This window comes from Chlorocebus sabaeus, chromosome 24 (genome assembly GCF_047675955.1).
Source record: "Chlorocebus sabaeus isolate Y175 chromosome 24, mChlSab1.0.hap1, whole genome shotgun sequence".
In the NCBI taxonomy this organism is placed as follows: domain Eukaryota; kingdom Metazoa; phylum Chordata; class Mammalia; order Primates; family Cercopithecidae; genus Chlorocebus; species Chlorocebus sabaeus.
In genome coordinates this window covers 46,971,067-47,024,140 of record NC_132927.1, presented here as the reverse complement: position 1 = coordinate 47,024,140, position 53,074 = coordinate 46,971,067, and the positions used below count along the sequence as shown (strand labels likewise).

The 53,074-nt window shown below is 43.9% G+C and overlaps 1 protein-coding gene across 1 annotated transcript; it reads right to left on the bottom strand.

Annotated features, from left to right (window-relative positions):
• Positions 1–2,036: 2,036 nt before the first annotated feature.
• TTC9 (tetratricopeptide repeat domain 9) lies at positions 2,037–34,716 on the bottom strand. Its single transcript, XM_007988105.3, has 3 exons — positions 34,083–34,716; positions 7,005–7,187; positions 2,037–3,679 (listed from the first exon to the last, which is right to left on the bottom strand). The coding sequence occupies exons 1-3, from the start codon at positions 34,486–34,488 to the stop codon at positions 3,600–3,602; spliced, it is 669 nt and encodes a 222-aa protein (XP_007986296.2). The 5' UTR covers positions 34,489–34,716; the 3' UTR covers positions 2,037–3,599.
• Positions 34,717–53,074: the final 18,358 nt, after the last annotated feature.

Here is a 53,074-nt window from a genome sequence, read left to right as displayed (position 1 = left end):
ATGTTCATGATATTATTAAATGAAGGAATAGAAGGAGCAAAAAACAAAAAGTGTCCAATATGCTGCCATTTGTGTGTGATAAAAGAATATATACACATGTTTGACAATGTGTAAGCATCTCCAGAAGGATGTAAAATAAATTAGAGGGAAACTAGATGCTGGCAGACAGGGTAGGGAGAAGATTTACTTCCGACTACAGAGCAGTTTGTACTTTTTGAATCTTGTGTCTGTGTATGTATTACATATTCTAAAATATAAATACACATTTGAAAAGTTATTAAAGAGTATATTCAGTGTGATCCAGTTTTTGTTTAAAAAAACCCACAACTGTGCGTGTGCATGTGTACATTTACACCAAAAAGAACTAAAAGGTATATTCAAAAGAACACACATCTGTCTTGGGTGGTAAGCTTATGGATTAGATTTTGTCCTTTTTTTCCCTAAAACTTCTACAATACACACATGATGCTTTCACAATAATTAAAAAGCATTAGTTTTTCCCCCAAAGAGTCCATCGCAAAAGTCCAGGCAGGGGATGATAGTGCAGGTCAGATGCATGATTAGTACTCCAGTTATATAGGTCAGCAGTGACATCCACAAAGTATGGAATTAAATCACAGTTCTTGTTTTGGGGAGGGATGAGAAGGAAGCTGAAGATGTGGTAGGGAGAATGAACCTGGTTTTGTGCTCTAAAGCCTTTGTTGGACAAATGCACAGAAAATTCAGCCCTGTCACCCCAAACATCAACCAATACCCCAGGTAGCTTTTTTTCTTTGGGATTATTTAACTTCGGGTCACAGTGAATGGAGTTCCAATAAGCCTGTATATCTAAGTTAACCAAACAAGCAGATGACCTGGACGCTTGTTCTATGAGGTTCTGAGAGGCTGTCCTCATTTCGTTCTGGTTTTTGATCTTTCTACATGGGATGGCTACAATCCTATCCCCAACTGTCCAGCCCTGCCCCAGCACACTCATGTAAACAAGACCTCTCTCCTGTCTCTGCATGGGGAATAATTACTCAGTGTCCTTCCTGACGCATAAAGACCAAGGGAAGACCCTGGCAGTTTGAACTGGTTCTCTGGGTGACCTCTGCCCTTCTCTTCATCCTTCAGATCCTAACAAACTAACTGCCAAATCACAAACGTTCTAAGTTGGAGGCTTGGGAACGGGGGTGGGGGTCGGGGGGTTTGAACACATGCCCATGTGGAGCCACAGGGTAGTTTTGGGTTAAGGTCATATAAAGCCAGCTAGGAGGAAGAGGAAAAACAGCCTAACATAGTAGGGATTGGGGAGAATGTGGCAGCTGAAACAGCTTCTTCCTTTTCCTCTTCTCCAGAGACTGAGCTCTAGGTGAGTAATGGCAGGGCCCTCAATATTTCCAGCACCTTTCCCGTAGCCCCTATTGAAAGCCTTTGGGGAACTATGTGAATATAACTTACGCTGCTCTCTTCTGGGCCCCTGGGCTGTGATTGGATTCTGCTGTGGTGGGGCATCTGCTTATATAATTAACCCACATTTAACTTTGTGTTTCCTTTCAGTCTCAGTTGTGACCCTTTCCCAATGCTGGGGATGGGTGATGAATGCTAGAGGAGTTGTTGGGATACATGCTGGCTCCATCAGTAAGTACAATGAGCAATACATAGACATAACTATGGGACCTCAGCTGCCTTTTTCTGACCTGTCACTGCTCTGACCACTAGGGATTCTGGCCTCTGGTCTTTTTGGGCCCTTGAGTAAATACATGAGAAGGCCATGTACTATCACTGACATCATGAACACTTTTCAGGTTAATACATATAGTCCTGTTCTCAAATGGTTATAATTGCCCAATATTATACTTATAGAGAGGCAACTAAGTATAGCATAGATACCAGCCAGAGCTCTGGAGTCAGGCAGGTCTGGTTCAAATCCTAGCTATGCCACTAAAGGCCATGTAACCTTGGGATAATTAATTTTTCTGGTTTTCAATATTCTTACCCATCAAACGGGAACAGTATCCCAGAGTAACTGCATGAAAGAAATGAGATTATACATGTAAAGATCTGAAGATAATGCATTTAATAAATCCTAACTATTCACATTATTGCATCTGTATATATTTTAATTTTGTACAACATTGTCTTTTTCACTAGTCACACGAAAAATACATGAAAGTGCTCTGGTAATTTTAAAGCATTATATAAATTAAAGGTGTCATTGGTAATAATCTCATATGCATTTCTTAACCCTTCCATTTCCTTGAAGACTGAGGCTACATCCCATGTCCCACAGCACATTGCACAATGACGGGCAAACAATACGCCCTCAGTAAGTCTTTCTTGTTTGACCGAAGCAACATGGCTTAGCATAATGAGCACAGACATCAGGAGACTAGGCTGGGATGAAATTAGTTTAAGGCAGGAGAGCCAGTCTGCAGTCATAATTTATTCATTCAACAAGTATTTGTTGAACACATTCTATGTGCTAGATATTGAGTTCCGATAATTTCATCAAAAGAAGATTGTACAAGTTCTGACAAAGCCAAGCCCCTGGGCGGTCTCCACAATCCCAGCCCACTCTTAAAAGCACAAAGGCTGCAGCCACCATTGTCTGCCACTGGACAAATGGCCAATTGCTTTGGGGGAAGCCCCATCCTGCCTGGCTGTACGTAGCTCTGACTGAGGGTTGGAGGAAGGAGTAAAAGTGAGGGAGCAGGCTGCTTCCAACAGAACTGACAAGAACTACTACCTGTTAATTTATTTTTATTTACACTGAATCAGTCCACAGTTCATTCCCCTAGTCTATATGATGCTCTTTCCCCTGGTCGTCATCTTTCCCTCCCTGTCAACCTACACAGTCACCCTGTCCCAAACCTTGGCCCACTTCATCTTGCCCTTCTGCGGTCACAGCTGCCTGCTGGGTGGGAGTCCGGGGGAATGGTATGTGTGGTCACCAGAGGGCACTGAGTGGGCTTCAGTGGCATGTGAATCCTGGCAGAGTCTCGGATCCCTGACGGGGAGAGGAGAAAGCACAAGCCAAGACAACGAGTTGGGGAAGGAGGCAGGGGCTAAGGTGACTGGTCGGGGGTGAGGGGTGGGAACTCCAGTGTACACATTCACAGTCTCTATGTCGGCTTCACCAGTGCTTCTGCTGTTTGTCTCGTCCCTGGATTTCGAACAGTTGCCTTGAGATGCTCTGGCTTTGGTCAGGAAGGTGTGGAAGGATCCAGCCCATGGGCTGTGTGCCTGCTGCCTGTGGGATGGTATACCTGCCAGGCTCCGCCTCTGTCAGAAGCACTGGCCGAAGTCAAAGCCACAATAGCATCCCAGCCCGCGAGACTCCTCTCCAGCTGTCCCAGCAGAAGCCGGGCCCCTCTCAGTCGCTGACCTGCCAGAGGAGAGGATGTCTCCAATGTCTGGGCGACCTACCGGATTCCAAATTTGCATCTCTCCTTCTTTTCACACTGGGAGGAGACAAAGAGTTGGGGTGCAACAGGAGGAAAAACGGGGAGCCAGAAGAAGTGGGGAGAAAGGGACAGAACCCAGGACAGGGCTCTCCACCAGGGGGTGTCTGGAAGTCCCCGGTCAGGCGTGGGCGCAGCTCTGGAGCTGCTTCCTGGTTACATGGCTTCTTTCTCTCTCTGGGAGCATCGGCTGAGCTTCATCTCCGTCAGCTGGATATACCGAATCACGTTGGTGTCTGTGAGGAGAGAATAAACCTTAGGGAACACCAGGTGAGGGCAACTATCACATTTACACAGAATCAGCAAAGGCTGTGTCTGCAGACAACCAGCAGGCCAGGCTCACCCAACCAAGGTCCCTTCCGCCTATCCATGGTGGCTGAGAGGGCAACTAGGTGTTGGCCCTCTCCTTCACTGCCTCCCCTTAGCAAATGTGGACAGGTTGGCATGACCCAGGGGACATGAGAGAGGATGGGTGGGGGAGGAGAGATAATTTCTCTCCTTCTTTCTATGCAGCAGCATATCCCAGTGGTTTGCCAGCCAGCGCAGTTAGTTTAGTGAGACCCCAGTTGGAGTTTAACAGCAGGCAAGTTGCCACCTTCTCTGAGCCTCCTGTCCCATCTGCAAGAAGCAACCTCCACTTTTTTTTTTTTTTTTTTTTTTTCTGAGCTGGAGCCTCACTCTGTCACCCAGGCTGGAGGGGAGTGGCGCAGTCTTGGTTTGCGGCAACCTCCACCTCTCAAGTTCAAGCAATTCTCCTGCCTCAGCCTCATGAGTAGCTGGGATTACAGACACATGCCACTGTGCGGGGCTAATTCTTGTATTTTTAGTAGAGATGGGGTTTCATCATATTGGCCAGGCTGGTCTTGAACTACTGACTTCAGGTGATCTGCCTACCTTGGCCTCCCAAAGTGCTGGGATCACAGGCATGAACCACCGTGCCCAGCCAACAAGCTCCATTTTTGAATGCCAACCTTGTGCCAGGTTTCTAACCTTCATGATCTCATGTAATCCTCACTACAATCCCTCAAGGTATGTATCCTCCTCCTCACTGTGACAAAATGGAATAGGGATCTTGAGAGATTAAGTCAGATGCCCAAGGAGACACATAGTAAATTGTGTGTCTGGCTGCAAAGCCTGCCTCTCCTGAGGACTGTAATACCTGCCTCATGAAATTGCTCTGAAGCCCAAAATAGATAAGTCTAAAAGTGCTTAAAACAATGATCAATAAATATTAATCTAATGTAATTTTTTTTTTTAAGCTTGAAGAGTTTAAAATGACTTTGCTTCATTGTCTTATTTTTGTCCTTATAAGTAGGGTCAGATGACCACCTCACCAAAACAGGGGCATTTCTTCTCAGTTCCTGTTATTAGTGAGGAGGGCACGGCATGGAACAAATGCTAAGTTCCACACACACCAGAACATAAGAGTGACAGGGTGCCTGGAATAGTTACTTCTGGAAGTAAAAATGAATACTATATCATGCGAAAAAATGCCAGGTGTATCCTCCAGAACAGTGCTGGCAGATAGTGGTGCTCCAGAAAATTCTGTTGAATGAGTCCAATGCTTAGTCTTCAAGCTGCTTACAGTTGGTGGAACACAATTTATATACAGAAAATAAATCAACAACAAGGTGTTCTTTAAAAAGATTTTAAAAAGTATACATTTAGACGTTTGTAAATTGATCCTAAAGTTCTTTAAAAACTTTTGAAAGTAGGATTGTACTAAAAAAAAAAAAAAAAGGCTGAGTGTGGTGGTTCATGCCTATAATCCCAGCACTTTAGGAGGCTGAGGCAGAAGGATTGCTTGAGCCCAGGAGTTCAAGACCAGCCCTGGCAACATAGCAAGACTTCGTCTATACAAAAAATAAAAAACATTAGCCAGGTATGGTGGTGCATGCCTGTAGTCCCAGCTATTGGTGAGGCTGAGGTGGGAGGATCATTTGAGCCCAAGGTGGAGGTTGTAGTGAGCTGAGATCATACCACTGCACTCCAGCCTGGGTGACAGAGTGAGCCTCTGTCTGAAAAAAAGAAAAATTAATCATATAAACAACAACAATAGCAACATCTAGTCAAGGTTGTTGTTTAAATGTTACTTCCTCAGAGAGGTTCTTTCTGACCACTTGGTCTAAAATAGCTCCTCACCTTTACTCTTTTTTTTTTTGAGACAGAGTCTCACTCTGTCACCCAGGCTGGAGTGCAGTGGCACGATCTTGGCTCACTGCAACCTCCACCTCCTGGGTTCAAGTGATTCTTCTGCCTCGGACTCCTCAGTAGCTGGGACCATGGGCGCGTGCCACCATGCCCAGCTAATTTTTTGCATTTTTAGTAGAGACAGGATTTCACCATGTTAGCCAGGATGGTCTCAATCTCCTGACCTCCTGATCCACCCACCTCAGCCTCCCAAAGTGCTGGGGATTGCAGGCGTGAGCCACCGCACCCGGCCTTACTCTTTTTTTTTTTTTTTTAGACAGGGTCTTGCTGTCGCCCAGGCTGGAGTACAGTGGTGCCATCTTGGCTCACTGTAGCCTCCGCCTTCCAGGCTCAGGTGATCCTTCTGCCTCAGCCTCCCAAGTAGTTGGAATTACAGGTGGCCACCACCACACCCAGCTAATTTTTGTATTTTTAGTAGAGAAGGGGTTTCATCATGTTGGTCAGACTGGTCTTGAATTTTGGAGCTCAAGCGATCCACCTGCCTCGGGTTCCCAAAGTGCTGGAATTATAGGCATAAGCCACCACACCCAGCCCTCTGTTTACTCTTGATCTCTTTATTCTGCTTTATTTTCTTCACAGCGTTTATTACTACTAAATAGTTCATTTGTTTACTGTCTGTTTGCTTGTTTATCGGTTGACTTCCAGTCATCCCTTGGTGGAGAGTCCCTCCCTGGGTTCTGTCCCCTCTCTACACTTTTTTTCCCACTTACAATAGACAGTGAGCCATCATAATATAAGCTCTTTGAAGGCAACAATTTTCTTTGTTCACTGCTATATACCTAGCAACATTGTACCCCCTCAATAAATATCTGTAGAATGAATGAACGAATGACTGGTGGATATGATCTAAGTGAATGGTATAGATAACACATGTCCTAAGGATTAGGATCTGACTGGAGGAGTCAGAGCATGCTTCCTGAAAGGTGCTGGGCTTAGCACCAAATTTGCCTGTTTGTATTCTGTGTCATCAACCAGACGTGAGCTCCTCATGGGTAGGGACCATGTCTTTTCATCTATTCCCTTGGTGCTCAGCACAAATCTTGGCACATAGTATGAATTCAATATATATTTGTTGAATAAGTGAAGAGAGCTGGATTCTGAGTTGAAAAAGATGAGGAATTCTCTACTCTATTTGAAGAGAAGAGGTGCCCGTGCTCCCTGGAACTCAAACCCTAGGCAAATGCATGGGCTGTGTGCTCCTCTTACTTACGTCTTATCATATATCTGATCCCTAATTTTGCCATCTCTGCCCCTGCCTGGCCCTCCTAGCCAAGAAAACTGCTGCAATGAGAAGGTTCCAGGAGCCACCAGAGCGGGGAGGAAGTAAGAAAACGGCTATTTCCGCCTTACCTGTTGGTTGTTGGGTCCTTGCTTCTTTCAGGTAGTAGAGTGCTTTGTCATAGTCCCCAAGGTGGTAGAAGGCCACACCAGACCGGTAAAGGGCCTTGAAGTTCTCCCCTTCCTTCTTCAAGACTTTGAGGCAATATTCCTTGACGCGTTCATAGTTTACCAGCTCAGCCTGGAGCAGGCAGGCTATGGAGGAAGGGAGGGAAAATGCCATCAGCACAACAGCGGCCGGCTCTGCATGTCTCCCTTGAGTTCCCTCTCTCCAGAGGTTTAGCAGGGTTGGGGTTTTCCACTGGGGTTTATGTCATGGGATTTGTCTTCCAATAATCCTAGGCTTCCCGACCAGTTTCATCACTAACAAGCCATGTTAACAAGCCTTGAGCAAGTCACTTAACCTTCTGTTACAGGTTGAATGATGCCCACCCTTCCACCACGAAAAGATATGTTGAAGTCCTAACCTGCAGTACCCAAGAATATGACCTTATTTGGAGACAGGGTCTTCACAGAGGTGATCAAGTTGAGGTCATTAGAGCAGGGCCTAATTCAGTTGTTTGGGTGAGGGAGAAGGGACAAGATGGAGGAAGGTGAACAAGATGGAGCAGTCCCTGTTGTTTCCGGGTTCTTCATCACAGATATTCCCACGCCGGGGAAATTCCCGGCCCAGGGACGAACCAAATCAACTGAGCATGCGCAGAGTGACGTCAAGCCGGGGACACCGAAATTCAAGAAGCCACTCCTACACACAGGCCCCAAACTCCTCCCCTTCCAGCTCCCAGGCATAAAAGTCCGCCGCGGGTAAGCGCCAGTGTGACTTCTTCGGTCCTGGCATTCGTGGACTGGAGAACCTCACCCGAGAGCGCCGGCGCGACTTCCCTGGCCCTTTCCCGCGGACCAGTGAACCTCGCCCAAGAGTGCCTGCATATTTGCAAATAAAATGGCTGCCACTTTCTTCGCTTGTTTTGGCCTTTATTGATATTTAGTCTTTGCATCTATTAATAATAGTAATAGAGAAACAAAACACCAGTGTGACTGGTGTCCTTATAAAAAGGGGAAATATGAACATAAAGACAGACACACACAGAGGAAAGACGACGTGATAAAACATGGGGAGAAGATAGCCATCCATAAGCCAAGGAATGCCTGAGGCTACCAGAACCTTGCAGAGAGGCATGGAACAGATTCTTCCTCACATCCCTCAGAATAACAACCCACCGGCACCTTGATCTTGGACTCCTAGCCCCTGGAACTGTGAGACCATACATTTCTGTTATCTCAAGTCACCCAGTTTGTGGGACTTTGTTATGGGCAGCCTTAGGAATAAGCTACCAGAGGCAGTCATCATCATCTTCATCATCATCGTCATCATCATCACCATCATGGCCAATATTTGTTGAGTGCTTACCTTGTAGAGATGCTGGTCTCATTGTTTTACATGTATTACTGATATAATCCTCAGAATACTCTGATGTGGGTACTATTATTGTTTCAGTTTTACAGGTGAGGAAGTTGAGGCCCAGAGAGCTCAAGAAATTTCCCAAGGTCACACAACGTGAAAGAGGCAAAGATGGGATTTAAACCGAAGCTGTCTGGCTCCAGAATCCAAGTCCTTCCTAATCTAGTTGTTGGAGGGATTATGTAAAATAATGGCTATAAAGTACTTAACGTGGGTTTGGCACATAGCAAGCACGAAAAAAATGTTAGTTAACATTCTTAGAATTCTTTTTAGCCTTGTACCAGTAACATCTGCCTCTGACTTCCCTCAAGTTCCCTTTCATATATATTTGTCTCTGCAGTTCCTGAGAAAAGGGGCTTTCTGGTAGGCTAGTGACCAGCTCATACAGGGCACATGTCTGGACATGAGAGACCTAGGTGTCCCAGGCAAGAGGAAGCTATGGCAGGCAGACGTGATGCCTCTTCATAAGGCAGTCTCTTATGGTAGAGAGCCCTCCCCATCCCACAAACAGCCATCTTTGAGTAAACTGTGTCCCTTTGAAGCTTTCTCTTACCAGCTCTGAGCCACAGGGAGCCACAGGGCTGGGACTAGGGTGATGACACGCCTGGAGGATGACTAAATAGCCTTGAAGAATGATTGAAATTTTGTGCCCTAGGCACCTCCCTCTAATCCCAACCCTGCTGAGCCACCTCACCTCCATTTAACCACTCAAATATCTAGTAGGCATTGACCAAAGGCAAAGAATGTTGTATATTTGGAGGGATTACAAAAAAAGAGACAGGAAAAAGGCACCTGTCTGCTTCTTCAAAGCACATAAAAACAGAGACTTAGGAGGCAAAACTGGTGCTTCTGTTCACAACCCGGCTGGGTGGCTGGGGGAGAATGCTGATGCTCTGTTCCTTCTTTGTGCCCAGACTTTTCCACACTGACAGAAGACACCTCAGGATAGAGACAAGTCACTGATTTCAATCTTCAGGGATCTAACTTCAGTCATTCTAACCCCTTAAGTAACTTCTCAGGTATCAGAATTGCTGAGATTTTTTTTAAGAGACCAGACCTTTCTTTGAGCATTTAGGACCAAAAAAGTCCATTCTTTCACAGAATGAGGAGAAATACACAGACTCTCAAGATGAAGGTATGAGAACCAGGAAGTGAAAGAGAATCAGCCCAGATCTAGAAACTGACCTGTCAGGTTTCACTGGCTGCAGGGCAGAAATTCAAGTCAACAGGAGCAACAGGCTGCTAACCCCCTGAGGGCAGCTCCTGTTTACCGAGGACTACAATCTTCTGGTGCGCCAGGGGGTCCTTCTGATCAGCTGATGCTACAAGCCCCGCTCCCCTCTCCTCCCTCCATGGTGGGGTCTTAGGCCCTTCTGTTCCCTTCCTCACCCCCATGTTGTTGAAGCCTGTGCTAGTGCTTATACGGCTGTACAAAGAGAGAGAGGGGTTTCTGTACAAAGGTTCCTGGATGTGAACCTCAGTGAATGCTACTTGTGTGGACTTGGCTGCAGCACCTGCTCCCAGAGCTAAAAGCTGTCCTGTCCACAGCTTCCACACTCCCTGTCTGATGTCCTCTCTGACCAGGCCCAGCAGCCCTCTTCCTGTCCAGCCCTCCCTCTTCAAACAGACACTTCTGTTTGCTGACCCTGGCAGTCTAGGAAAAGGACCTTTGTTTTGTTTTTTTTTTCCGTTTTTTTTTTTTTTAAAACAGTTTTCGAATGCATAAAATGGTGGTGACAGGGGGAGGGGAAGCAAAGAGGCCTGTAAATGGGGAAGGCTCCTCACTCCCACAAAGGGTCAAAGGAACCACAGCAATCAATTTTCGGCACTTATTTGGTAAAAACATTTCTAGTTCCCCTGCAGATCCGGTGGGAGCTGGCATACCTGGCTGTGGACCAGGATTCAGACCTGGGGTGAGGCAGGGCTAGGCTGGTTATAGGGTATGCAGCCTCAGCTAACACGAGAGGCAGGGCCCAGAAAGATGGAGAAATGGCTGGGCCAAGAAGTGGAATCTGGATAAGAAGTTGGGATGCCAGGCCAGGACTCTTTTTTTTTTTTTTGAAATGGAGTCACGCTCTATCACCTAGGCTGGAGTGCAGTGGTGCGATCTCTGCTCACTGCAGCCCCTGCCTCCTGGGTTCAAGCAATTCTCCTGTCTCGGTCTCCCAAGTAGCTGGGACTACTACAGGTGCCCGCCACCGTGCCTAGCTAATTTTTGTAGTTTTAGTAGAGACGGGGTTTGCCATATTGCTCAGGCTGGTCTCGAACTCCTGAACTCTGGTGATCTGCCTGCCTCAGCCTCCCAAAGTGCTGGGATTATAGGCATGAGCCACTGCGCCTGGCCCAGGCCAGGACTCTTAAGGGAATCCAGGGGTGGACAGGGTGAGAGCCAGGCTGGAGGCTGGCCCCAGTGCTACCTCCAGGTGATTTTTAGGCACCTCTCTGCTTTTGGGTGGGTAGCTACTGGTACATCTAATAAGCCCATGGGATAGGTCAGATGGCATGACAGCAGGCACATGTGAGGGTGGAGGAAGTTAAGAAGAGGTGGACTGGCTGCCTCCTGATTGCTCCTTCCCTATCCCTGTAGCCATTAGCCAGGACCTGGCGTTGCAGTGGACCTCAGGATAAGTGGTATCACCCCACAGTGTGTTCTCCTCATGGTTATTAATCCCTTCTGTGGTGTCAGAGGTGCTAAATACTTCACATACACTATGTCTTTTTAATCCTCACATCAACTCCATGAAACAGGTTCTATTTTTATCCTTCTTTTATAGATGATGAAACTGAGTTCCAGAGAAATGAAGTAACTTGCTGAAGGTCACCCAGCTGGAAGGTGGTAGGAATTAGGATATCAGCCCACTTCTGTCAGGCTTCCAAGACTGTGCACTTGACCTCTGGGGTGTCTGTGGGGCTGCATTTGAAGCCATCGGAAACCCACACAGCCCCTGGGGAGAAAGAGAGGTCATCTGTGGAAACCCCCTTCTGCTGTGTTCCAAAGCTAACAAGCAAAAATTGATGCCTAACTGCTGGGCACTGGGTGGGGCAGTGGGATCAGGTGATGAGCTGTCATCCCCCCCCACCCACCTGGGGCTAACAGATGGGCAGGGAGGGCAGAGGTCTTATTATCTCAAATATTCACATGTGGGTTAAGTGCTTTGAAGGACAAAGGTAGAGAAGGAGCATACCCAGGCAGGAGGGGCCTTACCTTGATCTAAGGTATAATGGGAGGCCTTCTTGGAAGAAGTGGTATTTTAGCTGGGATCTAAAGATTGGGTATTTCTCAGCCTCAGCACTATTGGCATTTTGGACTAGATGATTTTTTTGTTACATGAGGATGTCTTGAGCCTTGCAGGATGCTTAGCAGCTCCCCTAGCGTCTTCTCACTACATGCCACTTGTGACAGCCAAAAAATGTCTCTGGAAATTTCCAAGTATTCCCTGGGTGGTGGGGTGGTGGTAAAATCACTCATGTTTGGGAATCACTGATCTGGGTGAAACTGAGACGTTTTCAAGGCACAGTCCAGAGAAAGAGAGTGGGCGAGGGTGAATGGACTGTTTGAGAAAGTTTGGGAAGCCATGCCTGCAAGGCTGGAGCAGAGAACCAGAGGGAAGGGTGAAAGAGGTAAAGCTGGAAAAGAAAGAAACCAGGACACAGAGACCCTTCTGGTCCACGTAGAGGACCTGGGACTTCATTGTGAGGCAAGAGTGGATTTGGATGATGAAATGATGGTGACTCATGGGGCCAAAGTGGAGGCAGACAAGCAGGAAAAACGGATCAATGTAAGTGGCATCCAGGAGGTAGAAGTCACCAGCAGCAAGGAATTTCTGCAATATTTTCTCTCTACTGTCCACATTTGTGAGGTAGAGCCGTTCATCCGGGAGATCTTTATTGTCATTTTGGATTTCCTGATTGTCAAGAAGTGTTTCTCCATGTTGTGGTGACCTGGTCTCTGTTTGAATGAAGGATTATCGTGTCACAGTCTCTGTACTCTGCCATTTGGCATGCATCAATATTTTAAAGAGCACTGAACTAGGAATCATAAGAGCGGGATTCTAGTTCCATTTTTGCCACTAACCAACATTATGAAAATTAGTTTCTCTTTCTGGGCATCTGCAAAATGAGGGATCTAAATTTCACTAAATAATCTCTACCGTCCTTTCAGATCTAACAGCCTCTGAATACAAATGCTTGCCACTTAACAGAAGGACAAAATAGTTTTACTGGTTACTCTTCAAAAGGATTTCCATTCTCCCTATTAATCAAGGTCAGGTATCTTCATCAGAACTGGTAAAGCAGTGATCAAGAGGGCTTCTGTAAGACAACAATTACATCCTGCTGTGTGGATTTTTTTTTTTTTTTTTTTTGGCATAGAGATTGGATTATGTTCTGATGTGAGTCTTCCCAAGTCATGGCACTGGAGTGAGATCTTCCCTGAAGGGAGTAAACTTCCCCAGTCAGTCATCCTGAGCAGAAGAGGCTGTTGAGTTGGAAAGGCAGGTTTTGGACTGACTGGCAAGGGAGCCTGGCCTGGACTCTGTGGATATACTTGGATTCAAAGATGCAGTCACTTGGCAGCAGAAGAGGTGCAGGGTGGAAGATGCATGGCGAAGGGTCTGGGCTCTCAGACAACCATATCTAGAGGCTCCATTGAAATAAGTGTTATTAACTTTCTGGCCTTTGGGTCTTTTGAAAAGGCTGAATAAATGCAGTGGCCTGGAATCAGTCAAATTGTGGAGAATGAAGACAAGCCTCTATCAAGGCGTGGGAAGAAGTGCTAGAGGAGAAACAGCCTTCCTTGAGCCAAACAAAGTGACAGCAGAGGTGGCCAGCGCAACTTACAAGAGAAAGGCAAGTCTGGGGGACAAGAATTGAAGCTGCAAATCTCCAACCACCCCTCCCAAGTACAGATTCCTCCTCCACTGCCAGCCTTAGGCGGTTGGGGTGTGATCTTATGAAAAAAATTGGCAGGCCTTCTGAGCCCCACAAAGGGGTCGTGGTTAGCAAATGTTAGAGAATCAGCTACTCAGAGAGCCCCCTGGCACACTCATGCACACAGATGGAAAATCCTAAGTGTGATGTTCCCCACAGCAACCACACTCAGACCTCAGGCTAAAGCATGTCGAGTTCTCCTCGCTCTGGCACCTGTTTTGTTTTTGTGTTTCCTGGTGCATGCAGGGCAAAATGCCACCCACTGGCATGAGATAAAGGGAAACCAGATGAAAGGAAGAACAAGTTCATGCAATCACTGGTTTTCTTCTTATAGCTGACTCACTATAGTTTGCTTTTACCTGCTGAACAGAAGGGAAACATGGGCAAAATGGAAGGAAGACCAGACCCATCTGGGGCTAGGAGGGAGGAGGAAGAACCCACTCTACAAGGCTGCCTCACTGTTTGGGGTTGCACTGTATCCATTTGCACAGGATACGTTACAGTCCTCACCCTCAGTACCTAAGAATGTCACTTTATTTGGAGACAGGGTCTTTGCAGAGACGATCAAGTTAAAATGAAATCGTTAGAATGAGCCCTAATCCAATATGACTAGTGTTCTTATAAAAAGGAGAAATTTGGACACAGAGACAGATACACAGAGTGGAAAGATGATGCGATAAGATCTAGGAAGACGGCTATCTACAAAGCCAGGGAGTGCCTGAGGCTACCAGAAGTTAGGAGAGAGACCTGGAACAGATTCTTCTTCACAGCCCTCAGAGGGAACCAACCCTGCCAACACCTTGAGTTTTGACTTCTAGCCTCTAAAATGACAAGACAATGAATTTCTGTTATTTTAAGCCACCCAGTGTGTGATATTACAGCAGCCTTAGGAAACTAATATACCTTGCTAATCACTCCTTTGTGAGATGGGCCTAGGAAATGGCCATTGCGTTCCTGGGGGAAAATTTTCCCAAAAGTTTGCCAAATTATTTGATTTGCTTTCAAATTTATTTCAAGAAGCAATGGCATAGTAGTAAAATGGGAGAAGTCTAGGATCTGGACAGAGGTGATATTAAGAATACTGAATGACTGGTATAGACCAAACCGAATAGGCAAACAGTATTGTACCAGCTCTGGGCGCCCTGGCTGAAGACCAATACTGGGTCTACAGATACAGTCCTGATCTGGAATCTGAGCTCTGCCACTCACTAGCACAGGCCTGAGGGCGAGTTATATGATCACCCTGGGTCTTATTCTTCCCATGTTAAATAGGAACTTTGTGGGAACTCTTATGATGAGGAAATGAGATAATTAATGCACATTATATGCTTCTCACAGTGCTGGGACAAAAATGGATTCTCAGAAATACTAGTTCTTTCGAAAGCCACTTATCATATATGGTTTGCCCAGCAATGTGTACATGAATCGGAGAAAATTTCCATCTTGAGTCCTATATACAATGTGTGGTACATACACAAAGCTATAGCGTAATTTAAAGTAGATTTTCTATCTTCTGTAGATAATCTAAAGTAGATTTTCACTCACTACCCACAAGGGCAGACAGGTGTCAGATGGCCAAGTCCTAGAGCTGGAAATCTGCACATGTGCGCAAATAATGCTGTCAACTTGTGACATTTGGATACATCTCGTCTTAGCAATTTGAAATATTCCCCCTGGAGAATAAGAACCCTGGCCAAGGAGATGGGGAAACATAAATCATTTGGGAGGGTGACTTAGAGGGTCTTGCTTCAGAGGACATGGAGTATGTGCAGTGAAATTTTTACTCCCTGACACCCCATATCTAAGACTACAATGACCCACCCAATTTCACCTTTCTATGAAAGTGATGATTTTCTCTTCTGCATACACAAACGCATGCATTCGCAGTTCTGAAAATGACTTTCTTTAGTTTGAGTAGGTGTTTGGGGAAAAAAAAGACTCTCTCTTTTTAAAAAATTTATTATTTTGGTTTCATGGTCTAGGGTGTACATAAACCCACACCTGCACTGAATGTTTCTGAAATCTAGGTTTGATCTTTGGTTTTACTTACCAGGTTTCCTTCCAGAGGTGTATTTTCCGTTTTGGGGTGAGGTAAGTAAACGTAGAGAGCATTACAAAAGCAACTTTGCAGCCAGATAGAAGCTTGGAGGGAAAGAATGGAATGGGTTCCAGGCCTATTTTCATCTCTTACAGATTATAAACCCTCTGAGTCAACAGCTGGTTGTACCCTGCCCCCTCCATATCCCCAAGTTTCAGACACTAGTGCTGCCTGCTGCCTGCTGCCTGCCCTCAGCCCCTTCCCTTTCCATGAGTGGATTCCACAGTCATATCTGGCTGACAGCTTTCTGGATGGGGTGGGGGAAGGATCAAAAGTCTCTGGGCTCCCCTGCAGTCTTGATTGTTCAGGGGATCTTGGAGCTCTAAAAGCCAGCTGTGGCAGGAAGAATGAATAGAACCAGTTTCTGACTCTATAGAGCATGACAGAGCCTATGAGATGACAGGGAAGCAGTAGTTTTAGCAGAGAAGTTACCAGACAGTTTTTGCGCATCTGAGCTGGTTCCCTCAAGACCATGTCCAAGTCCCTGGGTTAAAACAGCCTACCTTTCAGGGTCTCAGTGTTGAAAATGGTAAAATGAAGATAATTATGGTTACTACCCACCTTTTCCTTGAAGGCCTGTTGGCAGTAGGAAAACTGTGTTTCCCAAGTACCAGATCCTCACATGTGGAGAGCCTCAAATATGACTGTTTCTTAGAAAACTATTTAGGCTGGGCATGGTGGCTCACGCCTGTAATCCCAGCACTTTGGGAGGCCGAGGCAGGTGGACCACCTGAGGTCAGGAGTTTGAGACCAGCCTGGCCAACATGGTGAAAACCCATCTCTACTAAAAATACAAAATTAGTCAGGCATGGTGGAATGCACCTGTAATCCCAGCTACTTGGGAGGCTGTTGCAGTGAGCCAAGATTGCACCACTATTCATAAAGCTTATTTAACATAGAGATTCACAGATTCCAAGCCCAGCAACTCAGGTTCCGAAGGGCTTGGGTGGAGCCCAGTAATCTACATTTTTAGTAAGTCCCCAGTGAGCTCCTGCAGGTGAGCCTCCTCACCTACTGAGGTTGTACTGACATTTTAGCATTTGAGGTATGTGTTTCTTAAGAACCATCCAGTTGGTTAAACCATAAGAGTCCAGGACAGCCATGGGGAGCTCCAGGACTACCCACAAGGGCAGACAGGTGTCAGATGGCCAAGTCCTAGAGCTGGAAATCTGCACATGTGGGCAAATAATTGTTCTCCGTTACGCTGTCAACTTGTGACATTTGGATACTTCTCTTCTTAGCGTTTTGAAATATTCCCCTGGAGAATAAGAACCCTGGCCAAGGAGATGGGGAAAAGGAGCCAAAGGATGAGGTGCTCCATGATGCACTCAAGAGAATCTGGCCCTGAATCCGTGGACAGTATCCATCCATCCTCCCAGAAGGAGAATAAGAGGAAGAGCAGGTCATGTTTGTTAAGCATGAATGGGGCAGGCACTGCTCTAAGCATTAACTCGTTTAATCTTGACAGCAATCTATACTAGATTCTACTATTTTGCCCATTTTTTCAGATAGAAAAATAGAGGCCCTAGGAAGTTAAGTCACTTGCCCACAGTCACAATGCTAGTAAGTGTCAGAGCCAGGATTTGAATTTAGGCCATCTGGCACCTGAGACTGTGCTTTTAACCATTACACACACTGCCCTCCTAGGATGCTTACTTGCCTGTAATGATTCTAACTCAGTTCCTTCATTAGACATATTTGAGGCATGGGTATTGCTTCCTGTAGGCCTTAAGTGTGAGACCCTAATTGTGCCAAACTGTTCTCACTTTATATGTAAATACTTCTCATCCGGAAACTTCCTATATAACCCTCCAGAACCTTCTCTCCCACTAGTTCCTTTACATTCAGAAAGAAAAACAAAAAACAAGCAAACAAAACCAAGTGCAAAGTTTCCCCTCCTCCTGCTGTGGCTGCTTTTTTTTTTTTTTTTCCCTAAGTTCTAAAACCACCAGTATCTCCAATTCCATTGAGAGTCTACTGTTATCCTAATAGGGTTGACATGACATGTTTCTGGTTTCTTCCTGAAACAACACCTGTCTTTGCTTAGCTACGGCTTGCAAAGCTAACCCCCCAATTATTATTTTTTACTTGAAACTTTTATTATGATAATCATAGATTCACCTACCATTGTAAGAAATACTACAAAGGGACTTCCTATACCCTTTACCCATTTTCCCTTAGTGGTAATATCTTGTAAAATGATAGTACAACATGTTGGCTATGATATTGACACTGATAGAATCCACAGATCTTATTCAGATTTCCTTATCTTTACTTGTACTCAGTGCGTGTGTATGTGTGTGTGTGTGTTTAGTTATATACAATTTTATCGTGTGTAGGTTCCTCTATCCTCATCTCCCTCCTGTCCCACCACCTCCTCTTTAGCCCCTGACAACTGCTATCCTGTTCTCTACTTCTAAAATTTTGTCATTTTGAAAATATTATATAAATGGAATCACATAGCATGAAATCCTTTGGAAGGGGCTTTTTACCCTCAGCATAATTTCCTTGCAATGCATCCAAGCTGTTGCATGCACCCATAGTTCATCCTTTTTAATTGCTCTGTAGTATTCCGTGGTATGGCTATACTACAGTTTGTTTACCCATTCATCTGTTGAAAGATGTCTACGCTGTTTCCAATATTTGGTTATTATGAATAAAGTTGATAGGAAGAGTCAGGTATAGCTTTTATTTCTCTAAGATAAGGGCTCAAGAGTGCAATTCCTGGATCATAAGAGAAAGAATTCCATTTCTTATCATCAACTACGATGTTGGCTTCAGTTTTTTTTTTTATAGGTGCTTTTAACTGAGATCAGGCAATTTTGCTCTAATTTGCTAAGAAATTATTATTTTTTAAATATCTGTAAATTACAGCACATCCTTGCCTAACGGTAATGCTTTGCAGAACCTGTTAGGGAGTCTTTCTAATGAAGTCAGATCTACAGGTACAATAATCAAATGTGCCCTTTAGTTTTACAAAGAATAAAATTATTTTTCATAGCCACATTCTCAAATCAGGATCATTATAGTTATTTATGAAATGTGTCTCCCTTGCTCTTTCAGACAAGCATCTCTAGAACATCTTTAAATTCTCACACAGCACCTCTCACAGTGGTTATGCTCAATTGGCAGCAAGACCTAACATATATATGGTGTTTTACAACTCATTTAACCTTCATAGAGACTCTGAGAAATAGCTATTATTAGCTCTGCTTCCAGGAGCTGAGGCTTAGGGAAGTTAAGTGACTTGCTGAGCCCACTCAGCTCTTACAGGGAAAGAGCTAGTGTTACTTAACCCCAAATCCCATATTGGTTCCAATCCAACAGAGCTGGTGGTAATGGTGGAAACCCGGATTGGCTGATCTCTGAAGGTCCTTATCAAGTCTGAGGACTGAGAAGGCTGGCTCAGAGAGTTAGCACCCTCTGAGTTCCCGTTTGTTTGTTTGTTTGTTTGAGATGAGTCTCGCTCTGTCGCCCAAGCTGGAATGCAGTGGCCCCATCTTGGCTCACTGTAACCTCTGCCTCCTGGGTTCAAGCGATTCTCCTGCCTCAGCCTCCCAAGTAGCTGGGATTACAGGCGCCCGCCACCAGACCTGGCGAATTTTTGTATTTTTAGTAGAGATGGGTTTCACCATGTTTACCAGGCTGGTCTCAAACTCCTGACCTCAGGTGATCCGCCCGCCTCAGCCTTCCAAAGTGCTGGGGTTACAGGCATGAGCCACCACACCAGGCCCACAAGTGGCCGTTTCTTTGTTCACTCCAATACCTGTTTCTCCTGCCTGCTGCCCAGAGAGTCTCCCACTACTGCTGCTGCTATTTCCACTGCCAGGAGCTGTTTGGCTTTATCTGGGGGGCTAAATTGCCTTTGATTCCATTCACATTAATTTCTGACCTCCCACTTTTCCAATCTAGTATGCGCTCTCACTAGATTCAAACAAACACTGTCAAGTGTGTCTTTTGCTTTCTTTGTTTTAGCAAAGAAGAGAGATCTCTCCTTTTCATCATAACCAAGCTGCTCCCTTGAATCCCTCTGATTCTTCACATGGATGCCCCACCTTTGGGATCGCTACCAGAGCTGCTGCTTCCCACACATCATCACTACACAATTTTGGGTAGGCACTCTTAGTAAACTGAGTCAACAAGGATTCACTCATCATGGCCTGTGCCCAGGGCTTCATAAGGAAAATGGAAAGCATTCAAGAGATATTGATATCTTCAAGGAGTTTATATTCTTTTTAATTACCCTCTGTTGGCAAAAATAGCTGTCAAAGTGGCAGGTGAAAGAGTTAGATGGAAAGTCAGTATAAAACCCAAAAGCTGAAAGCTTACATTGACAGTCCTTTAAAGCATATTGGAATCCACCCAAAGGAGTTGTAATGCCAAAGCTTAAGGTCAGCTCAGACCTTTGGCACCAGTCTGGGTGCTATGGCAGAACACTTAGAAGTTATCTCACCTGTGGCCCCTTACTCTCACTCTTGACTTTGGTGTAGTAGACAGAGAGGGAGAAGGCAGAGGTGAAAAGCTGGTAGGACAGAGATGTTGTTTGCTGGAATCTTCATTAACACCCCTTCCTCAGTCTGGAAGTGGGACTTTGGAGGGGCCAGACTGGCCATTTGGAATGTGAGGATGAGTATATTCCCAGAAATATTCAGAAGAAACCCATCACCCCGTATTATCTTTTCCTTCTCAGCTCCGGCCAAGTACACATGTCACATTCATTAGCAGAAACTCTAAGCCAGGATAAGGGAAGACCTTAGAAGCTAAGGTTCTATCCTGTTCTCTTTTTGGATATTAAAGAATGCCCCCCCGTTTCAATCCCCTCTCCTGCCCCAGAGACGTGTCCCCTGTTCCTATTGCCTCTCCCACCCTCCTTCCCTCATGTCCTCAGATGTGTTTGGGGATAGGATAATTAACAGGCACATGTATGGCGGAAAGAGCACTTCTGTGGCAGCATTGTGTTGTAATCACAGAACGCTGGAAATAACCTAAGTATCCATCAGTAGATTAGTTAAATAAATAATGGGACATTGGTGCAATGGAACATTACACAGCCATTACAGTCATGCTGTGGAACACTGAAAAATATTTTCAATGAAAACACTGGTGGAAAAAAATGAAGGTTGCTAAAGTTTGTACAGTATAAACCTGAATGTTGTGAAAAATAAATGTGTGTGTGTGTGTGTGTCTGTGTGTGTGTGTGTCAGAGTCAAGAATTAGTTTTTCTTTTAAACGTTCATTCCTTCTGTATGGGTGAAGAATTTGTAACATCTATAGCAGAGTTTCTCTAAGGGAAGAAATTCTCTTTTTGGAGGAGACTGGCTTCATCAACTGCTTCAGGTGGGGAAGGTGAAGCTTAGAGGTCAGTGGTAGGCACACACGTAGATGAAAAGATGCCCAAACTGCTTTGTATATGAAATGAAGGGAATCTGAGAGTGGGGAAACCTAAGAAGCTGAGAAGGGCTGGAGGGGAGAAAGAGTCCAAACAGCATGGCAGGGAGCTGGAACCTGCCAAAAAAGGTGAGTGGTTCATTCGAAATTCATCTGATGGTCAAATGAGTTTTAGGAGGAAGAATTTCTAATATTCAATTTTTGAGATGTAAACTCCTTCTGTATCCCATAACCTTCAGTAAAGTCTAGTGAAATTATACATCTGGGTATAGTGGTGCCGTGGAATGTGAAAAGGAGGTAGCAGCAACAGGAAGTCGAGTGGCCCTTTGGTTGTCATGCAAACAGAGTGAGCAGCATCCTGTGGGAGGGGAGGGGAGAAAAGACAGGAGGTCCCTGCAGTGGCCCCAGCCCACGTGAGAACAACCCCTTGTTTCCTAAATACACTGGGAAAGGTAGACCTGAAGGGGGTTGGCTGATGTTTGCTTTACATATCAATGATCATACACCCACACAGAAGAAAAACGGCAAGGAAATAAACCAAAAGTTAAGTGTCGTCATCTTGGGGTGGTAAATGACTGAGTTTTATCTTCTTCTTTGTAATTTTTTTTTTTTTTTTTTTTTTTTTTTTTTTTTTTTGAGATGGAGTCTTGCTCTGTTGCCCAAGTGATGCTGGAGAGCAGTGGCACAATCTCAGCTCACTGCAACCTCCACCTCCCCGGTTCAGGCGAATCTCCTGTCTCAGCCTCCCCAGTAGCTAGGACTATAGGTGCACACCACTGTGCCCGGCTAATTTTTGTATTTTTAGTAGAGACAGGGTTTCACCATGTTGGCCAGGCTGTTCTCAAACACCCAACCTCAGGGGATCCACCCACTTCGGCCTCCCAAAGTGCTGGGATTATAGGTGGGAGCCACTGCACCTGGGCTTCTTCTTTGTAATTTCTTATACTTTTCAATGCTAAATTAAATTTAGCCTAAAGCTGCCTCCTTACATATTCTAAGTTTGGCCTAAAGGTTTCTTTGTACATAATGAACCATAGTGAACTGAAAACTAGCTGGATGTGTAAACAGTCTGCAACCTACTCTTATGTCAATCAACTGAGTTTTAGCCAATCAAAGGCAACCAACTGTTCAAACTGAGTTCAAATAAGGCAAATGCAGAGCTGTTAAGTATCAGCAGTTTCTGTACCTCGCTTCCACTTTTTTGTACGGTGGCTTTCCTTTTTCTGTTTCGTAAATCTTCTTCCACCATGTGGCTGCACTGAAGTCTCTCTGAGCCTATTTGGGCTTGGGAGGCTGCCCGATTCACGAGTCATTCTTTGCTCAATTAAACGCTGCTAAATTTAATTTGTCTAAGGTTTTTCTTTTAGTGTCAATAACTTCTGCAACTATGATGCTTTACTTTTGTAATTAGAAATTTTTTTTTTCTTTTTCTTTTTCTTCTTTTTTTTAGACAGAGCCTCGCTGTCACCCAGGCTGGAATGCAGTAGTACGATCTTGGCTCATTGCAACCTCCGCCTCCTGGGTTCAAGCGACTCTTCTGCTTCAGCCTCCTGAATAGCTGGGACTACAAGCATACACCACCATGCCCGGCTAATTTTTGTATTTTTAGCAGAGACAGGGTTCCACCATGTTGACCAGGCCGGTCTCAAACTCCTGACCTGAGGTGATTCACCCACTTTGGCCTCCCAAACTGCTGGGATTATAGGCGTGAGCCACCACTCCCGGGCAGAAACTGTATTTAAAAAGTCACCACTGACCATTATCATCCCTTCAGAGAGAGCTGGGGAATGAGGGGAAGAGGAACTTGGGAGGAGAGGTGTGAAAAGGGATTCAGAAGGGTTTCCTAGGCAGAAAGCACTGCCTCTTCATGGGACGCTGTCCTGGGGATGGTTAGGGTCATCAGGGACCCTGGGTGTTGTGGTGGAGGAGCAGCTGTGAGCGGGTCCAAGGGAAACACCTGCTGGTGCTCTCACTCCCAAGATGCCTCATTAAGCTAAGGACTTTCTTCATCCTACCCCAATAAGGAGGCTCAGTAAGCTGGCATCTGCCTGATGCACAAGAGGGTAGGGCAGGCCCCAGGCTGCTAGCCCCATGGCTTCTCTCTCAGATGTCTCCTGCGACAAGCCTCTGCCATCCTCTGTTTCTCTTCCCACCAGAAAGCTTTCTTGCTTGTTAAGCTCCCCTGGGGACTCAAATGATCACAGCGTGTATCTTCTCTTCCTGGCAGGCAAATCCTTATTTTCCGCTGTCAGATTCTCAACTGGTCTGACTTGTGAGAGTGCCTGAAGTTCTTTCCCTGCTGTTTCGTTTCAAAGACAGGGTCAGGGGGAACCCTGGGGCAAAGTGTGAAAAGTGGCAGGGAACAGGCACTTTCTAACTGAGCCTTATTCACTTGGAGAATCTCAGGCTGGAGATAATGTGTGCCTAGAACCCAGAGTTTCTAAGTGTTTCTTAGACTGACCCAAATCCTGAGAAGCTGGAAGGGGCATGGACCCCTGACTCAAGGGCTCTTGGTCATGGTGGAACTCTGCGGTCTATCAACTAACTGATGAGTTACATGTTCACTCAGCCTCCCTAGACCAGGAGTACACCAGGCATGGTGGTGGGAAATGTCCACACCAAAGGCTGTTGGCTTATACCTTCTCACCTCCCCTCTCTTGCAGATACTTAGGGAGATGGCGCTCTTTCCCCTGGCCCCTGTTTTGCCCTCACCTTTTTGCTCACTTGCTTCCCATGTTTCCCCATAGCCTTCTTTGCTGCATTCTTCCCCCTCTCTTTCTCTATATTTTCCTCTGTCTTCATGCATAGTGGAGTAGGAGTTAGATTCAAATATTAACTAGCATCTATTAAGCATCTGTTATGAGCCAGGCACTGTGCTAGGCATGGGTGCATATATCATTAAATTTAATCACCATAACAATCCTGTGTGGTACACTATTATTACTCCCATGCTGTCATGGAAACAGAAGCCACAGTGGTTGGGTCCTGTCCAAGGTTAATGGAGGAAGAAGCAGGGAAGCTAGGATTCAGATTCAGATTTCACTATGTAAAGACCTGTTTCCATTATGCCACATCACCCCTCAGGTTTTCTGAGGTCTAGGTTGCTTCCTGTCTTTTTCTCTGTGATCTATCTTCCTTGCCATCCTCATGGGCACACATGGGATACCCCCCTCTCTGTATAGGCATCAGAGTCCACTCAAGTTTCCAATGGTCCTGTGGTCTCCACAACCTGGAGGTGCAGATCCATTAGAGAAAGGAGTGCAGTTCTGATTGGACATAAGCAACAGGCCCAGAATCACATCCCCAAATGCTCAGATCCAGCCTAGAATCCCCAGGGCTTTCCAGCCTTGAGCCATGGGTGGGAACTCTCTGAGATGCTATAACTCAGCCAGCAACTGTTCTCTCAAACTCTTCCCAGTCTGTTTATCAAAAGCTTTTGTTTTATTTTGTTTTTTGTTTTCACTGCTACCAGTACTTCCTGGTCTAATTTAGCCAGCATTGCCAGGTTTCTGATGCTGAATGGCTGCTTGATTAGTTGAATTTGGGGATAATCTAGGAAGGTACAGCAGCAATGAGTACTATTTGGTGCCATTAACTTAGATTCCCGGGCCCAGATAAGATTTTATATAGGCTTCAATTCCTACTCATTTTCTCTCAGAAATCTAGTGCTTGACTGTATCATCCAAGGAGGCTTTGACATCCCTTTGGTTTACCCTCAGATTTGCAAGGGTTGCCTTGGAAATCTCAGTTGGGATCGTTTAATGCTTATTTGTCAGCACATACCAGTAAGCTGGAATAAAAGAGAGCTTGTCTCCTGTTTCCTTCCCAAATCTGACTGCTCCCAGAAAGATCAAGGCAGGGAGGGGGTTGCTAGAAGCCCTTTGAAATCCTGGATAGTTCAATGCTTCTGAAAGAAAGCTTGGCAGGAAGCTGATCTAACCCCCAGTGTTTACAGATGGGGAAACTGAGGCTCAGCAGGATGTGACTTGCTCAAAGTCAAAGAACAAGTTAGCAGCAGAGACTGGACTAAAACCCTGGTCCCAACTGCCCCCACTCCATTTAAAAAAAAAAAAAAAGGATTTAGATTTGGGCTGTGAAGAGTCATAGCAAGTATCCAGTAAAGATCCAATAAATGAGTGAGCTTCCTTCTGGGTGCTCCAGCTGCTCTGGCTGAGCCTCCAACGTGCGGGATTTCTAGACTCAGGAGCTAACAAGAACCTTGGATGCTGAGCACCGACACCATGCCTTCCTCGACACCAGAGACATGTTACTAACATTCAGATCCAGTTTACATCACAAGGGCTGACTCAGCTCTCTTCTTTGCCTCATCAGAAGATTCAAACTGTCACTAATGTGCAACAGAGTCTAGGGGGCATACTCCTACTCTGTGGGGTACCATGCTGCCAGGATCTAGCCCTGTGTGTGGACTGGGATGGTGGCCACTGCAGAAACGGAGACAAGTGTTTTCATGAGATATTAAGAGAAAGTTTGAGGCGTGGGATAATGTTGCTTGACAAGCATAGACAGGGCATGATAATACCCAGAATGGCATTAAAATTATGTTTGTAGGTTATGTTTTCTTCAGAAATATTTTTAAAACGCAAAATTACTCATAATTTTTCTACACAGATAACCCATGTCATCATTTTTCTTGAAAAAAAGAAGTAATAATGCATGTAGGTAGAGAAGTCAAACATGACAGGAAGATTTAAAGTAAAAAGTTAGGCCAGGTGCGGTGGCTCACGCCTGTAATCCCAGCACGTTGAGAGGCCAAGGTGGGAGGATCACTTGAGGCCAGGAGTTAGAGACCAGCCTGGCCAACACAGCGAAACCCCATCTCTACTAAAAATACAAAAAGTTAGTTGGACATGGTGGTGCACGCCTGTAATCCCAGCTACTCAGGAGGCTGAGGCAGAAGAAACGCTTGAACCCAGGAGGCAGAGGTTGCAGTGAGCTGATAATGCACTACTTACACTCCAGCCTGGGTGACAGAGTCAGACTATGTCTCTAAAAAAAAAAAAAAAAAAAAAAAAAGTTAAAGTCTCTCTGCGCTATTCCTTGCCTACCCTCTTTTTTCCAAAGGTAACAGTTAACTGCTTCTCTGGTATGACTTGAGACAATTTTCTTGAATGTAACACGGTACTAGCATATATGTTTATTCTCTTATTAAAATTCTACACAAAGAAAATCATATTAAAGACTGTTCTGCATTCTGCCTTTTCAAGTAATGTAGGTTTTGGAGACTAGTATCTCTAAGCACACATAGAACTTCTCTATTCCATGTAATGACCACACAGTTCAGAAAGAATGATGTGGAGAATTTTTCTTTAAGACCTGGGAAGGAGATTAGAGATCTTGGAATTCAACCCTTATTTTCTGAAATTCAGAAAACCATGGTCCAAGAGGTAAAATTCCTTGATCCAAGGCACACAGAAAGTTAGACACAGAACTTGCAGTCCAGGTCCCTTTTCACTAAGCCCCACTTCTGCTACGTTCTTAAAAGAAGAAGATGTCTGAAGAGAATTGGGGAAATTTTAGCCTTCAAAGAACACCCCGTTTATTTTCCTCATCAAGTATATTCTTTTTTTTGTTTTGTTTTTGAGATGGTGTCCTGCTCTGTCACCCAGGCTGGAGTGCAGTGGCACGATTTCGGCTCACCGCAACCTCCGTCTCCCAGGTTCAAGCGATTCTCCTGCCTCAGCCTCCTGAGTAGCTGGGATTACAGGCACACGCCACCACGCCCAGCTAACTTTTGTATTTTCAGTAGAGACGGGGTTTCACCATGTTGGACAGGCTGATCTCAAACTCCTGACCTCAGGTGATCTACCCACCTTGGCCTCCCAAAGTGCTGGGACCACCGGTGTGAGCCACCGTGCCTGGCCAATGGACTTATTTCCCTTGGAGGTGGACTAAGGAGCTTCCAAATCCACTTTAGGAACTCAGCCCAATTCTTTAATGGCTGAAATGAACTCCTAGTCTTCACATTTCTACTTCGATTTCTCAAGACCTCTTAACTGGAATTCACACACCCTAAAGCAAGGGAGGAAGAAAAGAGGAAAGTGCAGATGGGTGGGGATTTTGCAGTCTCTATGTTCTTTAAAAATTATGACTCACGGGGCTTCTCACTCCCCACTGTCCATACAAATTCAGGTCACCTTCCTACTGACATGGGAGGACCTAGGGAAACAATGACCTGGTTTCAGAACACAGAACACTTTCCCCTTAACCACCCAGGATGGCCATGGAATGGGAGTCCTGATCACATAAGGCACATTCGCAGTAAAAGGATGTCTAACCACCAGAAGGAAAGACTGGAAGATGGGCAAGACAGTTACCCTAAAAATGTCAAAGCTTGTCTTTGCTACAGAGACGATATTCTGTGTTGTTTCAAAGAGTAGAATATTGATGGATTAAAAGAAATTTCAGTGAGACAAGTTTTAGTATCTAAGGAAGAAACCCCTAAAGACGGAGGTGGTAGGGTGAATGGCTAAGACTGCAGGCTTTGGAATTACAGCCCCCGTGGTTGAGAGATCCCAGTTGGCTACATACCACTATGTGACCATGGGCAAGTGATGTAACTGTTCCAAGGCTGACTTTTCTGTCTCACAGAGTTGTATAGATCAAATGAAATTATATATATGTAAGTTCATGTAAGGCAGGGACCTTGTCCTTCATATTAACTGCTGTATACCCAGCCCCCAAGCCTGGGGTCTGGTGTATAATAAGCGCTCAATAAATATTAATGGAATTATTGAATTTGTTGGATCCTTAACAAGAGACAGATACTGGGACAAGCATTTTCATTCATTTCAAACACATTTGTGGAACATCTACTATGTGCTGGGCTCATCATGGTAATCCTTTCTGTGATTACTGATACCATTATTATTATAGTTGTTTTGGTGGTGGTAGTGGTGGTGGTTGTCAAAAAGTTTGCTTCAGATGGTGGTGAATATCCCTATCATTGGAAATGCCTAGCTCATGTGGGATGACAAGCTGGTAGTATTGACAGGGGAATTTACGCACCTATGAAGGGTTTGGGGTCATATCCAAATCCAAAATCAAAATTCTGATTTTTACAGAAATCTTGGGCTTGTTAGTACCACTTCATACTTTTGGTGGGGATATGACACTGTATGTCTGTATAAGATAGTGAGCATTACAGTGCTAATGAATAATTCCAAGGCCATATAAATACCACAAGGTAGGCTAAACTCCTTTAATGCCTGTAGCATTATCTTTGGCTTTTTTAAGTCTGGTACCACTGTCCGAGCTAGATCTTAGAGTTGCTGCTCCGTGCCTGGGCCTGGGGCACACTATTCATCCGGGTGAAATGGAAAATTCTGTTCCAAACATGGACATCTGCTTTCCCAAAGGGGTTTAGGAAATCTCTAGTTGGTTGATTGAAACATTCAGTTTTCATCCTAGCTGTCTGGAGTAGGCACAGTCTGGTGGTGAAAGAGAACAGCTGTAAGGAGAGGATTTCCTTATAGTGAATCTGGAGGTCACCCACAACCTGTGAAAGCTCTGGGAGCTGCTTTTGGCTGCTCCACATCTTGGCCTTCCTGTCTGCTCTGCAGCTGAGTTTCCTTGCCATGGAGGGGGGACTCCTATGTATTTTGGCTGTAGGGACTCCGATTTCAAGATGTCCTAAAGAGTTCCTGGCTAAAAGCCACCTGACTTATTTCCCTTGGAGGTGGACTAAGGAGCTTCCAAATCCACTTTAGGAACTCAGCCCAGTGTCTAAATTTGTAATGTTCTTCCCAGTACCTTCCTTGAAAGCATTCTGCAAGTTTCAATTCTCACTTTCTTCCTTGGAAGAAGGTATTACAAGTCCCATTTACCTGATCCTTAAGATTTATTGGTCAAGGGGCCACCTAAGGAACAGCCCCAGGTTAACAGCAGCTTAGCCACTCAAGCTTTCCCATTGGGATGGCAAGATCTTGGCTGAGCATCTTAGCATGAGGACTATATTCTTTTCCCTTCTTCTGACCAGTCCTTACCCTAGAAATTCATCCTCTGACTGCAAGGTTACTGCTTGTCTCTAGCCCCTGACCTCCTTTTAAAAACTCCTGACTGAGTTTTTAAATTTGTAATTCATCCATCTTTACACCAATATCTGTTGAATACCCTTTGTTCTTAGCCTCTGCCTTAGAGTCTGTATCCAATTTTGTCTACCTCAGATGCATCCATCCAGCCATCTTCTGGTGTCCCATTGAGGGCTGGCTTCAAGGGTGGGCAACTTGCGCTGTTGCATAGAGCCACACACTCAGAAGGAACCTGCACTTCATTTAATAACCTGCTATTGCCTTCTTGAAATTCTTAGTCGCTTTATCTTTAAGCTTGCGATTTGTTTAAGTGAAGTCTGATGGGACAACACAGCGTGAGCAGGGACAGAGAAGATGGGCACAATGCCACTCTTTGCTGCCCCATTTGCATACAGCATTCACGATGCCCCATGAGCAAAGAATTCTAGGAGCCCCACGATGCGTGAGAGTTCATCAAGACTTAATTACGCCCATAACCAAGTGAATATGCTGCCAGTCCCAAAGGGCCATTCTTTCCATTCAAACTAGAAATGGCTTCAAACGTGGAAAAAAAAGTTCTCAGAAACACAAATCATCTAGGAACCCTATCATATCCTTTCCTACCTATGTTGCTTTCCCATATTAGCCAACCACTCATGCTGAAAATGATGACACAGAAGGAAAGGGTAGGGTCACGTGTAGTCCCTTTTCGTTTCCTGGCTCATCTGAAAGCCTGGTAGAAAGTGCACATATGAAGTATGCATATAAAGTACACATATAAAAAAGGGAAATAAAAATAGTTCAGTTTATTTGGTGCAGCATTTCCACTGTTCTAGTAAGAATAAATACATATGCATGTAGGAGCTACAGAAGTATAAATTGCATAATTTTTATAATTCCTCATATAAGTATAGTGTTCCTGTAAGTTCATTTAAAACTGGCACCACACAATATAAAGAATAGTAAAATCTATGCTAATAATTAAATTTTTAAATTTTTTTATTTGCAATGACATTAAATAGCAAATACAAAGCACCATGTCAAGTCGAGAGAAAGAATGAAAGAAAAAAGCTTTATCTTTTAGGATCGTCAGCGACACTTCCTGCCTGCCTTTTCAACAAAGAGTCCTACATTTCATTTCGCGCTGGGCCCTGCAAATTATGTGGCTGGCTCCAATCCCATGGCTTTAAGACATGTCCACAAGCATCGAAAAGCTGGTTTCAAACCAGCACCATCCCAGGCCTTTTCCCGGTGTGACTTCCTTCTAGGCCTTGCCACATCCCTATCCCAAGGCTTCAATTGGGATCAATGGATATTAGGTGCCCCTTTGGTAAGATCAACAAAAATCTCCTAAACAGAGCTCTCAGTAGATGGGAAAATGAAAGTAAAATAAAATGGCAGGGGCTTATCCAAGGTCACAAGGTATCCCAGGGACAGAGACACAAGCTCCTAGCCTTCAGGTCCAATGCCATGGTTTGTTGATTTCCATCTCTACTGCTGGCCTTGAACATCATTTGAAGATACCAGCAAAATCATTGTGTGTTATATCCCTTTGATCATACTTCAGCTAGGGCCACCACAGCCCCACAGGAACCAATGTAGGGCAAAAGGTTCTGCCCTTCAAAGGGTCCTACACAGAACATTCCAAGGCCCCAGAGTCCTGTATCTTGTTCAATGTCAAGAAGAGTCCATCAACAGGCCAATACATGCTTCCTCTGTAGGCTCTGTAAAGATCAGATTCCTATGTCTCCCCAGGAAGGTCAGGCTATCTTTTCTAACCATTGTATCAGAATGCTCCCCACCTATTTCTTTGAATTTTTTGGAAAATAAGATACACAAAAATCACATCCAGGGGCCCAGCACAACTGGTCAGATCCCTTCCAACCAAAAAGAAATCCCAGCCAGAAGAGACCACAACCTGGAGCCGTTTGCAAATTGCCTGCACATCCTTCATGTGTCCCCTCAAGTCATCCAAACAGATATTTAGACCAACATCTCTTAGCACATTCTAGCTGTCCCCTTGCTATTCTTTTGGAGGCTTCCATGTGGAGTACAAGGGTTTACTGAGCCTAGATTTACTCCAGAAGCCTCATAACCACCTCTTGTTTGGAGCAGCGATGCCCTTAGCAACACAGCTTAATTTTCCAGGTACTTCTGGGCTAGTAGTCCAACTTCCTCCTAAAACCCAGTCCTCTCTCTCCATACACAGCTTTGTGTAGAAGGAGGACAGATCCTTGATTAAATATATTCAGACTGCCCCAGAACCTGGAGCTTGTTGGGCTACTCAGCTGGTGCTGCAACCCTGGTGGAAGGGTCAACTGCCTTTCTTCCAGAATAAACCTCCAGTTGCTGGTCTCCTTCCTTTTAGCAGGCACACAGGGAAAAAGATATCTCATGGGCCATGCTGCACTGTTCTGGCTCTAACAGCAATACCAGTGATCATCTTTCCTTTCTTTCTAGCCAATGAGAAGTATAAATACACATTAAAACTTTTCTGTTGCCATTTAAAATAATCTTCATGAAAATATTTTCACGAAATGTGAAAAATGCTGCTGACATAAGTAAACGGGATTAAAAGCAGGATACCTGATTGTATACACAGAAGGACCTCAGCTTTGTAAACTGTTTACATTTATTCACAGAAAAAAATACAGGAAGGAAATACACCACAATGGGTTTCTAACTAGATTACAGGTAATTGCGTATTTTCTTCTTTAAATGTTTTAGTATTTTACAAAAGAAAATACATATTACAGGCATTGATTATTTTGTAATCTAACCAAAAAGGATATTTTCTTATTAGCTAGGACTTCTGAAATAGTCATCACTGATTTTATACATAGCCCTGAAGGAAACAAACGTAAGGCTTCTACTTCTCCCCAGAGTGACTTTTAAGTGGAACCATCCTCCTAGCTCAATTTTCTATACAGGATACAGATTTTGGTTTTGACAAAACTGCTTTGCTTATAATCACTCTTTTCTTTCTTTTGTGAAACTTGACATCTGGAAATAGCCAGTTAGAGCCTTGAATCAAAGTACTCTATTTCTTTCTCCTGGTTACCAGGCCTGAGATCTCCCAAAGGAATTTCCAAAGTGCAAGGCTTCGGAGCCCACCTGAAACTGGGCTCAAGTGAGACAGAGGACCAGAGGATGCTGACTTTGTGTATCAAAGTATGATGACAAGAACATTGCCTTTGGAGAACAATGGCTCCGGAGCCTTGAGCTTTTTCTCTGCAAAACTGATGATCATATTTCTTTTATACAGATTATAAAGATTTAAAGAGACAAGGTATGGAGGATGCCTAACAGCACACACAATTAATTATTAATATAAGTGGTGAGCACTGGAGAAGGCAGCAGAGGGGAAAATCTGCTATTGCTACTTTCCATTCTCTCAGTGTTGAAGTTTTCCAGTGTGTGAGGTGAGGATGGGAGTGGTGGAGCTGTCCAGATTTCAGCCCCACCCTGACTGGGCTGGCCTGACCAAGGACACATCTTTGATTTCACCATGGAAATGTAACCACGTCTGGGGTGGAGGGCAGGCAGTGCTAGCCACTGGCTGGCAGCCCTAGAATGTCCATGGATAATACTGACTAAATATAAGATTCCATTACCACTCCAAAGTCACCGCATTAGCAATCCACAGTGCCTCTTCCTCCACCCATGACTGCTCTGCCCTTTAACTATTCATGGGGCAGCAGCCAGTATGCCACAGACTTACGGGAACTAAAAGACTCAAGCTGTATCTTATAATGGATTGAAAGAGTCAATTTTTGCTGTACTACAATTTTATCTGCTGCTATTACTGCTAGTATTGCTATTAGCACCACCATTCCTCCAACTGCTGCTACTACTACTCTATTAATCCTTTAAGTCTGTAAACTACTTTACAATTTACAAAGTACCTCCGTAGCCTGATCAAAAATGAGACTGGGCATGGCATTCCGAGAAGACAGAGGTACGTTGGTACTAGAAACCTCAGAGGGAACAGAGAGATCTGCATTTAAGAACAGAGCAGAATTGCCAGTATTTATTTTTACTCCCCTAACTGCCTGGGCTTCAGACACATTCACCATCCTCTGCCACACCCAGTCACTCTTCCACCCCTACCCTGCTCTAACTGTCCATAGACAGTTTAGGCAACCTCACATGTTAGGAACTAGGAGGAACTTCCCTTTATTTGGTCGGAGAAGGTTGACCATGCCAAAATCTCACCAAATGGGGCAAGAGAAGAGTAGAGAATGCTTTTCAAGTTGCCTTTGCCAACCTCTCCCACCTTCTCACAGGAAGGCCCTGGCACAAGCCAGACTCTTCCTTTTTTAAGAGACTTTAAATATTCCTGCACCTAAATTAAAAATTTTTTAAATGCCTGATTTTGGCCCTTATCCCCAAAGGGAATGTTGGAATGTACACCTTCTTTGCCCAAGAGAAGGGCCCCTTTTTCCTTCACCCCTAGCAGCCAGCTGGCGAGAGGACTGATGCTACACATAGTGAGAAAGGGGCAGGGAGGAGAGGGAGAATGCAGCATAGTTCAAGCCCAACCATGAACCAAGCTTCCTTTGAGATTGCGATCTTCACCTGGCAACCAGGAGCCCCAGCAGAGCTCAGAGAGAAGAAAGTGGCATTCTGGAATCCATTTTGCTCAAGATGCTGAAGGCATGGTATCAGACTCCCCTTTGCTACTGGGGCCAAAAAACTTGGGGAAGATCTTACCTACAGGGATACGGTTAGTTGGGGAAAAGGCGAGGACCAGTCCTAGTGCTAATGCTACCTGAGAGCAGACAGGTGCGTGGCCTCCCTGGGGACCCACTCACAGGAAAAAGCTGGGCTAGCGGTGGTTGCGGGGGCCCACCCCGGGCGCTGCTTCCGCATTTTGGACCCAGGTCCACTGGTGAGCAGTAACAGCAGCAGCCATAGCCAGGCCAGCGGGGTCCCCTTCTATCTATCCAGTCATTTCTAGGTGAGATTTACGATGTATGCTAGCGAAGGGACAAGAGATGACTATGGCCTTTGAAAGCCATAATCCTGAAAGTCACACTTTTTCCAAAGCGCCTCCCTCCCAGGTTCTTCCCAGGAGCAGCACAGTCACAGCAGGAGAATCTGCACCGCGGGAGCGCCGCAGTGGTCCGCGGAGGGACCGGGCCAAAGAACTGGGACCGCGGGGCGGGGGGCGCGGCGCGGCTCACCTGCCAGGCTGTTGTAACAGTCGATCTCGATGGCTTCCACCGTCTTGCTCTGCTCCTCCGAGAGGCGGCCGGGCTTGGGGGCCCCAGCCGGGGAGGCCGCGCGCGAGTCCTGCTCCCGTTCCCCGGGGGGCGGCAGCAGCCCCTTCAGCTCCAGCAACGCCCGGTGGTATTTGCCGATGGCTTCACGGAATTTCTTGTCCTTGTAGCACTGCGCCCCTTGGCTTTTGAACTCGTGCGCTCGCCGGATGAGCTCGGCCGGCTCGGCCGCCGCCCCAACCTGGCCCCGCGCCGGGGCTCCTCCGCCGCCGCCCGGGACGCACAGCGGCGGCGGTGGCCGCTGCCCCTCTCCGGCCGCTGGCGGGCTCGGGTTCCCCTTGGCCCCAGACGCCGAGCCCTTTCTCTCCATTCGGCCGCCGCCCCGGCGCCTGGTGCGCGCCGCGATCTGCCCGCCGCCGCCGCCGCCGCCGCGCCTTCCTGGGTTTAAAAGCCGCGGGCGCCGGGCCCGCGCCTCGCAGGCTTCGTGGCGGCCGTGACACCCCGCGGCGGTCTGGCGCCCCGCACTCCCATTCTCCCCGCTGCTGCCAAAGGCTGCTCCCGCCGCCGCCGCTGCCGCTGCCGCCGCCTCGGACGCCCGCCCCTCCCCCGCCTCCCCGCTCCACGCCGCCCGCTCCCGCCCTCCTCCCTCCGCAACCTGCGGGCGGCGGGGGCCGGTGCTCGCGGGCCCGGGGCTAGCGCTGCGGGGAGACCGTGGCCCCGAGTGGGGTGGCGGGGATGGTCGCTGACCCGGAAGAAGCTTGGCTGGCCCAAAGGAGGGGAGGATTAATGACAAAGACGGCCCCGCTCTTTCCCATTCAATCCCGCTCTCCGAGGCGCGCCTCGTCTGAAAGGCGGCAGGGTGGGGGGGTGGAGGAGGTGGGGAAGGGGAGTGTGTGTGTGTGTGTGTGTGTGTAGGGGTGGGGGCGGCGGCGACGAAATGCGTGCAGAAATAGATTTCTTAACTACAAGAAAAGGTGCGGCGGGGAACAAGGGGCGCAGGCGCAAGCCGTAGCTTTTAGTTCTTTGCAGTAAGGTGTTAATATTTTTAAGGGGGCAGGGCCTCCTTTTTGTGGATCCAGGTTGTCGCTGAGGTGTGTCTCGGTGTGTGTGGCCGTTGGGGCGTCCAGAACGCCGCGTGCTGTACAGCGTGTGGGGCGCCGTATTCTGGGAGCCTGTGTGTGCGTGCGCTGTGTATGCGCAGCTGTGCAGAATGAATCACAGACATCAGAGATGGAGAGCACCTGTTACTGTGGGTCATCGGCTTGGCGTGTGTCCGGTCTAGTTTCCATTTACAGGACAGTTCTGTGCCCTTCCTCAGGAGGTCCCATTCCTTTCTTCTTTTGGTCAATTCTGAGTGTCAGCTGTCTACTGGGAATTTGCTAAGGCTAAGAGGCAAAGATAGGCAAGTCACTCCCCTGACCTCAAGAAACTCCCAGTCTACAGGCAAAGGTACACCACCAACCGGGAGAGTCTCTGGACCAGGTACAGATGGTGTCTGTCACTGGGGAGGAACGAAAAGTGCTGTGCAGCCCTGAGGAGGGGAGGGAGAGGTAGCTTTTTGAGTAGTGGTAGATCAGGAGGCTTTATGGAGGAAATAGCATTTGAGGACCTTGAAGCCTGAGTAGGATTTGGCATGAGGAAATAGAAGGAAGTGGCATAGCCGGAGTGAGGAAATCCAGCGGAAGTCCTGATGTTTGAAATCTCAGGTGCATTTAGGGCATAGTGATTTGATTTTATGGCCTAATGAGAAGTAGTAGGAAATGATTGGGTTGCATTATGGGGGCTTTTGGATGAAGAATTTCGGTCTGATTTTGGAGGCAATGGAGAAGCCTGACATATTTTTTAGTGCCCTCTCCTCCTTAATGTTAAGGAAAAAAAAAAAAAGATTCTAGAGCACCGGTTGTCAGAGTGCTGTTCACAGACCTGCAGTGTCAGCATCACCTGGGAAACAGTCAGAAATGCAAATCCTACGATCCTACTCCAGACCTACGAAATTAAACTCTGAGGGTGGGTCTCAGTTAACCAGTATATTGGTTCAGATATGCTGCTTTAAAACCTTGCTATTCAAAGTGTAGACCTTGGGCCAATATCATCAGCATCACAGGAGAACCTATCAGAAATGCAGAATCTGAAAATCCCATACCTACTAACCCAGAAGCTGCATTTTAACGAGCGTACTGGGTGATTTGTTTACCTATTAAAGTGTGAGAAACACTGCTCTAGAGACTTTGGAAAATACAATGAAGTATAAAGAACCCCCCAGTCTATACCCAGTTGTATTCTTTGTTAATATTTTGATGTAATTCCTACCAGTTGTTTTCTAGGCATCTATATTTGTAAAAAGTGCTCTTTTAGCAAACATAAGTAGTATGGAACAATATACACAATTCATTTACTGTTTTGTTGCTGTTGTTTTCTTTTCTTTGTTTCTTTTTTTTTTTTTTTTTTTTGAGTCAGGGTCTTTCTCTGTCACCCAGGCTGGAGTGCAGTGGCATGATAATTGCTCACTGCAGCCTCAAACTCCTGGGCTCAAGGGATCCTCTCACCTTTCACCTTATCCTTGTGAGGAGCCGCAACTATAGGTGCACACCACCACCCCTGGTCGATTTTTTTTTTTTTTTTGTAGAGACAGGGTCATGCGATGTTCCCCCAGGCTTGCTTCCTGGGCTTTTTACTTTACATTATATGTAATTAAATATTCTTTTAAAACCTCATTTTTAATATTCTGTACAATATTCCATTGTAAGTGGCCAGGTGCAGTGGCTCATGCCTGTAATCTCAGCACTTTGGGAGGCAGAGGTGGGCAGCTCACCTGAGACTAGAAGTTCAAGACCAGCCTGGCTAACATGGTGAAACCCCATCTCTACTAAAAATACAAAAACCAGCCGGGCGTGGTAGTGGGTGCCTGTAATCCCAGATATTTGGGAGACTGAGCAGGAGAATCGCTTGAACCCGGGAAGCAGAGGTTGCAGTGAGCCCAGATTGTGCCATTGCACTCTAGCCTGGGTCACAGGGGGAGACTCCATCTCAAAAAAAAAAAAAAAATTCCATTGTAAGTGTACCGTAGTATACCTAAGCATTCTTCTATAGTCAGGCAGATTTTGCTATTATAAATAACACTGAGATAAAAATAATAGATACCACCTCCATATAGTATTTACATTGTGCCAGGCATTGGGTTAAGCACTTAACATATAATAATCCACTGAATCTTCATAATAACTTAGTGAAATCAGTGCTATTACTATCCTCATTTTAGACACCAAGACACAGAGACTTGCCTGAGATTACACTGCTAATGAGTAGTGGAGCTGGGACTTAAACCCAAGAAATCTGGCTCCAGAATCTATGCTCTTAACTATCTTTATACTTAAATTTTTGTCCAAATTTATTTTTTCTTACAAAACATTATTTCAAGTTTTAATAAAGTCTCGAAGCACATTGTCAACTTGCTTTTCAGAAAGATTGTACTAACTCATGCTCCCGTCAGCAATGTGCTAGTTTCACCGCCTCCTTGCCAACACCAAGGGTGAGCTCTTAAGAAATATTTTCTAATTTGATAAATTAAAAGTGTATATAGAATTAACTGAGATAGCTCTAATTATAAAGGTGAAAAATTTTCACATATACAATTGTCATTTATAGAGAACCTAGGGCTTTTATTTGGACACAATTTTAGTGTGCTAAATTATATCTTATATTTTATATTTCTTTACTTTCCTAAATGCTTTGACATTTTTCATCTCATTTGATCCTCACATTATTCCTGGAGAAGGTAGATGATTCTCTGCCCACACAGTGCATTTGCAGTGGTATCTTACAAGTGAGACATCATATAAGTTCAGTGGTTAAAAGATTCTAGACTCAGACAAGTGTTAGCTGGAATTCTATCTTGACTATTTCCTGGACAAGTTATTGAACTTCTGAAAACTTAATTTCCTCATTCATTAAATAGGACTACTACTTATTTCGTAGGGTTGTTGTGAAGCATATCATAAATGCTCGACAGATAGTAACTTTAATTATTGCTCATTAAATCCTGTCATTATTGGATCCCATAAGAATGTAATGACAGAACTCCAGTAAATTCATAAATATTTGCCAACCACCGGCTCTTTTTACTTTAAGGTATTGCATCAGGTAGAGCAAAGAGAAGAAATTGGAGGTTGGGCACTCTGAATTTTTGTTGTTACCAGTCCCTAAAATAACTTAGGACAGGCTACAGGAGGCAAATGTTGGATAAAGACCCAGGCCTGGGATTTGGCTCCTGTCAGAAATAAGACATTAATTGGGTCACAGTGGTCACAACCATTTAAAGGTAAGAAATACTGACATGCCAAATTGCTTTATTTTCCCACTGTGTGCTGGCTTAATGGTACAGTATCTCACTCTTAGATTTTGGGTTTGAGGACAAGGCTATGAGAAACATGTAACCCATGTGGTACCACCCTGTGTGTGAGGCAGAACTCAGCACAAGAGCTTAGTAGTAGGTCTGATAAGGGCAAGCATGAGCGAGGAAGGGAGGGAATAGTAAGAGCAGTAGCATGGAGTGAGGGTAGAATGACTATGCCCATCTGTCCCGCTCCACAGAGTTGTCTGTGTATGTCTAGAATTGTTCTGTTTGCTTGTTGTTAGTATGCTTCTGTCTCTGTTTAAGCCACTCATTGGTAAACGTGTTCTGGCTTCCCAGAAATGGTCTTCTCCCTTCAAATGGAATTAAATAAATGCCAACAAGAATTTCTTAAACATTCTTTCATTAACCATTGGCCATATGCAGAGCACTATTTTAGGAAGTGAGAAAAGACCCAAATGACAGAAAATCTAAGCATGAACTTAAGAGTCAGAAACTCAGTGCTTCTCCACGTATGTTTATAGCAGCACAGTTCACAATTGCAAAGATGTGGAAGCAACCTATGTGCCCATTGACTAATGGGTAGGTAAATAAAATGTGGTATGTATACACCATGGAGTACTGCTCAGCCATTAAACAGAATGAAATGACGTCTTTTGCAGCAACTTGGATGGAGCCAGAGGCCATTATTCTAAGTGAAGTAACATAAGAGTGGGAAACCAAAAAACGTATGTTCTCATATATAAGTGGGAGCTAAGCTATGAGTATGCAAAGACATACAGAGTGGTATAATGGACTTTAGAGACTCAGAAAGGGGAGAGTAGGGAGGACCTAGGGATTAAAAAAACAAACAAACTCTACATTAGGTACAATGTGTAATAGATACCACCTACATATAGTATTTACATTGTGTCAGGCATTGGGTTAAGCACTTAACATATAACCCACTGAATCTTCATAATAACTTAGTGAAATCAGTGCTATTGTTGTCCTCATTTTAGACACCAAGGCACAGAGTCTTGCCTGCTGATGAGTAGTGGAGCTGGGACTTAAACCCAAGAAATCTGGCTCCAGAATCTATGCTCTTAACTATCTTTATACTTAAATTTTGGTCCAAATTTATTTTTTCTTCGGTGATGGGTACACTAAAATCTCAGAATTCACCACTATACAATTCATGTAACAAAAAACTACTTGTACCCCAAAAGTGATTGAAATAAAAAAATACTAAAAATGTAAAAAAGCAACTCAGTGCTTCTCAAACTTTAATGTATATATGAATTGCTTGGAGACCTTATTAAAATGCAGTTTTCTGACTCTGTTAATTTAGGCTGGGGCCCAAGATTATGTTTCCTTTTTTTTTTTTTTTTCTTATTTTGAGACAGAGTCTCACTCTGTCACCCAAGCTGGAGTGCAATGGCATGATCTCAGCTCACTGCAACCTCTGCCTCCCGGGTTCAAGTGATTCTCCTGCCTCAGCCTCCCGAGTAGCTGGGACTACAGGCGTGTGCCACCATGCTCAGCTATTTTTTTTTGTATTTTTAGTAGAGACGGGGTTTCACTGTGTCTTGATCTCCTGACCTCGTGATCCGCCTACCTCGGCCTCCCAAAGTGCTGGGATTATAGGCGTGAGCCACCGCATCCCCCCCCAAGATTATGTTTCTAACAAGCTGTCAGGTGCTGCTGATATTGTTGGTCCATGGACCACATTTTGAAGAGCAAGTGTTTAGAGGGAAGGGAGTGTAGGATACAATAAATTCCTCTTCAAAGTTTAGCCTGTTAACTCCCTTTAAAATTCAAGAGGGAGAAAAATTGTTAAGTACAATGAGCTCTGAGTTCCTCTTCAAAGAACCAATATGTCGGTATGTTTAGCTTCCCTGTTCTTTGTTTTCCATTTTAAAGTTTAACTTCCTTGTTCTTTGTGCCTCTTTGACCCTAGTTTCAGTAAAGAACCCCCTCCTAGCCTCTGTCACCTCTTTTGTCTGTAGTCATCCTTAGTCACCTGTTCTGTCCTTAGTCATTCTTAGTCACTTGTTCTGTAACCATCCTTCCCAACCTACCAGCAGAAACTACTCACCCTGCCACTCTGGCTTGTACTCTCACTCTCTTTAAAACAGGCAATTGGAATTAGCTTAGACTTTGTGGTCCAACCCTAGCCAATAGGGGAAAGACCCAGAGGTAGGGACTAGCTGCGTTAAGATTAAGACCCCCTTACCCTCCCTTGTCCGGTGTGCTCTTGCCATTGCTCCATCCGTGAGACGCATCCTTCTATAGAATTAAGTTGCCTTGCTGAGAAAACTTTTGCCTGAGTGCTATTTTCACTTGGTGGCACTGAGCATTTACTTCCAACAGGAGGCTCAATATCTTCCCTTCTTTCCTAATCTTCACCTTTTCCCAGAGAGGGGTTGTTTACAGATTGACCAGATTCTAGGGAATCAATTGATCCATGTTTAACATGAACAGAGTTATGAACCTCCATTCAGCTTTCTCTTAATGCAGCAGGAATAGGTAAGCTGAATCAGGGCCTTCCCTTGGGATCTGGCCATATTTTCTCTTCCTCAAATGCATAGCTAAGTGTACATTTTTTGCTTGCATCTTGTTTAATGTGGCAGGAAAGAAAGTGAGATCTTGGTATGTCACAGGGAGACGAAGGCCCTTGTGGGCCTTTAGTATAGGCTGCTTGCTCTAACTTTGTTTTTTTGTTTTGTTTTTATTTTGGATACCGAGTCTTACTCTGTTGCCCAGGCTGGAGTGCAGTGGCATGATCTCGGCTCACTGCAAGCTCTGCCTCCCCTGTTCAAGCAATTCTTGAGCCTCAGTCTCCCGAGTAGCTGGGACTACAGGCACATGCCACCATACCCAGCTAATTTTTGTATTTTAGTAGAGAGGGACTTTCACTATGTTGGCCAGGCTGGTCTTGAACTCCTGACCTCAAGTGATCCGCCCACCTCAGACTCCCAAAGCGTTGGGACTACAGGCGTGAGCCATCGTGCCTGGTTTCTAACTTTGTTTTTGAAAGAGAGTTCTACACTAAGAAATTGGGCATTTATTCAGGTAACTATAAAGTGATATTTTAATTTCTCATCTGTCAGTGGCACATGCATATATGGATTCTTCATGAACCTCATGAAGGAGAAAGATGACTGGGCCACATGGCAAGTTTCTAGTACTCATGGTACTTTGGCCCAATGTCATCAAAACCTGTCTCTTCTATCCTAACAAGCTAGCCTTGAACACACCCCAGTGAATCCTCTAGATGCTCACACCACTAGCGGAACAGCTCAATACTGCTGAGATATGCTGGAAGATTTCCTAGAGAAGTGTGTGGAACTGTTTTGAAGGAAAGACCTTTGCATGGTCAACAGTAGAAGGCACAATGTTTGTTTTCAGGCTTCAAGCATTGTGCCTGCCCCACTTCTGGATCTTGTTTCTGCCTCTTGGAGCCTTTGACTCTTCTGCTACCCACTGGTCTTGGAAGACTGGAGGCCCCTTTCTCTCCACACTCACTCCGGAGCTTGCGTACCTTCTAAACAGATGGCTTGTGCTGCTTTGTCTCTTCCTTCAGCTCAATTTCTTGAGCATATGTGAGACATGTATTTGAATATCTTTTGTACTAAGCTAAGCTCTTCAGGGTTTGGTCACATGACAACCAAATCAAAGCTATTTTGGGGATGTTTTTCTAATTGCATCAAATCAAACTTTGCATCAAACTTAAAATTTACCTGACAAAATTATAGCATTTTCATTATCAGTTGTTATCCATATTCAATCTTCAAATATTCCTCTACGGGAAAGCAGGAGATTTTTGAGTACTTTGTGTCCAGATGTAGCTAATGTGAGATTCATATTTTCATTCATTCTACCTTCTGCCCACAACCCCAACCCAACAACAGATTTCTCTATGATTCCAGAGCCTGGTTCAGCCTGACCTTATTTAGAAAAATAAGCCCTCTCTACCTATCTCCATTGTCTCCTACCACCCAATCCATTCTCTGACTGTCTCATCTCCAGTATCAATTGAAGCCCTCCTTGGGGCCATGATATCATTTATTTGGATCAGCTACCAACCTTCCTTAGGACACTCTTCTTTCCCCTGTTCCATGTGGTCGGGTGGAACTGTCAATCATGGTGTCCTCTAGCTCCCTGCACTGCCCTTGTCACCCCGCCACTTGCTAGTACCTATTCCAGGCTTGAGCCCATTGTGTTACTCTATCTTCCTACGCCATAGTGATTGCTTTCAGGGAGAAGCACATGGACAATCAGAGTTTTCTCTGAGATTTATATATATAGACATTGGAAGAGAGAAATTCTTTTTTCTATTCTTTTATACTCATTAAAACATAGTTTATTAATTTATTCTTAACTTTGTATTATGGACAAATTTAAACATACACACAAAAAAGAGTGGCATAATGAATCTTTAAGAACCTATCACCCAGCTTACACAGTTATCAACAACCAATATTTATTGCCATATGTTTAGTTTTCCAGATGTACTATTCTTATATCTCTATGCCTTTGCACTTACCGTTTCCTATGTGTTTCATGTTTCTGTATTTCTCATTTGCTTGCTCTTAGAATATTAGGTCTTCCAGTCAAAGTCACCCAGATTTGCCAAAAGAGCTGGCACAAATGTCACTTCCACTATGAAGTCCCACTGACTTCCATATACAAGGTTGGTGTGCATTCTGGTATGTTCCAGTAGCTCCCTTTTCATGCTTTTATACTGCATAGCACTTATTTATTCAATATTCATTCAACAAACTTCTATTGAAATATTTCACTGTTTTAGGTGTTGGGGATCAATGAATAAAAAAGGCAAAAATTGTCACCTTCGTAGAATGAGGGAAGACTGAAAATAAACATCATAAATAAATAAATAACATAGGCTGTTAGAATGTGATAATTGCAGTGGGAAAATAGCTTAAGTGGAATTGGGTGTGTGTGTATATCTTCACATTTTAAATAAGGAAAATAAGATAAGCCATACTCATTATACTGCATAATGGTTATCTGCTTGTTTTTTTTGTCTCTACAACTAGACCGTAGCTATTTGAAAGCAGGGATTGTGTCTTATTCTTTTTGTAGCCAAGCACCTAGTATATATATTAGCAAGCATTCTGTAATGGTTGTGAAATAAATGGAAAAAAAACAGAAGAATACAAGACACCAACTCTCAATACTGTTGGTGTCCAGGAAGGTTTTTTTTGTTTGTTTTTTGTTTTGTTTTTTTGAAATGGAGTTTCACCCTGTCACCCCAGGCTGCAGTGCAGGAATGCCATCACTGTAACCTCCACCTCCCGGGTTCAAGTGGTCCTCCCACCTCAGCCTCACAAGTAGTTGGGATTACAGGCATATGCCAGTATGCCTGGCTAATTTTTGTATCTTTAGTAGAGATGGGGTGTTGCCATGTTGGCCAAACTCCTGACCTCAAGTGACCCACCTGCCTCTGCCTCCCAAAGTGCTGGGATTACAGGTGTGAGCCACTGCACCTGATCTTTTTAATTTTTTTAAAGGATAGTATAGGTACATCGGAAAAAATTCAAACAGTACTCTACATAATGGAATATATATTAAAAATACTACGTGTTCCTTCGCCCCTGGCCCCAGCCCTCCAAAATCCTTCCCAATGGCATCCACTCTTACTTGTTTTTTATGTATCACTCCAGAGATAGAGATTGTCTGTCTCTCTAGCTTTCGATGTAATATATCTTCAATAATAAGTATTATCTTGGAAATCACTATATTTCAGTATACAGAACTACATTTTAAAATATAGCTATATAGTATGTGTTTTTATGAGTGCATCAGAATGTATTTCATCAGGCCTCAGTCGATGGGTATTTAAGTAGTAAAAAAGATGTTTTGGTGAACCACTTAACTAGTTGAAAAGTTAGGTTGCAGTGTGACTCTGATGCATCAAATCTTTCATATTTAACTAAGTTAGTAGCTTGCCTGTCGGGGAGAAGGCCAGTCTCCACACCTCTGTGTGTATCACTTAATTTCACCCATACCCATGAGGTTGTTATTCCGAGGCTCAACTTAGAAGAATTCGAGGTTTTCAGAGGTTCTGTAATTTAACCAAGGTCACATAGCTTGGAAGCAGGTCTGCCTTACCCCAAAGACCATGCTTTTTGCCTCCCTTAGAATTTTTGGTATTCCTGAAATAAAGAGGATCTCTGCAGAATGCCTGGTGGATGCTCCTGGATGATCTTTGATTCTTTCTAATCTGAAGATGCTCCAACACTGTGCTACCCTCTGCTATCCATTCCCTGTCTTTTTCTGTTGGCTTTATGTCCTGGTTGACCTCTGCACCAACTGGGCTCTTCACCCTCTTATTGAGGGTCAGCTTTGGCAAAAGGGAGGCACCAATGTGAGACTGGAGGATGAGAGAAGAGAAATTAACATTTTATTCCCACTTTCTCCCTGCTTTGACACCAAGGTTTTGGCAGGGGTCAATTTGTATCACTATTATAACTGGGTGGGAGGGGGGCCTTCCTCCTTGGGTCTACCTCTTAATGGATTCTGGTAATACAATTTATTTCTCCCTTCCCTTCCCTTTCCCTCCCCTCCCCTCCTCTTCCCTTTCCTTCCTTTTTTTCCCCCCCTAAATATCTTCCCTTTCTTGCTAGTCTCTGGATACTTCACTATTCTTTCTTGGTTTCTTTAACCATGCCCACACTTCTATAAATAGTCTTTGTATTAAAAGTCTCTTCAGATGAACCATTCATTAGTTAGATTTTTGTCTTCTGTCATAATCCTATTATAAATACTATTTTAAGATATAATCTCTTCCAGGAGAACTTTAAAGACCTGATGCTATAAGGTTCAGTGACATTAATCTCTAATGGTAAAATTTCAGGCTAACTAAGGGTAATTGGAATTTTTAACTCTCAAATTCTATCTACTTGGCAGCAGCCTATTTGGCCAAGTGCTAAGACTGGCTCTGCTGTTGGTTATATGTAGTTTTTTTGGTTAGTCTTGTTCCTCATAACTTTATATGAAACTCTGATCCTATAACCTTGGGTTTCCATTAGCAGGCGTTCAACATTTTAGCAGTCTTTTTTAAATCCCCCAATCCCGCCAATCACACTACTTTTTTCCTACAGAATTGCTAGAGAGATACTTTAGTTATCTATAGCTGTATAACACATTATCTCCAAACTTAACAGTTTAAAATATCATTTATCATTTTCAAACAATCTCACGGTCTCTGTGGGAGTCTCTTAGTTGCATAGTTTTGGTTAAAGTTATTTTAAGATGTTGCAGTCCAGTTGTTGGCCAGGACTAATGTTATCTGAAGGCTCCACTAGAAGAGATTCCAGTTCCAGCCTCAATCACATAATTGTTGGCAAGCCTCTGTTCCTTGCTGGCTATTGGCTGAACATCTTGGCATCTTGATGATCTTCTGCATCATAGGCCCTGAGTGTCCTCACAATATAGTACCCAGCTTCCCCCAGAGCAAGAGATCTAAGAGATCCATAATCTTTTAAAACTGAGTCTTGGAAGTGATATATCATCACTTCTGTTGTATAGTTGACCCTTGAAGAATGCGGGGGGGCGGTTAGGTGTGCTGACCTCTGTGCAGTCAAAAATCCTCATATAATTTTTGACTCCCCCAAAACTTAACTAAAAGCCTACTGTTGAACAGAAGCTTTATGATAACACATAAACAGTTGATTAACACATATTTATTGTTATATGTTTTACATACTGTATTCTTACAGTAAAGTAAGCAACAGAAAAGCTAATGTTATTTTAAAAATTGCAAGGAAAATATATTTACTATTCATTAAGTAGAAGTGGATTATCATAAAGGCCTTCATCCTTACCATCTTTATACTGAGTAAGCTGAGGAGGAGGAAGAAGAAGAGGTGTTAGTCTTGCTGTCTCAGGGGTGGCAGAGGAGGAAGTGGTGGAGGGGGTGGAAAGGAGGTGAGAAAGGCAGACACACTTGGTGTCATTCTGTGGAAATACATCATAATTTTTATCTGACATTTTTCCTTTTCTGTTTCTCTAAAAATGTTTCCTTGTGGCACCAATCCTTCTTCAACCATTTGCTTTAGTTTCAGTGCCCGTATCATGGAAGGGTCCATATGATGAAAGAAGTCAAAGACAGTCTTGAATAATTGGAAACCTGCCAGATTTTCTAATGTCAATTAATTTTCTGGCACTGCTTCTTCTACTATGTCTTCTTCCTCCTCATCATCTAGCACTGGTTTGGAAGCACTCAGCTCCATCAAGTCATCTTTATTAATTCCTCTGGTTTGGTATTTAATCGCTCTTGAATTTCTCCAAGATCCATATCTTGAAACTGTTTATCCCCTACTTTTTTTTTTTTTGCCATACCCACAATCTCTTTTCATGATTTCCTCGATTGGCTCTGCTGTAATTCTCGTGAAGTCATGCACAGCATCTGGACACAATTTTCTCCAGCAGAAATTTATTGTTCCAGGCTTGGTAACTTTCACAGCTTTTTCTGTAACACTGATGACATCTGCAATGGTGTAATTCTTCTAGACTTTCATGATGTTCTCTCCGTTGGGGATTTCTTCCTCCGCACTAACAATCCTTTCCATAGAGTATCATATTTAATAAGCTTTAAAGGTCCTTATGACCCCCTTATCTAGAGGCTAAATTAGCAACATTGTGTGTGGGGGCAAGTAGACCACTTCAACACCTTTAGTGTTGAACTCATAGGGCTCTGAGTGGCCAGAGGCAATGTCCAATATCAAAAGAACTTTAAAAGGCAGTCCATTACTGGCAAGGTGCTTTCTGACTTCAGGGACAAAGCATCAGTGGACCCAATCCAGAAAACGGGTTCTCATTATCCAGGCCTTCCTATCAACCAAAAGACTGGCAGCTGGTGTTATCTTTTCAAGGCTCAGGGGTTAGCAGGTTTATAGGTAAGGGCAGTCATGATTATAAACCCATCTGCATTTCCATAAAACAGTAGAGTTAGCCTATCCCTTCCCGCCTTAAAAATTATTGTGCTCACTTCCCTTCCTTATTAATAAATGTCCTTTGTGGCATTTAATTTTTAAATAGGGCAATTTTATCTGCGTTAAAAACCCATTCAGGCAAATATCCTTTCTCCTCAATGATTTTTATTTCTTTCTGTTTTGTTTTGTTTTGTTTTGTTTTGTTTGAGACAGAGTCTCACTCTGTTGCCCAGGCTGGAGTGCAGCGGGGAGATCTCGGCTCACTGCAAGCTCTGCCTCCCGGGTTCAGGCCATTCTCCTACCTCAGCCTCCCAAGTAGCTGGGACGACAGGCGCCCGCCACCACGCCCGGATAATTTTTGTTTGTATTTTTAGTAGAGATGGGGTTTCACCGTGTTAGCCAGGATGATCTCCATTTCCTGACCTTGTGATCTGCCTGCCTTGGCCTCCCAAAGTGCTGGGATTACAGGCGTGAGCCACCGCGCCCGGCCAGTATGAGTGCCACATTCATAATGACATAAATTCATCTAGTACTTTGTGACTTATTAAGCATTTTAGCCTCATTTAGATCCTTACAGTACTACCTCAATGTGTAAGGCGAGGCATTTTGTTTTGTTTTGTTTTGAGATGGAGTCTCGCTCTGTCACCAGGCTGGAGTGCAGTGGCGCGATCTCGGCTCACTGCAACCTTGCCTCCCTGGTTCAAGCGATTCTTCTGCCTCAGCCTCCAGATTAGCTGGGACTACAGGCACCTGCCACCACGGCCCGCTAATTTTTTGTGTTTTTAGTAGAGACGGGGTTTCACCGTGTTAGCCAGGATGGTCTTGATCTCCTGACCTTGTGATCCGCCCGCCTCAGCCTCCCAAAGTGCTGGGATTACAGGCGTGAGCCTCGGCGCCCAACCCTCCTCAATGATTTTCTTAATGGCATCTGGGAACTCATCTGCTGCTTCTTGGTCGGCAGAAGCTGCTGCTTCTATATTGACCTTCTTTTAAGTCAAATACCTCTTTGTAAAATCATCAAACCATCTTTTGCTGACGTTAAATTTTCCACCTTTAGATCCTTCACCTTCCTTTTGATTTAAGTTGTCATATAATGACTGCACTTTTGCGGGCTGGGCGTGGTGGCTCACGCCTCTAGTCCTAGCACTTTGGGAGGCCAAGGCAGGCGGATCCTCTGAAGTCAGGAGTTTGAGACCCGCCTTGTCAACAGGGTGAAACCCCATCTCTACTAAAAACACAGAAAAATTAGCTGGATATGGTGGCATATGCCAGGGATCCCAGCTACTTGGGAGGCTGAGGCAGGAGAATCGCTTGAACCCAGGTGGTGGAGGTTGCAGTGAGCCAAGACCATGCCACTGCACTCCAGCATGGGCGACAGAGCGAGACTCCCTCTCAAAAAAAAAAGGACTGCACTTTTTTCTTGAATCACATTAGAGTTGATAGGTACACCTTTCTTATAGCAACCCTACTCCCACATAAAAGCTGGTTTTGTTGTTGTTGTTGTTTTTGAGACAGAGTCTCACTTTGTCACCCAGGCTGGAGTGCGGTGACACGATCTTGGCTCACTGCAACCTCCAATTCCTGGGTTTGAGCAATTCTTGTGCCTCAGCCTCCCAAGTAGCTGGGATTACAGACACACACCACCACACCCAGATAATTTTTGTATTTTTAGTAGAGATGGGTTTTGTCATGTTGGCCAGGCTGGTCTCAAACTCCTGACCTCAAGTGATCTGCCCACCTTGGCTTCCCAACGTGCTGGGATTACAGGCGTGAGCCACCATGCCCAGCCTAAAAGCTGCATTTTAAATATGAGACAAAAAGCTATTTCACCAAAATGCTGGTGTAGGTGCAGTTGTGGCTTTGCCCATTTCCTTTTCTTTTCTCTCTTTCTCTCTTTTTTTTTTTTTTTTTTTGCAGTGTTCCTTATGCTGAATTCTTTTATTGTGAAATGGTGGGCAACTGCAGCTGCACACCTCAATCTACCATGCATATCAAGCAATGTAACTTTTTCCTGTAATGTCATGCCTTTTCTCTTGTTCTCAGGAGCACTTCTAGCATTACTAGTATCACTTCATATGGGTCCCATAGTGTTATTCAATGTTTATGATATTGCACTAAACAAGATGAAAAATACTTAAGAACCATGAGAGTCACTTTTTATTATGATACAGAATTTACTGAAGGAGGAACTGCTCAAAAGGAGATGATTAGAGTGTTTTAAGTGACTACTTGTAATGCTTGAGCTCACCACAATAACGAGAGAAGGTGGCTACAAAACTATTACAGTAGTATGGTTTGTACTATTAATTTTACACATTTCTGATTTCATATTGCATCTTTTCATTTATTTACATTTCTCTCCACTAAGAATGGTGCCATGCACAGTCTATAAGTGTTTATGTGCATTTTGATAAATTTTAACTTTTAATAATGGACTTGTATTTTATGGTAGTAAATGATAAAATAGACCAGTATTTACATATACTTATGCATTCATGATGTAGCTAACTTTTTTTTTTTTTAATATTTCTAGGCTATGTAGTTTGTCTGCAATTTTTGCAGATCTCCAAAAACTTTTCCAATATACTTACTGAAAAAAACTGTGTGTAAGTGGATCCATGCAGTTTATTATAATTTATTTTCATTTTTATTTTTTGAGACAGGGTCTGGCTCTGTCACCCAGGCTGTAGTGCAGTGGCATCTTGGCTCACTGCTGCCTCTTCTCCTGGGCTCAAGCAATCCTCCCACCTCAACCTCCCCAGTAGCTGGGACTATAGGTGTGTGCCACCACTAATTTTTGTGGGTTTTTGTTTTTTGTTTTGTAGAGATGGGGTTTCGCAATGTTGCCCAGGCTAGACTCAAACTCCTGGGCTCAAGCGATCCTCCCACCTCCGCCTTCCAAGGTGCTAGGATTACAGATGTGAGCGGCCACACCCCATCCCTATGCAGTTTAAACCTGTCTTGTTCAAGGGTCAACTGTATTCTATTGGTTACACCAACTAAATCTGGTGCAAGTGGTAGACCACATAACGTGTGAATACCAGGAGGTGAGAAATACTGAAGAGAGATTTTAGAGGCTGGCTACCTCAAAAGAGAAGTAAACGTTATATTTTTTATTGCACTTAGCCACATGCCAGAGCTTAGAGGCCATTTGTGTAATATCAAAAGAAAAAATAAAGTTGACCATTGATCACAATAATGTATACAAGTACATATTTTTATTACAAAGGTCAAGACATTGGAAGGAATTTAGAGCTCAAACCTCTTTAGGCTTTTTGTTTTTCTGTAAATTTAACTTCTTACTTTTAAAGTAGAGCAACATTTTTAAGATGTTAAAATATCTTTGGCTCCTGGAAAATTTCTTTGAAGCTACTCTGATGATAAGAAGGGTTCATAAGATTGTTCTGTCAACCACTACCAAGTAGCTGGGATTACTGGGAGGCACCTCCATGCCCAGCTAATTTTTGTATTTTTAGTAGAGACGGGGTTTCACCATGTTGGCCAGGCTGGTCTCGAACTCCTGACCTCGTGATCCACCCACCTCGGCCTCCTAAAGTGCTGAGATTACAGGTATGAACCACCGCGCCCGGCCCTGAATAATATTTTATTGTATGTAATACTTTTGCTTATCTGTTCATCTGTTGATGGACATTTGGATTGCTTTCACCTTTTGGCTATTGTAAATAGTGCTGTTGTGAACATGGGGGTACAAATAGCTCTTCAAGACTTTGCTTTCAGTTGTTTTGGATTTATACCTAGAAGCTGGAGTGTTGGATCATGTGATAGTTTTATTTTTAATTTGGTGAGGAAAATCCATACTGTTTGCCATAGTGGTTGCACCATTTTACAATCCACCAACAGTGCACAAGTGTTCCAGTTTCTCCACATCCTTATCAACATTTGTTATTTTCTGAGGTTTTATTTGTTTGTTTGTTTTTGGCTAGTAGCCATCTTATTGGGTGCTCAGTAATATCTCATTGTGGTTTTGATTTGCTTTTCTCAGATAAGCAGTGATGTTGAGCATCTTTTCATATGCTTGCTGGTCATTTTTATGTCATCTTCAGAGAAACATCTATCCAAGTCCTTTGCCCATTTTTAAGTTGAGTTATTTGATGTTTTGTTGTTGAGCTGTAGGAGTTCTTTATATATTTTGGCAGTTAAGCCCTAATTAGATAATATGATTTGTAAATATTTAATCTCATTTTATAGATATCCTTTTCACTATGTTGATTCTGACCTTTGATGCACAAAAGTTAAGTTTGATGTAATCCCAACTGTCTATTTTTGCTTTAGTTATCTGTGCTTTGGTCTTCATAATTCAGAAATCATTGCCAAGACTAATGTTAAGAGATTTTTCCCTATGTTTTCTTCCAAGAGTTTTATAGTTTTAGATATCATGTTTAAATTTTTAATCCATTTGAGTTAATTTTTGTATATAGTGTGAGACAGGTTTCCAACTTCATTCTTTTGCATGTGGATATCCAGTTTTCCCATCACCATTTGTTGAAGACTGTCATTTCCCCATTGAGTGGTTTTGTCAGTCTTGTCAAAGATCATTTGACCGTATACATGAGGGTTTATTTCTGGGCTTCATATTCTATTTCATTGTTTTGTCTGTCTTTGTGCCAATACCACACTGTTTTGATAATATGTTTGGAAATCAGAAAGTTTAAGTTCTCCATATTTGTTCTTTTTCAATTTTTTGTTGTTGTTGTTATTTGAGGTCTCTTGAGATTCCCTATGAATTTTAGGATGGATTTTTCCATTTCTACAAAAAAAAAGCCATTAGGATTTGATAGCGTTTGCATTGAAGCTGTACATTGATTTGGATAGTAGGAACATCTAAATAATATTAAGTCTTCCAACCCATGAACAAGAAATGCCTTTCTATTTATTTCTGTCTTCTTTACTCTTTTCAGCAATGTTTTATAGTTTTTAGTGTATAAGTCTTTCACCTTCTTAGTTCACTTTATTCCTAAATATTTTATTGTTTTTGACACTATTATAAATTGAATTGTTTTCTTAATTTCCTTTTCGAATTGTTCATTGTTAGTGTATAGAAATGCAACTGACTTTTATGTGTTAATTTTGTATCTTGCAAAGTTGCTAAATTTATTGATCAGTTTTAATATATTTTCTGTCTCTCTCTCTCTCTCTCTCTCTCTCTCTCTGTGTGTGTGTCTGTGTGTGTGTTTGTGTATGTGTATATTCCTCAGAGTTTTCTGTGTATAAAATTATGTCATCTGTGAACAGAGGTAATTTTACTTCTTCCTTTCTAATTTTGATACATTTTATTTCTTTTTCTTACCTAATTGCTTTGGCTAGGATTTCCAATCTATGTTGAACAGAACTGGAGAGAGTAGAAATCCTTGTCTTGTTCCTGATCTTAGAGGAAAAGCTTTCAATATTTCACCACTGAGTATGATTTAGCTGTGGGCTTTTCATAAATGATCTTTGTTTTGTTGAGGCAGTTTCCTTCTATTCCTAGTTTGTTGAGTTTTGTTTTTTAATCATGAAAGTATATAGAATTTTGTCAAATGCTTTTTCTGCATTGAGATGATCATGTGTTTTTCCCCTTTCCTTCTGTTAATGTGGTGTATTACATGGGTTGATTTTTATATGTTGGAGTATTCTTATATTTCAGAAATAAATCCCACTGGGCT

Bases quoted from the DNA above. Each gene is read 5' to 3' on its own strand.
- TTC9 (XM_007988105.3), bottom strand. From the start codon at position 34,488: ATGGAGAGAAAGGGCTCGGCGTCTGGGGCCAAGGGGAACCCGAGCCCG. The intron at 7,188-34,082 runs GTGAGCCGCGCC...CTTCCTCCATAG, and splicing joins CTGTTACAACAGCCTGGCAG to CCTGCCTGCTCCAGGCTGAG. The intron at 3,680-7,004 runs GTAAGGCGGAAA...CTCTCCTCACAG, and splicing joins AAGGACCCAACAACCAACAG to ACACCAACGTGATTCGGTAT.